The sequence below is a fragment of the Ammospiza nelsoni genome, chromosome 1 (genome assembly GCF_027579445.1).
Source record: "Ammospiza nelsoni isolate bAmmNel1 chromosome 1, bAmmNel1.pri, whole genome shotgun sequence".
In the NCBI taxonomy this organism is placed as follows: domain Eukaryota; kingdom Metazoa; phylum Chordata; class Aves; order Passeriformes; family Passerellidae; genus Ammospiza; species Ammospiza nelsoni.
Genome location: NC_080633.1, coordinates 125,773,890 through 125,845,978, shown reverse-complemented (window position 1 = coordinate 125,845,978; position 72,089 = coordinate 125,773,890). Strand labels below are relative to the sequence as shown.

General features: G+C 39.0%; 1 protein-coding gene across 3 annotated transcripts; it reads left to right on the top strand.

Moving 5' to 3' along the window:
* The first annotated feature begins 44,522 nt into the window (after positions 1–44,522).
* SNX16 (sorting nexin 16) lies at positions 44,523–71,000 on the top strand. Of its 3 annotated transcripts, none has more exons than XM_059486525.1 (8): positions 44,523–44,567; positions 49,008–49,472; positions 53,423–53,509; positions 56,834–56,982; positions 61,556–61,625; positions 66,115–66,251; positions 69,105–69,221; positions 69,483–71,000. In XM_059486525.1, the coding sequence occupies exons 2-8, from the start codon at positions 49,101–49,103 to the stop codon at positions 69,586–69,588; spliced, it is 1,038 nt and encodes a 345-aa protein (XP_059342508.1). In that variant the 5' UTR covers positions 44,523–44,567; positions 49,008–49,100; the 3' UTR covers positions 69,589–71,000. The 3 variants fall into 3 exon arrangements, with proteins under 3 accessions (XP_059342508.1, XP_059342525.1, XP_059342516.1); XM_059486533.1 differs by lacking the exon at positions 44,523–44,567 and adding an exon at positions 45,742–45,949; XM_059486542.1 differs by lacking the exon at positions 69,105–69,221.
* Positions 71,001–72,089: the final 1,089 nt, after the last annotated feature.

The window sequence follows — 72,089 nt, the reverse complement described above, 5'->3', positions numbered from 1 at the left end:
GAGCCGCGGGCACGGAGCTGCCTGCGGCCGTCAGCCCTGCGGAGAGGGACCGGGCGCCATGCTTGGGGAGAACCACCCGCAGCCAGACGGGCTCACAGCCCGGAAAGCCGACGGGGCCCTGGGCTGCACCCACAGCACCGTGGCCCGCAGGTCCAGAGAGGGGACTCTGTTCCTCTGCCCTGCCCTTCTGGATCCCAGCTGGAGTGCTGTGCACAGTGCTGGTGCAGCTCTTATGCCTCCAACATAAGAAGGACGTAAAACTGCAGAAGCAAGTCCCGAGGTGGGCCACGAAGTTGGTGAGAGGGCTGGAGCACCTCACCTATGAAAAAAGGCTGAGAAAGTTCAGCCTGTTCAGCCTGGAGAGGGGAAGGTTGTGTGGAGATCACGTAGGTTGTGGAGACCACGTAGCAAACTTCCAGTATCTGAAAAGGGCCTACAGAGAAGCTGGAGAGGGAATTTTTGTCAGGAACTGTAGTGGTAAAACAAGGAGTAATGGGTACAAACTGAAATAGAAAAAAATCTAGGCTAGATATTGGGAAGAATTTCTTTGCTGTGAGGGTGGTGAGATACTGGAAACAAGCTCCCCAGGGAAGTTGTGGATGCCCCAGCTCTGGAAGTGTTTAAAGCCAGGTTGGTTGGGGCCTTGAGCAACCTGATCTAGTGCCAAGTGTCCCTACCCTTGGTAGGGCAGGTTGGGACTAGAAAATCTTCAAAGTCCCTTCCAATCCTCATGATTCTGTGATGAAACTGTACCTGCACTGCTGAGCAGAGGCAGGACTGTTACCTCCCAGCAGAAGAAGCCACACAAGGTAAATGTTCACATTCAATCAATCTCCCTGTCTGTGATGTTGGCAGTGCTAGGCACATAAACCACTTTAGAAATTAACATTCTCCCTTTCGTTTAATGTCTGTGACAGGGGAGAGAGGAAGAAGAGATATTTTTAATTAAAGATGGATACAGGAAATGCAGGATTTAGACTAAATACTGTAGTAGTTGGCTTTCAAAGAGTCTAATTCCCCAGGGTGATTTAACTAACTCTGCCGACCAGCTGCATGCCAGATGAAGACACCAGATATCTTTTCAGTGCTACTTTAAGACAGGGGAAGGAGAATCAAGAAATGCAAAAATGCATACTATATGCTATGCCATGTGGATTCTTGGCCATCCTGATCACCAAGGTAAAGCTTTCACCAGTCCATATCACTATCCTGCTATATCCACAGTTTGGATATAATGACTGTGTGAGATTTTTCCTAGTTGAGGCTTTATAAGTGTCAAGGGCACAAATGAATGCCGCAGAAAGAAATTCCAACAGTTTGATGCCAGACATAGTTTGAAAGGTGCTTCTTTCATGCTGGAATAAAAACAGCAGCAGTGTCTGTGCTACTAAGAAAAACCATCTGCACACATTCTCCAGAGACCTGGTCCTTTCAGCTAACTGTTACTAACTACTGGAAACAGAAGGAATTTTTATGCAATCAATCTGTTCAAACAAACTTCAAGTAGTAGATAAGAGAGTGTCAGCTGAGCTACAACAAGCAGCGTTCAGCACAGAAATGCCCCACTTTCCTAGGAAGAACAGCACTGGAGTGTGCAAGAAGGCAAGAGGCTCTGGAGGCAGAGCTGTCTGATGTGCTCTGTTTACAGAACACCTCACAGGGCTGGGTCCTGTTCTTGACCCTTCTTGAGGTACCTCACATTCACCATCATCATCAATTTGAAAACACCCAAACCCTCTAGCAGAAGTGGACTGAGATGCTATAAACTGCACTGGAGCACTTGTACAGTGCTGACACAAAAAGGCAAACGCAAATCTGGGACATGTGGACGTGGTCCATCAGACATAGAGGTGACAATTCAGGAAATTAGGTTCAGCAGAAATCAACAAGACTGATGAAGAGTGTATATGAGGAGAGAGTATAGAGCAATAGGATTGACTTAGTTTCAAACAGAGGAGAGGGATAATGAGATTATGGAAAATACTGTCATAAACACATCAGTGATTAATTGTTTTCTGTGTATCACCTATACAAGAAAGCAGCAATGTTGGCAAAGAAGAAGATTTCTGTAAGGCATAGGAAAAATTTGTTTATAAGGAGAGTTAAGTGCTGAAGCAGCTGAGAAAGTTAAGAAATCCTTGTGTTCAGAGATTTTAAAGAAAAAATGCAGCAGTATTTGGACTCCTTCCACTTGGACTTCTTACAGTGTCAATTCAGGAGATGCAGTGATATTCCGGATTTCTCTTGATTCTCTCTCATCAATATCTCTTTAGTCATGGACAGATTAAAAAGCCATGACCATATTGCAACTATAATATGACACATACAAATGTATGAATATGAATACAGAAGGATAACACGTGCGCATTATTTCTTTTTCACATTTCATGAAGCCAAAGATATTTCCACAACTTCCAGTTTGACTCATAATTTTTAACACTGACAGAACAACCAACCTGGAATCAAAACAAATATTAAAGAAAAACAACACTAAATGCTCAATTGTCTTTTTTTTTTAATAGATAGGCATACATGAAACAATTACATATTTACTGTTCAGTAAGTGTAGTATTTTTACATCTGTATGTTTCAAACCTGAGTAACACAATAATGTGCTTTTATAAATTCTCAAAAACATCCAGAGAACGAGACATATACAATGTAATACAATCATATTGCTTGAAATAGACTACTTTATAGAACTTAAAAGATTTATCACATAATGAAACACTAGGAGCCAGTGAAGGCACCAAAAATAGGAACCTAACACATCAGTATTCATTCTGAATTGTGTACAGCAGCTCACAGATGTCTTCTGCATTACAGGCCTGAAGTTTCATATCACTACAGAAAACAGATGTGCCACATGTTTAAATAATGAAATCCAGAGCTTTGTGCTATTTGGAAATCTCAGACACTGGGCTTCAGCATATTGAAAAGATACTAGAAATTATCTGGATATGAAGAGAAGCACAGAACATTTGGGATTGGAAGGGACCTGGAGAAGTCCAACCAACCCTCCTGCTAAAGCAGGTTCATGTGGAGCAGGTTGCACAGGATCACACATCCAAGTGGGGTGTGAATGTCTCCAGTCAAGGAGATTCCACAGGCTCCTGGGCAATCTGTTCCAGTGCTCTGCCATCATCAAAGAAAAGTTTTCCCTCATACTCAGATGAAACATCCTGTGTTTCAGTTTGTGCCTGTTGTCCCTTGTCTCGTCACTGGGCACCACTGAGAAGGGTCTTGGCCCATCACCTTGACACCTGCCCTGAAGATATTTGTATGCATCAGTGAGAACTCCTCTGGGTTGTCTCTTCTTGAAGCTGAACAGGCTTTGGCCTTTCCACATAAGAGACACACTCCAGTCACCTAATTATTTTTGTTGTCTTCCACCAGCCCTACTCCACTAGTTCCTTTTTTCTCTTGAGCTGGGGAGCCTAGAACTAGACTCAGCACTCCAGGTGAGGCCTCACCAGGGCTGAGCAGAGGGGCAGGATCACCTCCCTCAGCTTGCTGGAAATACTCTTCCTAATACACCCCAGGATACCACTGGCCTTCTTGGCCACAAGGACACGCTGCTGGCTCATGGACAACTTGTTGTCCACCGGGACCCCCAGGTCTTCCCCACAGAGCTGCTTTCCTGCCTGTCAGCCCCCAGCCTGTACTGGCGCACGGGGTTATTCTTCCCCAGGTACAGGATCCCTCATTTGCCTTTGTTGAACTCCACTATGTTGCACTCCACCCAACTCTCCAGCCTGTCCATGTCTCACAGAATGGCAGCACAGCACTCTGGGTATCAGCCACTCTCCCAGTTTTGTAGCACCAGTGAACTTTCTGAGGTACACTCTGTCCCTTCCTCCAGGCTGAACATGACTGGATCCAGTCCTGATCCCTGGAGAACACCACTAGCTACAGGTCCCAATGGACTCTACAGCACTGACCACCATCCCCTGAGCTGTGCCATTCAGCAGTTCTCAATTCACATCACCTCCACTCATGCAGCCCACACTGCCTGAGCTTACCTACAAGGATGGATAAGATGTATAAGGTTATAGAAGCACCACAATGACAGATCCACTTCATTCCTGCACTCACACAAGCAGTTGGTTGAGATGCCTAAAATTTCCTGTGTGTTTGTTTCCTGGACCTGACCAATAGTATGGGGTATTCAGACATCTTGCCAGGCAATTGCTTTCCCTTCAGGAGCATCACAGCCTCTTCTTCTGAATATACAGAACTGGATATTCAGAGAACGGAAGATACATTTCCAATTTGCAAATTGATTATTTAGGGTCTGGTGTGGTGATGCATACTTGAATGCCTTGAGATACACCAGAATATCTGAAAATCCCTGAAAAGCTGGTATGTATTTCACAACACTTCTGTGAGACCCATTTCCTTCTAGAGGCTGCTGGATATTCTCGATAGCTCAGACACCACTGGAGGTTCAAGCATGAGCAAATCAATCAAGCCCAAGGACAATTAATTTGGATTTCAGCCCTTTCAGCATATCCACCAGCCTGAAATGTTCAAACCATAAGAGAAAATGCCAAAAGAAATAGTTCTGTACCTCCTTAAATCTTCTGATGGAGTGGGAAGAGGTATGAAAAGGGGTCAGGGGTGGTGGAAGCAAGTTGGCATTGCTTGGCTCCAAGAACAGACAGCACAGAATCTCTTAATTTGGGTAGAAATACTCAGTCTGAATGGCAAAACACAACATAACATGGCCCTCCTCCTGTGAAGCCTCTTGAGAATAATAATGTGATCACTTTTTTCTTATTATTATAAATAGATTGTTACAGAGCCCTGACTTCTCTAACCTCCATAGAAGTATTAGAAGTATTACTCCACCAGCACAATAATAACACACTGGTAAATTATATTAATTCTACAAATAGTGTGAGAAATTGTGGATAACCAAAAAGGTTAATCCCTGTTTAATCTTCAGTTGCTGTGCTAGTGTGGTATAAATCTGATGGTAAATGGGGTGGCAGGAGAGCAGAATAAAGTGCTGCATGTAAAATGCAGTCATCTGAAAGTTTGCCTCTTACTCTGCTTTAGCACTATATTCTCTCACAAAAGGCTAGTGAATTAACAATAATTGGAAAATAAGCACTAAAAAGAATAGCATTTTTCTGCCCTTTCTGGTATGCTGACTCCGCATGCAAGAGCATAGGGAAAGATTGAAATACTGCAGCTGAACTGCACAAATCATTTGTTTTCAGTACAAGAAAAAGGTTCCTCAAGGGGTGGCTAAAATACTCAAAGGACATATTTTGTATACATCCAAACAACCCTTAGATTACTCTGTCCCTAGCATTGCAACACCAGGGAAAGCAGGTACTGAAAACAAGTATTTATTCTCTGCATGGTATTTTTTGTCTCTCCCTGCTGCTGATTTTATTCTTATGACACCAGACACTGCATAATTTGACATTTCAAACGTATGGCACCATCACAATGATACATGAGGAAACATTTACAGAGCCTGGCACAAGAAGCAAAATTAATACTGAAAAGCAAATGACTTGCTTAGATTGGCTGCCATTTCTCAGTTTGCAGGGTAAATATTCAGTTTAATGGTTAAGCTTGAGAACAAAAATAATTGATAGCTTTCAAGCAATGACTGTAGATATTTACCACCTACCTGTTTAACTACCTGTTTTTTGCCAGCACCAATGTTATCTTGCTGCAGGCATGTCTGGCTATATGACCAAATTGTCTAAAAATACACTGTGAATTCATTCTGTTCTTTACGTAAAGAAATTATCTCCAAGATTTCGAGGAGAAAATGTTGCATAAACACAATTGAAGAAATAACCCATGGAGGTCATTCAAGGGAAAATTTAAAAAAAAAAAAAAAAAAAAAAAGAGGAAAATTAATGAAGTATGGCTCTCTGCCCAAAGTATTTGTTCTTCTTTAGCACAATTTTGAAAACAATTTGTGAAAAGTTAATCAAGAAATACACTGAATGTTTCCACTGGGCTGCCTTGTCCCTCCACCCTCCCCACTCCCTTGGGCAGCATTCATTCAGGACACATCCTCGCACTTGGTTTGCCTTAAGCTCAATCATCTTAAAAGAGTTTTTCTGAAGGTCAAAAAGAAACAAAAAGCATGTATCAACATTAAGGCAAAAGGAGTAATATGAGTGTGAGTGCCAAGAAAGAATCAAAGAGAAACCAATCATGTCCTGGGTAGCAGGAGGAGGACAGAAAATAAAAAAGCTTCAGTCTCCAAATTCCAACACTCCGAAAAATCATTTCTCATAATATAAATCAGCAGAATAGATTATGCAAAAGTTGTAAAAGCACCAGTAATATGTGCAATGATCTCATCACAGCTAATATTAGTGTATAGAATGCTTTGGTGTGCATTTTCAAGGAGGTAGCTAAAACGCACAGCTGCATTGCCAAGGATTAAGACCAAAACAGAGCTTTCCAGATCAGTGTTTTACAGGGATGAGAAAGAAGCTAGACTCCTATAGCCTTGAGCACTGCTGGATTAACTTTCTGCAGGTGATTATAGGTTTGTAATCTCCGCAGAGTGGGGCTGACTCAGCACCTCACAACACATACAATGCCTTATTACAATCTCAGCTAGGACTTTGAGATGTTTAGGAGTTTATCAGCCAAGATCTTCCTAATGTAAGATCGAATCTCCACATAACTCCAGCCTTCTGGATCTAAAATTCCATTTGGTCAAGGGTTTTAGTCTATATAGTTGGTTTTAATAAGCTTTTGGTTGAGAAGCTTTTGTTCATGAGTGATGCTGAATGCAAATTTGTGAAGGAGAACAAGACTGAATACTCTGTAGCTATTTGTTTCATACTCAGTCCCAAATTAACAAAATCCTGATGTCATTTCTGGGCTAGTTCTAATTTATATTACCCTCCATGATATTTAGTTTTTCCTTAGCTAAAAAGACAAACACTGGTATAAACAATTTTTGTCATTCCCTAAACACTCAGATCTGCCATGAAAAATCAAGCTGGGTTTTGAAATTTTAATGATAAAGAAAACAATCTTTCCTTTAATTCAGATCTTTTAATGTCCTTTATTAAGTTCTGCAAGGTTTTCATCTTTATATTTTTAGTAACTGCTAAAGAGCTTATTAACTGGCCAATTCATTGTGCAATCACAATAATATAATTTATTTTTGAAGTGGAACCTAGAAGCACAGTAAATCGCAGCCACAGATTCCTGTTAAGTCCTGACCCTGAAAATGAAACCACATGGAGAAAAACTGGTTTTAGATAAACAAGAAAAAAGATAAATTCAGCTGTTCAGAGAGGAACAAAGCTACTTCACCTGGTCCTATGTTAAAGGGCCTTTTGTGAAGACTCTACAGAGAGCATTTTTCTTCCTGTAAAAGGAATGATCAATAAATATCAATTTTCTTTAAGAAAAATTCTCTGTCTATAAGCAATTTCTCACCAAGCTGACAACCGCTTTTTCTTACAGTCCCAAAGCAGACCTATTAGACTGCATTTTAGTAAGAACTGTGTCCTTCAGGAACACTTTCAAAGTCAAGTGATGCCTCACCTATAGATTGCATCTAGGACTGGCATTGAAGGGATTTAAATTGGTAATAAAGGCTCATATGGCCAGTTAGATCCTGCAGCTTAGATGGCTCCCATGAGCTCCTACCCCAGGCCTTTACTGGGGTGATACATCAAGACCTTATCTGCTCTCTTCTTAACTCAGATGACTTCCACATCAGCTTGTCAGCAGGTAAGATTCCAGCTCCGAGCTCGAGACTGACATGTCTTTTGAGATAATCAAGATGAGCAGATGAATAAATGTAATATATATAGATGCTTATTTTTGGCAGGTTGACAGTATTTGGCACTGAAAAACAGAAGTGCCGTGGGAGGGAAAAATAAAGCCTGATTCCCTTTGCTTTTAAAACCCTATGCTGTCCTGTGGGACCTCATCGAGGGCTACAATTCATTAGACTAAAAAGACCATCCCAGATAAAGAAGATTAATAAGTAATAATGCCAGTTATGCAACTATGTGGGCCAAGCAGTGAGACTGAAACAATTACACTGAGTTCTACATTATTGTAGAAGAAAACACTTTATAAATGCTGTCACTGGATGTGTGACACAGTCCACACTGCAGTCCTGTCCAGCGACTAGCATCACAGTGCCAGTCACAGTGCCCAACAGCAAAGTCAATCACAGACACACACCACTAAGAGCTGTGTTGGAGAGTGCTGGAAGTACAGAGAAAGAGATTGAAAAAGGAATCTTCTCAACACAGTGAGAGGGGAAGATTGGGAGAGAGCATGGAGCAAGATAGAATGGATAGAATTGATGGAATGAACATGAACTGCATGACAAATCCTAAAAAAATTGTCAGAACTCAAAGGTATGGTTTTGATACAAAATTTCTTGGTGTAGGTGAACAGACTGTGTTCTGCTGTGGGATAGATCAACTCATCTGGACTCAGAAAGCAAAACCAGCAGTCAGCAACAGAAGGAATTAGCTTTGTGTACATTGAAGGAATTCTGAAGCTGTTAGAAGTTATGTACCTCCAATCTGAAATAAGATAGGAAAACACTCTAAGGTAGGATCAAGGGCCTAATGTGCTATGTGTTTTGTAATCAATCACATCCTTAAAGCAATGCAAAATAACTGCTTAAGGGAATATAGACAAAGCTGTGCTCTTAGAATTGCAACAGTTAATAGCTTGCATGATGAACTGAAAGAATAATAAACTCTAACAACAGCCATCAAGTAAGACTGATTTGTTCAGCATAACTTGCTTGATGCTGTTAAAGCCAAGCTCCATGAAAAAAAGAAGACAGATTTATGTATTCTCTTGTATGAAAGATGTCAGAAAGTATTGGGGGAAAAAGCTACATTCAGTCTTGCAGGAAGATGATTCACCATCCACCCCTTGTAGCCACTGAAGTCAGACATATTCATTACCCATTAGGCTGAGGAGTTTTATTTTCCCCCTTTCATTGAATAAGTGCTGAATTACCCATATCACTGAGCCATCTCACTAAATGTGGTGGCTGGCTGCTGCTTGCCAAATAATCATTAAAAGTTTATCTGTGAGGAACTCCAGGCATTTAAATACATGAAAGCTGCCTCTGCTAATAACAGAGATTTTTATTCCATTCTGAGAGGGGTGTACACAAATTCTAAAACTCACTATACATGCTAGTATAAATGCTCTGTGAATACTTGTGGATTAAGTCTCTTCCTTTCATAAGAAGAATTTAGCAATCTTCAGGGACAGGGTTGATGAAAATTTGACATGAAATCACTAGTGAAGATTTATAATCTTCTAAATTCTAAGAGTCCCCTGTTCTATATGGATTGTATTTTGAATTGATAGCCAGCAGCCATTCCAAACATCAAATTTCCTATTTTAATGAAATATTTAATTTCACTTTTTCTCTAGCTTCATGTTATTTTTAATTTTCTCTTTTTAATCAATTTACTTCACAATAGCAAAAAAATGCAACCATTAGGCAGTCTATATCTTCCAATCTAACTTGATGCTACCTATGTATTAATGTGTTTCTCTAATTAAATTGACTTAAAAAAATAGAAATCACTTAAAATGTACTGCTGCTGTCACCTAAATGTATGCTGTACTGTGCCACACAAAGATCTGCTTATTAATGTCTCTGTGGAGCTTGAGAATAAATAAATTTATATCAAAAATATTTTTATTGAGAATAAAAAAAAAACAGAGAGGTGTTCTAGAACTGTATGGAAGAATCCTCCTAGCTACTATATATAAGCTTTTTCATGTATTTTATTCACTGTTTATACGTGGAGTTAACTGCTTCATGGTTTGCAGAAACAGGAACAATGAGGCAGGTTTAGTCACTCCATTGAAAATAATGGAATAAGACCTAGTTACTGGACCAAATTTGACCCATTTAGGATTTTCACTTATTGGATGTGCTGTGGATTACCATTTTATTTTTCAGCAAAAATTTTTATTAATCATGTGCAATAAGCTCTGATAAACCTAGTCAAGAAAGACACACATCAATTCAAAGCTTTTTCAATTGTCCTTCACATTTTTTGACAATTATTTTAGATGTTTAAGTGGCTTTTTTTCTGCTCCCTTAAAACTAGAGCTTTACACACCAGTCCAAAGATGGTGGGGTCCCTGCCCAGGAAGAGGTTGAGGCAGAGCTCAGTGGTAGCTCTCCAACCAAGCTTCAAGCAGTGATGAAATCAGTTTGACTACTGTACAAGAAAGAAGTACTTCTTATTTTCCTAAAATTTTAATATAGCTGATTAATGCCAATAAGCTAAGTCACATGCTCAGTGTTTTCAAAAGCATCAGAAAAAGTAAGCCCAAATAATTAATCCATTTGCTTGGTAACTGGAATAAAGATAGGCCGGAGAGGTAGGTCAGATCATCATAAAGCAAATCTCAGTCCAAGCTCAGTCCTAAGCATGCTGTAAATTAAATTGTTTGCTTTGGCCTTCAGGCATTTTTAGGCCATGTACCAGAAATGCAAATTTCAGTCATTTATCAGTCTTCTGTATTGAACTTCATCAATTGAACTTCAACAATTCAAAAATAACTCAATCTTATTTCCATTCAGTCAGATTTTGTCATCTTTTATGTCAGAGAAACTGCTTGCCCAGTGAAGTACCCCACCACATGCAGCATCCTTCTCCTCACAACTCATGTACGGTCTGAAGACAAAAAAAAATAATTAACATTTAAGCCATTATTATTACATCTCAGTTTTCAACTCACCTCTCCAATAAATACATACCAACAATGGCAATAGATAAATGTACTATTATTGATTTAAAGACTTTTCATCTGGTACTATTCTGCTGAATTAAGATCTTGCATACTTTCAGAACACAGACTCGGATTAAGATTCCCAAAATTGTTCTGCAGACATGAAAGAAAACTGACTTCTATGCAACTGCCTTTGGTTACTGGAAGTGAAGTGCTTGTACACAGCATGCTGCCTCTGCCAAATCCAGCTGAACCCAATTTTACAGAGAAAAAATTCTATGCAGGAATTTCAGACAATTACAAGTGAGTAGTGCTTTTAATTCTGAACATATTGAAAACTTAGAGTAGATAAAATTACCTATACAAATGGCAAGACTGAAGAAATTATTCAAATCAAAGTGTGTTAAGTACAATTAGAAGTTTAGGTGGAATAAATGCACAGTGTGACACAAGAATGATAATGACTCACTTTCCTGTTTCACAAGCTATTTTTCCTACCTTCTTGGGATCTGATTACAGATCTAGTCTAGAAACGTTATTTTTCTTATCATTTCCCAAAAATCAGCATTTGTCTCATAATTTCCACAAAATTAGCTCTAGATCTACTCCAAAAAAAAGTTCCAAAAGGGTCTGTTTGGTGGCCAAAACCAAACAGAACCAGCTCCTGTGACAGCACACCTTTGTGCTCCCACCTGGTCCGTACAATCACTTCATGAGATACCTCCAGCTGCACGATGACATGGACACTCCAACTTAGTATCCTAAAAATATCCCTCTGCCACAGCCAGGGTGCATCAAATTCAGAAACTCTGAAGAATTTCGTTCAACAAGTCAGACAAGTCAGACATGATTTGTCAGGACATTTCAAATATTTCACGATTTTTGCTCCTAAAACAAATTTTGAGTTTAATCAAGTTTCTGAGGAAAATACACTCACTTTCAACTAACAAACTTAATGGAATGCTAACTTAAAAGAATTGACTAAGAAAAACTGCTTTCCTCTTCTTTTTTTTAATTCCATAATTTTGTGAATAAAAGTGTTTCTAACTGACTCAGTCTCAAGATAAATTTAATACTTCAACAATACTCCTCAGAAATTAGCTGTGGTGACAAAATCAGCACATATTGCATGTATTAAAATGCTACTGAATTTTCTGATTGCAAAGGAAACATTTTAAGATCGTCCTTGAATCACATGCACCTTCATTGGAAAAGAAGGGAAAAAAGAAAAAAAAAAAGAAAAAATACTCTCTGTGAACTGCTGCTATCTACTGGAAATTAAATAGAAAGGCATTTGGTTTATATATGACTAGAATAAGTCAAACCAAGGAAAATAAAGCAGCATACTCTCTACAATACTACCCATAATATGTGCCTTGCTGACTTGATCTAATAAGAAAATAGTTTTAGCTACTTGTGCTATTGCTTCAGCTAGATTCATACACAGATTTGTCTGAACTCGTGGGCTTTGTGGGCTTTATTTTCGAGTTTGTTTTTTTCTTAAATGGTCTCAGATGATTTATTCCAATATATCACCTTCTCATCGCTCAATAAACAAGCTGTTATTTATACTAGGTAGTACATTTATACTAGATAGTACAGTTCTTCAGACTAGGAATATGCCACTTTTTTTACAATACCCTGAATATCAAAAGTTCCAGCACATGGCTGAGGTAACACTTCAAATACCAAGAGATGCCCCTCACCGAACTCCAGCTGTCACAAAGACCAGCATCAAGTTCAGTGTTACCATTGAGGCTTCTCTGCAGTCGATGGAGAAAGACAGACACCTCCAGAGCGTGATTCACCTCCTCTGTTCCAGGAGAGAGAAAGCACTCACTGGAAGTACCTGCCTCTCTCCTGAGGTGACCAACCAGTCCAGAATGGATAGCTAACCCTCCGACACCTTCAGTTAAATGAGATGACTCCCACCCTGGCTGCCTGAGGCTGTACCTAATTACCCAGAAAAAAACAGGGCTTACTCCAGGATTTTCATTGTTGATCTGGGATCTTCCAGGACTTTGCTTGGTTTTCCTTTCTGCAGAAATCAGAGCAGCGAGATGAAAGGAGGAAGCAGCCTCATGCACTCCAGGGTCACAGCCTGAGCAGGAGGCAGGATGCAGGCTCTGACAGCCCCTCAACAAGATTAGCAATGGCAGCTTACAGCTGTACAACCTTTCCCTGCTGCAGGTGTGCCTGCTCAGCGTGGTGCAGTGCTGCAGAGAGAGCCCCGAGGCTCCCTGGAACGAGCCAGTCCAGAAGCAAGGCAGCTGCCTTGACCCAGCCCTGTGTATCAGCTTTTCATCACAGCTAATTAGCTACTTTAATTCAGCACACTATCCTTGTTATACAGGCTCTACGCAGTTCAAAGACAGCTTGGTTATATCTTCATTTTGGATTTAGCCAGAATGCCTGGGAGCTCACACAGATTTAACTTACTTGTACTTTTAAAGGTGCCTCTGCAACTAAAGGATTGGAAACACATTTTCCCCACATGAAAATTTATTTTCTGGAGCATACTTCAGGCTCAGAGAAGATAAGAGAGGAGACCAGTACAAGGACAAGCCCTGAACTACAGGGCTAGAGACAGTCTACAAAAACACAAGAAAAAGGTATTTCCACATTCAGGAACCTCCACAACTCCAAGGTCAACCTATTCCCAGTTCTTATAGGCTCAGATAAGCTTATAAAGTAGAGGTGAAAAACAAGTGTCTCTATCTATTCCTTCAAAAATTTTGAATGCTAAAAATTTCAGTCATGTGTTACAACCTGGTATTATGTAAATTTTTTCCTTTTTGATCTATGTTTCAATTAAGAGGTTTTGAGAGGGACCTTTGCAATCTCCAGCAATGACAGAGCCGCCACTCCACACTTAGGTCTGGATGGCTGAGGCATGGGCTCAGAATCACCAGAACCAGTGAGTTCTGTGCAGTGTCCATCCTGCACAGCTTGATTTCTTCCAAAAACTGGCATAAATAGTACAATTACCTAGGACAGTCGGTGAATTCAGTGCACAGTGATGGTATATATGCTGTAAGTCTTTCCCACACATCATCTCTTTCTTTTGTTGGATTTAGCCTGTATGGTTTTTGGGAAAGAAGGCTTCTGGCTCACAATACACCGAGTCAACAGTGAAATGACTTTTTTTGCTGGTTTTGTCTGGGGTAGTTAAATTTCTCCACAGTATGGGGCTATGTTAACAGTGTTGATAATTCAGGGAGGTTTTTGTTATTGCTGATTGATGCCAAAGCTTTCTATACCTCTCCCACTGCCCCAGCAGTGAGCAGGCTGGGCATGCATGAGGAGTTGGGAGGGGAAATAGCCAGGACAGCTGACTCCAACTGACCAAGTGATATCTGATACCATATGACATCATTCTTAGCATAAAAAGCTGGGGGGAAGGAGGAGGAATTGGGCAGATATTCAGAGCTGAGCTATTTGTCTTCCCAAGTCACCTCTATGTGCCATGGAGCCCTGCTTTCCTGGACATGACTGAACACCTGCCTGCCTATGGGAAGTGGTGAATTAATTCCTTGGTTCGCTTTTCATGTGTGCACAGCTTTTGCTTTGCCTGTCACGCTGTCTTTATCTCAACCCACAGGTTTTCTCACTTGTACCCTTTTGATTGCCTCCCCCCCCCCACCAGGGGTGAGTAAGCAAGAGCCTGTGTGGGGATTTATTGCTGGCTGGGGTTAAACCATGACATTTTCAGAGTATTCATGAGCAGACATCAAAATGACATAGAACTTAACTTTGATATATATTTTTTTCTCAGTTTCTGAGGGCAAGGAGCAGTTTAATACATCTACAATATGTAAGGCCAAATGCTCCACTTCCACAGTCATGTTCATAGTGTGAAGAAATGAGTTGTACATTCCTCCTTCTCATAACCCCCCAGGTAAAGGGAGCTCTCAGAAGAAACAGGCCCTCAGCATCACCTTTACAAAAGGCTCTAAAAACAGTGATGGGGACTGAGAGGAACACAATATCTCCTGGCAGTCTCCAGCTAGTATAGAAGATATTGCAAACTCATAAAACACTCAGCTTCAAGCTTCATATTGCCCCACCACCAATAATGGCAGCTGAACAATCCTCCTTTTTTCTTTTTCCACACAGCAGAAGAGAATCCATTCCAGAAAGATTTGATCCTTTGTCCATTAGGAACAATAACAAAATTTGCTAGAGATAGATGTGGGCTTTTGATGGTTCACTGAAGTTATATCTGTGCAATAAAACTACCTAGCTTTGAATTCTGTGTTCTAAAGATGATTTGGTAGGATATGAAAAGGAACCGGTATTCTTCCATGGGTTTCTGAGCATAGTAATTCCACATTCTGAAAGTTTCCATTTTCACCATCACAATAAATATACCAGACCACTCGCTGACATCCACTACTGAATATGTATAAGTCTTAAACAAAGTTTACTTTGCTGAAGCCTGATACACTGTGTCAATGAAATCCAAGTGCAGTTTATTCAGGACCTGTAAGAAAGGGTTCTGAGGTATATCAGCATGCTCTGACTCTCAGCACAAACAAACACAGTCACTGAATAGAGTAGCCCAGTCTGCTAATACAGTCTTGGAAATAAATGTCAGGCATGCTTTCATCCACACTCAAAACTGAACCAAGTTGTCTAAAGGAACAACGTACCCTTTCCCATACTCACCAATCTAGAATGAAACGCTTTCACCATGGTACATGAGACTGGGGAAAAAAAATAAGAAACTAATTCCAACTCTGAGAGGAACTCTTTTTCTTGTTTTGTTTTTAATTTACAGATTTTCACACATTACTCTCTCTGTCTAGTTTAAAATGTCTGATGGAAATTGGCTTCAGAGTTGATGACAAATCTTGATCTCATGGGACATAAGGAGACAACAGCTTGAGCTACAAATGAAAGTGCAATTAGAGTTACTTACATCATGCTTTAATTTTTAGTCACCCCACAGTATCAATCACACATAGTTTGTACTGGAAAATAAACACCAAGGAACTTGGGTTAAAAATGATGTAACTAAAAAGAAGTAAAAGGAATCATCAGTACCTTTCTACCCCCCCAACCTTGTGGGGAGGGGCCTGATTCCCCCTGAGAAAGATAAATGAAGGTGTGTTTACTGTCTTCAAGAAGGATGCCTTGCCCCACAAAGAATCACAGAATCACAGAAATTCAAGGCTGGAAGAGACCTATAAGATCATCAAGTCCAACCCATGTTCTAACTATTCAACTAGATCATGGCAGCAAGTGCCACATCCAGTCTTTTTTTGAACTCTTCGAGAGCTGGTGCAAATCAGATTCAACACATATATTCCTTGAAGGAAACAGTCACCTGCACCAAATATAACTCAAATTTTCTAAAATACAGATAAGGTTTTTTGAGAAGGGATATACAGTTCGTACAGTCTCTTCCCTGTACAACTAAAATATTAGCAGATTTTTATTTTTAATTAATTTGCTGTTTGGATAGTTCTAATTCTAACTGCCCTCACATGGCTCCTACTAATCATTTATTGAGGAAAAACATGTGTTTATCAATTCATATTTCCTACACAATAACATGAATCCTAGCTCCTCAATGTTCAGGAGAAATGCCTAAGAGCAAGCATTTTGTTTAAACACAACTTGGTTAAAACTAAACATAATGCAATTGCCCATAGGTGATGAAACAGCTAAAACAATCTCCAGCTCCCTTCTGAGTGGTGGGGGGAGAAAGGAGATTCAAAATGAAAAATTAGTTTCAGATTTTAAAATGAAATTATGTGAGCCATCCAGACATAGTGTAAACACCACTGAACGTTAAGCCAAACAGATAATCCTCTGCTCAGGGACGAAAAAAGAAGTTCTATCTAAATTAATGTTCAAGCATGGGATTAAGTAAGTAAAATTACAGTCTAACCTCTGTTCCACCAACTCCAATCATAAGCAGCCCAATTCTGCAAAGAAACAAGTACAGTGCTTTCACACTGAATGCCAGTAAAGCCAATGTTTGCCAGGGCTGTATCTTGGGTTGTTGTTTATGCCATGTTCACAGTCAGCATCGACTGGCGAAGACACCAGACCAGAGCTGACTCCCAGCTGGGCTGTTTGCCTTACCATTGGTTTAGCAAGACAGAAACAGGGAAGAACTAGCTGTCTCAATTTCTCAGTTTCTGACAGTAGCTGCTGACTCCTCCTTTACAGACAAGGAGACAAATTCCCAATTTAACAGGATTGCAGAGTAGTTTCACATGCAACCCTAGCAGAATCATGATGAAATCAAAGAAAGAGACCATAAATGAATCCTTCAGTGTGATAATAGGAATCTCAGCCCAAGCTCCAGGCACACTGTGGTAGCAGAACTGATGTAGGTCCATCATCCACTGTTCACTGAGGTGTGAAAGCGTTTGTGCAGACATGAAGAGAAATCCTTTCTCCAAAGAGAACCCAGGATAAAACTAAATTTTCTCACTGTGTGGTGATTATCCCAAGTGGCCTTGTACCAAACACCCTTCACAACCATTTGTACCACTCAAACCTTCTGAACTCTCTCTCCTTGCAGGTGCCCCTATGTAGCGTACAAGCACAGGCACACTCTCAGGGTGCTTCTTACCTTAAATAACCTTCAGTCCATGATCCTGGTCCAGGAAAGGATTTAATGGCATATATCTATGCTCTTTTAAGCAAAGCAAGAAACATGCATTTAAACATCTGATATATTGGCATTTAAGTTATGTGTAAACACTCTGCAAAATAAGCTTTTTCTAGAAGGAGAATGGGAGAAAGGATGAACTATCAACACTCCTCCTTTCTTTTACCAGACACAGAAGGAGGCTCAGGACCAGTCAAAATATCTTCAGAAGAGCTCTTGGTACTAGTCTTACTGTTGGTAAGTTTAATAATTTTAACATCAAAACATTTTATGTATTAGAAGAGTAATTTTTGCATGCAACTGGATAGAAGAGTAGGCAATAAGGTGGAATGCAATACTACAACAATAAGAAACCATGCCTCCGTCATTAAAAAAATGTGAAAGCCAATATAAATGTTTTACCATAATATACCCATTTTTTAAATGTGTGGCCTACTAATCAGATAGAAAAAAATCTTTCAACAGACCAAGACTGTAAGAATTCAAAATTATCATTATGATCTGCAAAATATTACTATTTTTAAAATTCTGAATTATGATGTCAAACATCTGTACTGTTGTGTGTGTGTCAAGAAAGTGAAACATTCTTATCTGTGTCTCAGGTAAACAGAGGACCACATCCAAGGAAATGGCAAAACCTTCCAAGCACACCAATTAGTCCAGACATACTTTTATTATTTTTTATTCCTTGTAACCTGTTAGTCAGGTTTTTGATTTTAAAATAAATTTCTTCTCCCTCCTTTCACTTCAAGAAAAATGGACAAAAAAGGTTCAACAAAAATTCCTTTGCATTTGTAAAATATATCTTCCCCTTCAGCTAGAACTCATAAAAGGACATTTTCCTTATGTCAAATTTTGCCACAAAAATGTAATTCTGGCTCAGTTACTTTAATTTCTCTTCTCACCTGCTTGATCAATTCAAATTATACAACTGGCAAGAGTTGTTAACTGAGCTGCAGCTTAGTTAGTTCAAAGGCAGCTGGGAACAATAGGTATCTTCCAGAACATGCCCAAAGAAGAGGAGAAACCTTCACATTTTGCAGGGGAAAGTCAGACTACAAAAGTTTTAGAAAGAATTAAACTAGGCAGGAATAATGTTCCATTTTGCCAGATGCATTCAACATTTTTAAACTGAATGGCAGAGTTGCAAGCTCAGGATTTCTCCCCTGCTGCCTGCCAAGCAAGTCAGACCTTCAGCCCTTTCTTTTTACTTCAGTCTACTTAATGGATGGCAACACAAGACAAAATCCTTGATTCAGTTCTGAGCCCATTTACAATCCATCAGTCCAAGAAAGAGAGTAGATCCCGAGTGTTTTGCTAATAAGCTAAACTCAAAATAAGCCCATCTTTGTCTTTAATATACAGACTTTAGCAGAGAAGTGTCATTTTCCCAGGAAAAATACAATAGAGTTTTTTTAAATAACTGGTGAAGCTGCAATGAGCTTCTACATAATATGTCATCAAGTCTAAACATCAATGTTGACATCCATATTAAAACTTCCAACTTTTAAAATCACAAATTATCACTTGTTTTTACCTCCAAAGAGTCAGCAAATGCAAAATTCAGTTATTTTGAAGACACAGGGCAGAGGCCTTACTCAGGTAAGGGATGTACTAGCAAGCTAGGTGAAAAAAAAAATGTTAAGCTAAACCTAATTTCTAATGAAACTTCATTACATGCAAAGATTTCCAGAATGAAGCATTTGTACTTTTGTGTTGGAAGCATGTCTTAGATTCGTTTGCCATGTTAGAGAACTGATGAAGAATGACCTAGCAGAAGTGCCAAATGGCAAATTGTATTGTGTTGATCTCAGAAAAGAGACAACTATGTTTAAGTCTTTATTTCAGGCCAAGGAAAGCAGAGACTTTTATTTACCATTATGTACTTTTAGTGTCCTAAACCCCTGAATAGTTCCTGTTCTATTATAGCAGGCTTTCACCTTTGTATTTATTATTGTCTAGCAAATTTCAATCTCAAGTGTTCCTTATGTTCAACCAAGGCTAACAAGCAAGGTTTATTTCAGATGGTGTTCTGTGCACTCAGAAGCTTTGCAAACCCAGCTCATAGCTCATTATACCACACTCAGCTCTGCATAAGCAATTCCATTGACTTGAACAGATTTGTGCCCAATTCCTCCAGGTCTGACTAAACAGTGATCTCTAAAACACTCTAGAGCAGACCTCAGAGCTGCTTCCATTTATTACTTTGTCCCACAAGCAGCTATTCTACTATCCAGCATTAACTTCAAATTAATTGCACAGCACCGCAGCCAGCTAGTTATCTAAATATACCTGAGGTAGGTAAGGAGTGAAGAGCACACAGAAGAAATTCATCACCAATTCAGATGGATATCAAAAAAATCTATAATCAGCAAGATACTGCATGAATATATAAGAACTTAGACCCATTTTGTGAGTTAATTCTCTTGTATTTCATTATGAACAACTTTCAATCATTTCTTTTTCTCATATTGATTAATTGGTTGGAGTGAACAAGACAATTTTTAAATAGTATAAGTCTGTGCACAGAGCCCATGATGTAGTCCATAAAAATCAGTGATTTATTTTTTTACTGTTCTTGACAGAATTATTTCAATGGCAGGCTCCAGCCAGCACCCAGACCATCTGGCAAATTTTGTCTTGGCTAGGGTCTAGGTGTGGATTTCACTGGTGAAACTCCCCACATGGATTTTCTCACCATCCTCCAGCCCATGACAGCAGCTCCAGCATCACAGCAGATCCCAGGCACAGGAGAGCAGATTGCACAGCAGATCCAGACCTGGCACACAGCTTCAGGCAGAGCAGACCCTGGCAAGAGCAGCCAGCAAGTCACCAATAATGGACTGAGGAGCAGCAAATAAAAAGGGAGGGCTCAGAGGGACCAAAAAATGGGACAGCTCCAATGAAAAACCAGCACAGGTGGAAACTCTGATGCTGTTCTCAAGCCAGGCACTCTGAGAATGTGCTTAGAGATGTTGTGGAATAGACCAGGAACCCTGAGTGAATCTTGACAATTCATTTGGTATATGACATATCTATTAGATAATAAGAGCAGCTCAAGAGCAGTAGGAAAAACATGCTGAAGGAATACTCCTCATGATCAAGAGCAAGCCAATGAAAACAATAGGGAGTGGCTCCTTTTCTCTTATTTCAGCTTCCTCCCATGAGAATTTTCTTGGGTCTTAGAAGCATTTGGATATTTATTCTTCTTATTTTATAGATGCAAAGACAGCTGGAATTACAAATTCCTCTTATATACTGGGATTTCAACTTTGTGCCACACATGACTGTAGAAAAGCAAGTAATAATGAAAGACTGTGGAACATCTACTGTCAGTCAAAGCCTCAAATCCACTCCATTTGTACAGTAGATTGGTTTTGTTGCTTCTTTTAATTTAAGGGCAATAAAAAGTTTTATTTTAGAATGAATAACATGCAAGGCTTTGGAGCTCTGCATCCAAACAAGGCTTTAGCAGTGAAAGCATACACTCATGTCTTATTGTTGCTATTATTACTATCAATATTACTGTTATGTGATTTTCTTTCCCAAAGCTTTGTTACCTGGGTGAGTTCTACCCTTATCGATCATTGGAATAATTTATCAGTCCCATACCCATTGGAAAAGGACAGGTCTTCTTTTCTTCTTCCTTGAATGTTGTCTGCTCCAAGATAAAATATAAAACCTGCTGTTTTCTATCAAATATGTATGAATAGGGGAAAAAAATAACATTATATTTGATATTGTACATCTTTGTGAATGTCACATACTTTTCCATGTAATATACAATTAAGCATACACACAAGAAAAACAAAACTAAAAATAAGGATCAAGCTAAGTCTGCTTTTCTAAGCAAAAGGAGAAGCAAATGTAAAAATTGGTCATTTTACAGAAGCTCCTGGCCCTACAGGTCTTCAGAGAGGCTTCTGATGGGTGCTGGGAGCTCTGCTGGGAGTTATAGGGAGGGCAGGGATTGGTGTGCTGCAATGCCCAGCCCACCCCACAATGGAGATCCCAGCCCTGTGGCACCTGCAATGAGCCAGCCTTTGGGCTAACACAGCCTCAGGAGTGCTCACTGACAGGGGTGCTCACCTCACTGTATGTGTTAATGGTGGATTTGATGCTCCTGGAGGTCTTTCCCAACCTTAACAATTCTATGATAAACAGTATCCATACCCTTTTGTAGCATGAAGGAAGAAAAACACTTTAACAGACACTTAAACAAACTAGAAAGGCCAGAGTGATTCTGGGGCTGAAGAAGAACTTTGACATATTTTGCATCCCATTTTGTCAGATGCTGGATCGTGGTGAGGATGCAAGTCTGTGCCTGTGCATGCACCCCACTTTCTTTAACACACACAGACACACTCTGGTCCCCTGCAAACATCTGCTGGCACTGAGAGTCCTTGTGCCTGATGTACCAATGCCCTGGTGTCCTTGCCCAGATGTGTTTATTCCAGAAAAAACTGCAATCTTGAAGAGGATACTGAAAACATCCCATAATTTTCCCGTTACAAACCATACCCTCAGCAAGAGCACTTTGATAGCAGAGATCAGCACAACCCCACCAGCACATCCATACCAGCAGTGTCTGGCCTGAGGTCCTGCATCTTGACCTCTCTTTCGTCTTCAGCTTTCACCTGTCTGAATTACCACCTTTCACTTTGTCTTACAGCTTTTTCCTTCAGCCTTGATCATCAATTTCCCTGCTGCACAAAGGATGCTGAGGCAGGATTATGTGCACTAAGATTTATTAACAGGATGGACTGCTGATGACACACATCAACTCTAATAGACAAAGTAATCTTGAGGGGAAAAAAAACAAAAACAAAAGTAGAGAAGGGCAGAGAAAAGAACAGGAGAGAGGAAAATGCAGAGAGGGAGAGAAAAAAACTCCCTGACAGCCAGTTAGTAAGGGCAGCCATGAGGTCCCAGGTGAGCCTCACCCTGTGGACAGTGTCTCCAGTGATGATGAAGGAGGAGGACATTTCTCCTCATCCTAAATGTTTCACTGAAACACACTTAAATTCCCTATGGACTGCTGCTGCTTATGATGGTGTTAGCACAGACCAGAGTACACTAATATGATTCAAGCCCTATACATCAACTGATTTTTAAGGTTTTTTCCACTTATATTATTAGATAATGTTTACTGAGCATTTGTATTACTATTATCTACTTGTTGTACAAAGCACTCATTTTCTCTAATATAAATTAAAGCCTATTCATATTTTATTGATTGTAATTATCTCACAGTCTTTCCTAATATTTCTCTCAACTTCTACTGAGGTAGCAATGCCAGAACTAGGCATCTGTCTGCAGATTAAAACAGAACAGAGCTTTCTGAGTTCCAAAGACTGAAACCAGAATTTGTACCATCCTATCCTTGAATTAAACTAGTAGGCTCATTACATTTCTAGTTATCACAGGCAGGGCAGGTTTGTATACAAAAGCAGACTCCAAACCAGCAGGGGTATCTCAGCAAGGAGGCCAAGGACTAAATGCACATGGTGAGTAAATTACCCTCTCATCTTCCAAACTGCTCCCTCTGGATGGCATAAATGGCATGCATTAGTTGTGTGCACCAGCACAGAAAAAATTGAGGCATGTTTCTGAACGATTAATGATCACTTTATCAAGATGGAACAGGTGGACTACATAGGATGGCAGCAGCTAGACAAATAAACCAAATTGTGAAATAAACAATTTGTGAACTTAATTTTATTTCCAAGGATTAGCTCTAATCACTCCATTTGGATTCTGTCCTCAGCTTCCATTACAGCAAGGTAAACTCACAAGTGTTTGAGATATGTGTAGCCTTGCTGAGCCACTGACCATGTTTCTCTGAATAAAGACAGGATTCAATTACTAGCATTCAAAGGTTAATAGGAGAAAAAAAGAAGACCGAAAATTACTCAGAAAGTTCCAGAAAATGCACTGAATGTCAAAGACTGCAATCCAAGCAGTTACTTTCTATCATAACATATGATTAGATGACTAAATCTACCTGTCAACATTACAGGTTGCTAAATATGGGAGGCGACCACTGAACCTGAAAGATCCAGAGCAAGACAAGACAAGGCAGACAAGCTTAATTACTCCAGTCCCTGAAAAAGTTACAAGTGATTTGCTGACATTGGCATGGAGGGAAGAATACAGGCCCACTACCCTGCATCAGGATTGTGGCTCAGCCCACAGGGCATCACCTGGGAACAGTGACAGGCAGAGGGGCTTCCAAGAAGCCCACTCATTCCACAGAAGAAGGGAAATGGGTCAGTGCAGCCCATTCCCTGGAAGCACACCTGTGCTTATCTGGTGATCCAGCCAAGCAAAGCACGTGCCACTCCCCAGAAACAGGGCCTGAAATCTCAGTTTCCCTTGATTCTTGTGTAGAAGATGTTGACTTTCAGTGTTCCCTGACTCTTATGGAAGATGGGTGACAATTCCAACGCCAGACTGGAAATTAGGACCACCCTGTGTGTCCTGTGGGTTTCCTTTCTCAGATGAAACGTCCCAGTGCGAGTGAATTCCAGTCCACGCTGGGGATGCTCCATTCCCTAGGCTGCCAGTAGAGAGAGGAAGGAAGACTTCACATTAGGAAGACTATATCCTCGTTCAATGCTGGTGACTTTTCTTATGCCAATTTCAAGACATTTCCACCCTTACTTAGAATATTCAAAATTCATTTCCAAAGTGGCGATATTTGTAAATATTGATCTCCTGGGTTTCTTCTAAACAACCCAAACTAAACCTGATACAGCAGCACTCCAGCAAACAAAAATGCTTAGGTGATAGTATCTTTTTTATTTCATGAAGAATATATGAAGTTTATTTGGAAAAAGAACAAAAGACAGGACAAAAAATAGGCCAGAAGGGTAATTTCAGAAAATTGGTAACAAGAAGCGAGTCTTTCAGCTCCCACAAACCCCATAGACACAAAACCATTAAAGCACATACTGTGGCAATGGAATAATTTGCCCTTCAGGTACCTATAAAAACTCAATTGTAAAAATAATGAATATATAGTATGCTGTTAACTCAGAGATTACTTGTGTGCCATCTTTTACAAGAAGCTGTTATTCATTAAACAATAATATAGAAAATGGGACAACTGATTTATGTTCCAAGAGGCTGTAGTTGCAGTTACAGATAGGATGGATGATCATCCTGTACTCTAAACTTCACCATTACAAAAGTTTGGTATAAACCAGAAAGTATCACCCAGTTGGAAAGTTTTATAAAGAAGTCTTGAAAAAGAATAAACATAAAACCATTTCCAAGAAGCCTCCAGGTTCTACTGAGATGTGCACTAACCTTTGAAGAATCAATCTACACATAGTCCTCAGCCACATTGTGCTAGTGCTTAAAACTAACAAACTCTTGCTAAAACTGTGTGATTTAAATTGTCCTGGGTTATCTTAAACTTCTCAGACAACCTCCTACTGCACAGCACCACAGGAGTGAATTGGTTTAAAGCACATGACATCCTCCAAGTACAAAGTTACCACCAGAGCCTTGTTTCTGACCCAGAAACTGAGACTGCCTTTTTGTTACAGAACAGATGGTAGCAGGAAATCAGCACTAATGCATGCATCTTACAATTGGCATTTAGCACTGTTTGTAGTTTCTAAATGTGGTTTTCCTCTAAATAAATGCAACCAAAGCATTGTGAGAATTGCATTTTTGTCTTCTTATAGATTTGCAGGTTAAATAGCTCAATATACCAGCACAGTTACTTTTTCTTCTGAATCTCAGGCCCACAAATTCACTCTGGGGAACAGGAAGTCAAGCTGGGTTTTTTCCATCTTAAACATTACTACCAGAAATAAAGGCTTCACAAGACAAATTTAACTCTCAGCTGTGCTTCTGTAAATTCCCTACCTTTAAAGCAAGCTTCTAGTTTTGAACACCAGATCAGGTTAACTTAAATCTTAGATGGTTCTCAGGGCAAATATTTAGGTTTTGGAGCTGAGTTTGGAGGGATAGAAGTTATAGGAACACATCTAATGCAGGGACTTGGGACCCAGATGCATATTGTCCAATGAAGGGTCTCTGCTAGTGGTCAGCCCCACTCAGCACACTTGAGTCTCTGAGCATGATTTGTTGCAATGTCTGGTGGTTAGTCCTCAAAATCCTTTGGCCTTCAGACTCCTGACACACACAGAATACAGGATCAACTAGGCTGGAAAAACATCTAGTCCAACCTAAGTGATGTAACACCACCATGTCAACTAAACAATGGCACCAAGAGCCACATCCAGTCTGTTCTTAAACACCTCCAGAGATGATGACTCCACCAGCTCCCTGAGCAGCCCATTCCAATGCCCAATCACTCCTTCTGTGAAAAACTTTTTCCTAATATCCAACCTAAACTTCCCCTGGTGCAGCTTAAGCCTACGTCCTCTTGTCCTATTGGTGGTTGCCAGGGAGGAGAAACTGACCCCCCTTTTGTTACATCCTCCCTCCAGACAGTTGTAAAGAGTGACAAGGTCTCCCCTGAGCCTCCTTTCCTCCAGGCTGAAGACCTCCAGCTCCCTCAGCCATTTCTCACAGGACTTGTGTTCCAGATCCTTCACCAGCTCCATCATCCTCTGGACACAATACAAAACATCAACATTCTCCCTAAATTTAGGAGCCCAGATCTGGACGCATGGCTCAAGGTGTGGCCTCACCAGTGCCGAGTATAGTGTAAGAATCACTCCTCTGGTCCTGCTGGCCACTATTCCTGATACAGGCCAGGATGCCGTTGGCCTTCTTATTGGAATAAGAATCCCAATATTACCAGGTAGATTGTGCCTGGGCCAGTCTGACCCTTGCTGCTGGGCCAAAGGCAGCAAGTGTGGTCTATCACCCCAGAGATACCTTTAGCTTGCTGGAGATTGCAGCTGGGCATTGAAACAAGTCCAGGCTTGTTAGGAACTCCGTTTACCTCAGGAGAGAAGGCTTCAAGCTAATGGTGAGGAAGAAGGAGACGGATTCTGCCGGAGGGTAAATATCCAGAGCTTTATTCCATGGTCACAGAGGTCTGAATCTTGGTTACAGCTCCAACAGAATCCCAAGCACATGGTCTGATTACCTTTTTTAAGCTCCCAGGGCAGGGGAAAGGGAGGGGACAGGTGAGCCACCAACCAGGTGGGAGGGGCAGGGTCTCAGGGGAGGATGACACCCAGACAGGCCAATGACCTCTGGGCGTAGGGGCATCTTTTGAACTTGACCAACCACACGACGACCTTCCTGGAATGTTAAGCCTGATTGACAGGACTCACTCAGCAAGGGGGCGAGGGGGAAGGGAGAGAGGTATAGAGGCACACCTGGGAAGGGACCCGGAAGTTTAAAACAGGCTATTACAACACACCGCAACACCTTCTGGCAGGGGACAGATGCTAAGCACAAGCAGGCACACCCATGCTTAGCTGTCCTTCCTAAGTGAACACTCAACTCAGGCTAAAAATTTACACAGCTCAGTTAGTATTCTCCTGCACTCCTCAGAGCTTGTGGGAAACTGCTTCAGCATTGGCTTGGGCTCAGTGAATTTGGCAAAGTCAGTTTGGGATCGAGTGCAAGGTCTGGCCCACACTGGCAGCACATTGTAACCATTGCACTGAGTTGCATAAAGAACAAAGTCATTTCATGGGCAAGCAAGGAAAACTATTGCCAGACCTGCCAGTGTGGGACACTTCATTAAAACTAATTTCTAAGCTCCAAGTCTTTAGTAAACCCCTTAGGTTTAGACCAGCTCTAAAACACTGCAGCACAAATTCCAGAAAGCCCAGAAATTCTTTGAAATAACATTTTTACCTGTGAAATGCTTCCTAATAAAGCAGACAGTGTCTTGACTGAAGGGAGCCCCTTCTGAAGAGAAATCTGCTAGACCTCCTTACTTATTTGGATGCACAAAGCTCCACAGCAATATTGGTACATTTCTGAAAAAGCTTATGGCAAGCCATGTTTATTTATTTGTTCAGGTCTACAGGTTCAAATTGCCTCAGCTAACTTATTTGGAACTAATGCCATTATAAATATTTGTAAATGTCAGAGATTATCCTCCTGGTTGATTTTGTATTACTTCCTCTTCAGTGCTTTAAAATGATACAGTGCTGTCCTATTTAAATGTACTTTCTCCAAGTACATGCAAATGCATCAAATTCAAGAGTTTCCTATTGTTTTCAAGTTTTTCAAACGGTGGCAAAAATCAACAACCTGATTCCATAAAAGAAGCTTCCTTGTACTATCATTGCATTCATTTGTGAAAAAAAAATGCAATAAATAACTTTAGACTGCAGAACTGGTAATGTCAAGGTTCTTATTGTCTATCAGAGAACAGACATAATTAAATATGCAAAACAGTATACACTAAAGATTTGCTGCAGTTTGACCCATCTACCCCAGAGTTATCAAAAGAGAAATGTAAACAGACCAGTAGCACTTACTAGGGGAGAAGCCAAGTGTTTGCTTTGAAAAGAAAAAATTCTCCCCACTACTTCATCTCTAAAGCCCCTTTTAGACAAATATTCAGAAAGGGAACGATTATGAAAATTAAGACAGAAATTACACCAAAAGTAGGCCAGGTAATAATACAATCAATCTTGTCATAACCAACACCTACCATCACATAATGGATACAGCTTCAGTGCATATTATGCTCCATTTTTATTTTTGAGTTTTAGGTGTACTATATTTTGCTTGAAATATAAATAAATAGGGACTAGAGCTGTCTAAAGACACAAAATCAAAACTTTAAGTACTAAAAATTGCACACTTCTTGTGTACTTAAAATCAGCTTGACCCTTACTACTTACAGAATAGAGCTATATACAAGACATAACAATAGGAATTCATGTATTCAAAGTTTGTTCATTTTTCTGGTTTTGCTTCCTTTTACATTCTTAAAAAAGGCTAATAGTCATGGATGCATATCCCTGTAAATACTTGATAGCACAGTAAAACACAACATTCTCATTTTAATCCTAAAATAATGTGAGCAATAATCTAAGGAGCAGCCCATGTATTTTTTCTGTCAGACCACTTAAAGAAAATCAAGTTTCACAAAAGCAAAAAGTGGCACTGGAACAAAGCAGCAAAGAAATTACTTTGAAAGAGCACATCCAGCAAAGCATTTCTATAACTTTCATTGCTCAAAAAATTGCATTAATGTTTGGATTTATCAGCTAATGACTAATTTTGGTAATAACACTACATCCATTCTTGTAAGAGGAGTCTCACTGTTTGGAAAGGTGAATGAGGTAAAAGACTGAGAAAAATCAGGGGAAGTAACTTTGAAATTATGTATTTGCCAAGACCATTGAGTGTTCTGTATTGAGCAAAACAACCTACTAAAGCAGCCTCACTGCAACACATACTTCTTCCAAACTAGACACAGCTTATGCAAACCTTAGCACTGATATACTTTATTGTGTTCAGGAAGCCACTACATAGTCCATGGTAATTCCATATCTATAAAATTTTCCCATTTGAAAATTATGTTTACAATGGCAATACTCCTAATCAAGATAACCAGATGTTAAAAAGAGTTTTTTGTGAATACAGTTAATTCCATTCTAAGATACAGATTATATTATGATACCAAAAGAATTCTTTTCCTGGTATAATACATATCTTCCTTGGAAGACATGGGGGGGTTACCAGAAAATCTTTTAAAATTATAACAGAAAGCAATACTTCTGACACCCAAAAATGATAAATATGCAAGACACAAAATAAATTCTTTATTATCAACTTGCGAATGAACGAGAACATGAGGGCTTTTATATGCTGGATGAGTACAAGATATCTCCCTTACGGTTTATTTGAACTTTTCCAGAGAAGAAAAATTATTTGCCTGGCCACATTTTATCACTTATAGCACAGATTAGAGAGAATCTTCCCTCCTCCCCGAGATATATTGCAGGTCTCTGCCGATGTCTCCTGAACACTCTTTTGTGGGAGTCTTTCTTCAAAAATGGCAAAGGTGACCCCATGTAGATGAGGGATGAGCTGCAACAAAAAAACCTTAAGCATCATTAGCTATGGAGATCACACTGTTTTAGGCAAACTACCAAAGATGAGCAAGCAGTTTGCTGGAATGTTCAAAGTATTCTCACCAAATGTAAGGAGAGTTAGTGATACATCCATGAGAAATGCATAATGCAGGATCAGCACAAATGCACACCATGCATACCAATTCAAATTGCCTTCCTAAATTCACAGAAGAGCACCTTCCTCATTTGTTCCTCTGTACAAGAATTGTTCTATACAGACAATAACTGATATTAAGAACTTTCCTAGGGCCGCTAGATTCAACATATTATGTAAATGATGGAATCCATAACTTTTCTCCATCTAAAATGCAATTATAACTCTTATCTGTGATGTAGCAACAGAAAATCCTTTCCTGCAAGGAGATGATCCCAATCAGGTTAACCTGAATTTTGACATTGATTTGCATAGAAAAAATATTGGGACTCTGACTACTTATGCATGAAACAGCAGTTATCTGCCTCCAAGACATTTCCTACATTGGTACAGATCTGTCACCTTGCATGACTCTCCAAGCTTCCAAATTGAGCTTCTGAAGTGGTCTAATTTTCATATCACTGTTCCAAAGTCAGCAGCTATTACCCATAACTAATATAATATGACAACACTCCTCAATGTCTCACTCTTCAAATGCCCTTAGTCATTTCCATCACTAAAAATTTAGAATTATGCATGCTGGGAAAATGTAGCTCAGAAGCGTAGAGTCTCTTATGCACAGAGATTCCTCTCAAACTTTTAGTCTCAAGTTTTCAGAGGTAATATAAGCCCTGTGGATGCAACTTCTTCTCAACAAATACATTTCAAAGCAATGTTTTCTTCTATGGGAAACATCCTTGAAAATACAATAGAAGGCATTTTGATCAAATTGCCTTCTGTTTTCCTGCTACCAATCACACTCAGTTCACACTAGTTAAGCCATCCAGTTTACCTGGATGCCAGCAACCCACTAGAGCTAATCCCAAGCTCTGCAACCAATTTTGCCAGCACAGCTCTATATTACAGAAGGGAAATATTGACAAATAATGAAGTATAATTACTGCTTGTGTTCCTCAAGGTGTGTTATCCTACTGACTTCTTCTTTCTCTTCCTGAATCAAACATTTCTTTTATGACAGCTCTTCTTTCATAGCAGACTGAGTTAATATCCTAACACTGGGCTCAAGCACAAGCAACCCAATTTTGTCACCCCCTCTCACATAAACAGCACTTTGTTATGTAAAAAAATACACTGACCCTACAAGCACTTTTACCTGAAATGAGTCAGGTGACAGACCAAACCCTTCCTATTTAGAGGGGGCTTAACGTGTAGAATACACACCACCACTGCCTGTTCCACTGCTCTGGCAGTACAAAATGGCCTTGAAACGAGTGCAAATGCAAATGTCAGATCAAAACCAGCACTGTCCGTGCATACTGCAGAGTCATTAGCAAGGCACAGAGTGTGAAAGATGGGCACAGGTGTTGTTCCTGTGCACAGCAGACAGACCACAAGCGACTGATGGGTGTGCATGGCTGAATAACAAGAATAAAAGGAACCCAACAGTCAGTCCTCCACCCCTTTATCAGAGGTTCAAATGCCCAGATGTAGATCCTTGCCGAGAAAGAGGGGAACAAAAATGCCCTACAACAGCAGCAACTGCAACTCTTAGACCACCAGTGGGAGTCACTGAGACCACAGAAGCATTCCTAATGCTTTCTATTACAAACTTTATAAAAATCTATCATAAGCATTGAGACATGACTGGGGCCCAAAGAAGCATGGCTCAAAACTCAGCATGAGAAAGCCGTCATCAAAAACAAGTAAGCACCACCTGAGAAACTCCCTCCGAAGGAAATTAGCTCATGTTCTAAGATTAGGTTAAAAGAGTTAAACATGAACTAAGTAAAAGGCAGAAATGTAAAAGTGGCTTTGGGCAAAAACCTATCTCCTAAAAAATTTGTTTCACATCACCTGACTTCTTGGCACCTAAAGGTGAGAGAAAGCATTAACAAAAGCAACATTTTCCCCCTACCCTGAAATCTTAAGACTGTGATTTTGTCAGTCAGCTGAGTGATCAACTTACCTTCCCTCCATCATCAAGTATTTGACAGGGTGTTATTTTATCAGTACTAAAAAGCCCTGATGTCTCAGTCCATTACAGAGAGTTTCTGAGAATAGAAGTCTTTTCAGCTTGCAGAAACATGTACAGAAGTGTCTAGAGAAATCTTTAAAGACTTTTTAAAAGTAAACCAGTCAATTTCATGTACTTGACTTGTGCCAAGTTTTTACTGTCATGATCGTTGGAAGCATCCTCTGCATGCAGGATAAAAAGTAAAGAGTATTTAATTGTGTCAAATGCAAACTTATATGTGTCAGTGCAATGACACACAATTTATTAATCTGCAATAAAAAAAGTTTTTGGGTTTTTTCCCAATGGAAATAATTTAATGGACTCAAACATATTGAAGCAAATTAAGTAGAAATAGAAGACAGTTCTCTCAGAACCAATATGAACCCATTTATTTAACAATGTCTTTTTCCTTTTTGGGATGCTAACCTAACTAAAGATCAGGTAAATTTTGCTTTGCTTTAGTTTTAAGGGTTAGAAAAGAAAGCAGGCAAAAATAGAAACAACAAATTTGTCAGACTATACTTAACTGAAAACATAGCCAAAGATCATAGCAAATGCAATCAAGAACACAAGAGTTTTAAACTAAGCAAGCAGACAGCATTTAAATGGGGATAAATTTAGAATGAGACTAGCAACAAAATAAACCACCCCAAACTCTCTAAAATCTCAAAACTTTTTCTGCTGAACAAGAAAATGCTAAGACAGGCCAACACGGAGAAAGAGATTAAAGAGAGCAAAATACATTCCTAACAGTTAATGTGATGCCGTATTTTTTGTAGCAAAAAGGAGAAATTTGATCTGTAAGTGGAACTAGTTAGTCAAGATTCAAAATTTTGCCTATAAACACCTATAGTTCATAATGGAAGTAATTTTAAAAAAAGGTGGAGACACTACAGGTGATATAGAAATCTAAAGTGTTAAATAACTATGAACAAGATCTAAAAGTTTTGGAAAATTGTGAACTTTTTCCCCAGTGTGATTAAATTCAGTGATGATTAGTGCTAATTTTCCATTAGAAACCCTTTTTGAAAATGAATGATGGACAATTCATTACACATTGTTCCTCTTTTATGACTTCATAAAATAGATAATAAATGTATTGCCTTTTATTTTAAAAATCCTGTTGAAAACATACAAGGTAGCTTGTTACACCTTTCAGCACTGACTCAGCTACAGGAAGACAGCAGTTTTGTCACCCAGGAGAAGTGCCTGAATTATTGATCTGCTCTCAGTGGGGTCTAAGTAAATATCCCAGCATTCATCAGCAAATCACACAGCATGCTCTATTCAGCACCTACCACTACATTATCTTTTAGGGACACACACTGAGATTCCATTAGTCCTATTTCCAGCTTTTAAAATTTGCATTCAGGGACTTCTTGAATCTTCTTTTTCTTTATGGGGATTCTCAAATTCAGATATGAGGCTTAAAGGAAAGCTCAAGTATGTTTGTAGAAAAACCTGAGGGGAGATAACAGATTTTTTCAGACCACCCAGAAAGCTGGGATGCCTCATCCTTTTCTTTAACCACACTGACTTAAAATCACACATGACAATAGGAAGTTAGCACAGAAAAAGATAGTCTTCTAATTTCACACAGCTTTGTGAGAGCATTATTCTTTCACTGTTGGAAAGCAGAAGGAAATGGCACCCATACCCATTGCTCCTGAAGAGGTTGCTGAGATATGTGTAGAGATTCACACAATTGAGACTGATGCTGCAAATTGCAAAACAGTATCTCACTGAAAAACATAATGAGCTATTTCAGGAAGCCAAAGTGGGAACAGAGAGTGTTTCAGTGCATTTATCTAAGCAATCACAATTCAGACTTCAAGGCAATAGAAGCAGTAAAATAAGTATAATCAAAGAAACTCACTTGTCTGGGTACATTTAATAAAAAAGGATGAATGTGGTCCTAAAGAAAGAGTGCTAATCTGTTGGTTGGTCTTCACCAGCATATTTTCTTCCCTAAGTCCTGGTAGTGGACAGGCTATATAATATTCTTTTCAATGTGAATAAATGTGAATTCTCTGCAATACAGAAAATACATACAGCTGCTAGGGGTAGAGGCAAAGATGGACCTTCACCCAGAAATCAATCATGTTATGGCTAGTTACCTCTTTCCTCATTAGCAGCACTGGCTCCAGAACAAACATCTGGTCCAGACACATGGATCTTTAACAAAACATGGCAATAATTTGTTTTTCAATTTCCCACAATATCCAAATATATAACCAAGAGCACAGCTCAGATTAACCCTTTTCCTCTGTATTTTCCCTCTGAAAATGAAAAAATAAAAAAAAAAATAAAAAGAGAAAAGAAAAATTAAGGCAAAAAAGAAAGCAGAAAGCACAAGGGAAGGGTCAAAAGCAGCAACTGAAAAACTTAAAAACTTCTATCTTGGCTGATTGAAATGTGATAGTTAGGTATCTAGGTCTATAACACCCACTTCAAGAGATCTTGGTGCTAGTCTGGGCCTTTGAACACTTACAGCACATACCTACCACTGTTGACCTGTAATTCAACACTGAATTCTTAAGTAACATTTTCTGAGAGAAAATGTTACTTCTGAGAGAGATAGAAAGTACTGTTTTCCCCATTTTCTTGACTCCAGAACTGAAACAGACACCTCAACGACTAATTTGAGGCCCCTGAAAGAAAAGTTATTACAGACAAGCTTTCACTGCAGAAAGTCATGGAAAGTCCATGCTCTTAAGTGACAGGAAACACTGCTTGCTGCCTTCAGAGTGAGTTTCATCACTAACATTTTCAGCATGAATATTTAACACTCACTAAAATGTCACATTCTCCTCTTTTGCTTTTCTTTTTTTAACAGGAAAAATACATAATACATCTTCTGTTCATCACTGCTCTTAATCTTGTAGCTCTCATGGAAAAGTTTAACCCAAATGCCATTTTCCTTGAGAGTTCTTGCATGTATTTCCTCCCTGGCCATAAAATCAAAACTAAGACCCAGCCAACTGGAGAGCAAGATTTATGTACATGGAAACCTATGCAAAATGATCCAAAAAGAATCTCAAAGAAAGGTTATCTCAGAAAAACTGAAGTTCTCTGAAAATGCTTTTGTTTAGTGCAAGCTACTAGGGATATCCACTTTGAACAAAACTTTGTTTAGATGACTAAACAAAGGTAAGAAGCCTTGTTCCTGAGAGGGTAGGAAAGATGTGACAGTAGACCAGATGGCACAAGAAACCAGTCAGCAAAAAGGACACATTTTCCAACCACTCTACATCACTCAACTTTTTCCTACATCACTCACTTTAATTTTTCCTAAAAGGACTGTCTGCCATGTTAACTACAATTTTCTGTGCAATGAATCCTCAACCACTGCTTATTCCTTGGTATCAGTTGGGTGCTATCACTCCAAGCAATCTTTTTTTTTAATGTAAATATCTAACAGGAATAAGAACAAAACAATCAATTCATACCAAATAGACCACTGAATCATCTCCTGAAGAAGCCAACTTCAAACCACTATTGATATGGCTGGAAAAGGACCCATGATTTAGATAAGAAGGATGCTTTATGATATTGGCAATCCTTTTGCCCTCTACTTGCCCCCACAACCATCTTTCTAAAACTTTCATCAGGGAAGGAGATTAAGGAAAGATGGCTTGTAATGCAGTATCAGATACAGTGCACCAAAAATTTTAGCTTCTAATCACATTCCATTTTTAATAGTCATATCCCAGATTATTTATTTTTCAGACAGCAGCTTAAGTTATTTGAACAAATTTGTGAGCAATTTCCTTTACTCCATTTCTTCAGACATTTGCAGTAATTTCATAGGTTTTACATTATTTTCTAGCTCATCACTTTTACTATCATTTTTGACTCAGAGCTCTTTTCTTTGATGTACAATAATTTGTTGTGAGAGCACAGGATATCAAAGGACAGAAAGATCTTCATCATCTAATGTGCAGCATGATCTACATGTCAGAAAGAAATAGCAAGGTTATTATTTATGCTTCCTCTCAACCATCTCTCTTGCACAATAGTCAGATTGCTGCATTCAAATTACAGCACAAAATTCATTTCACACCAAAGAAGATCCATTTAATACCAGGCAAGGAACCTTGTGGTGTAAAATCTTGTATTCTACATTGTACAGAGTAAGAAAAGGCCAGCTGCCTTTGTCCCAAATTGTTCACTGCTCTTTAGATTAACCTGCAACACCATCCAGAATACAGCATTTGGGTCCTATATGTAACATTTCTTCCTTTTTTTTTTTTTCTTGCTGTGGTTTGTTTTTGTTCTTCCCTATTTCACTTTTTCTTTTTGGTGGAAATCTGTTTTAGCCAACCAAGACAGAATCTCTTTTATTTCATTGTCAACCCATGCCCTGAAAGGTGGTTGATGCAGGTTAGTCTGGGTTTTGAGCTGCATGCAGTAATGGCATAATGTACCTGTCATTCTAATTCATGAAGCTGAAAGATAAAAATCAGCATCAACAATAAAAAGAGCAACATCAGCTTTTGTTGTTTTCCTCCCTTTTATGTCTATTTGTCTTGTTTGGTTTCCAGCAAAATTATATCAGAGCATAAACTTAGGGAAAACAATAGCTTTAATCCATTCAAGGTACATTTTCTTTTTCCAAAAAAGACATTTGATAAACTCTAGAATTCTACCTTTAATATAGTTTAACTAGAAGAACTCCCTTCTAAAACGTTTTTATATACAAAGGAAAACAATTAGGGGATGCCAAATAAATGAAAACTTCTTACTTTTTATTGTATTACCTATTTTTACAGATTTTATTTTAAAATGTATCTTTTAAAATCCCACTTAAATTATACTTCAGATTTTCCAACTACTTTTTTTTCATAACTTGATTAAAAGATTAAAACAATTTGCAGTGTCAATTGTGGAGCTAATAAATCAAGGTCTTCACACTGAAACTTCACTATTGTACAGTGAGTGAGAATAACATGAGACCATTTAGGAACACTTACAAAAGTAACACCATCAAAAATAAGGTTTTTTTTTTCAATTATGCCAATAGTATGCATTTATAGGGATGTGGGTATTAGTGCCTGTAGTGGTGAAAGGCAATATTGGTTTCTGATTAAAACCTGACTGTTCTAATATTGGCTTTGTTCCATCACATGTCTCCTTTGAAATACCCATTTACAGTTCTGACAGCAAATCTCCACCTAACATTGCTTACCTTTCTTACAGCCACCCTTGTTTTCTGCCACCTCAGCCTACACTTACAACACCAGCCCTTCCAGCCACAGCAATGTTTTCATCCAAAAGGCATCCTAATGACTGCCTTCCTCATGGGCACATAAAGGATATTATTCACTCATACAATTGTCCAATTTTCCCCTTCATTTAAAATTATTGAGATTTGGGGAATGCTGCAATATGCCAGCAATCAGCTGTGTCTATGTTCCAAGGTGAAACTCTGCCCAGTCTTGGTGAGAGGCATGGCTGTATCCTACCAGCAAGGTGGGAGCATCCCAACTTCTGCCTCCCTCCCTTACTCTTACACCTAATTGGAAATTAGGCATGTGGGCAGTTCAGAAGGAAGGTATTGGCATTCCAGACCCTGGAACCATGTCCAGATAACATCAAGACAAGTGATACAGAAAAAATTGTGAGGCAGCCTTGCCTCACAGTTTCTGTGATTGGAGGCTTCCTACCATAACTCCTCGGTGAGACTTGACACAGCTGAGATCTGCTAAGGCATTCCCTCTAGAGCTCGTCTCTCCTAAGAAAAGTCTGCTCCATGTAATCATCCATCATAAATAAATACTGTCTGATAATAAATTCTATGTCAAGGCCTCAGGTAAATAAGTGAATGATCTTCCTGTGATAACCCTTGCTCTCTCTTACCAGCTTGTCTGAAATGGTTTTTATCATCACTTGTTTCTTCCTGTTCAATATAAAGTTACAAATCCATCCAGAAACTAATCATGTTTTTCAATGTCTCTGCAAATGTTTAGCACACCTGTGTGCTCTGCAAGATAACAAGAACAATAACCACTAAACAGTAGCCTCCAGTCCTAGAATAACCTGCAAATGTTAATGCTTAATTAACATGTCAGTGTGCAACATATCCTTTAATTGCAATTCACAAAGAAAGGTAGAAATAGAAAAAGACCAAAAGGCTAAATAAACAGAAAACAATAGAAAGCAAAGTTCTTCTGAATAAGAGATTTTGTTCTTCTTCAAAGCCAGAAGTCCAAATTATCTGCAGGGCTTTTTACAATAAATTAAGTACACTATTGTATAATACTCATCTAAAACTAACTCCATATTGCTACTTCACAAGAAAAAGATAAGAGTATGATTCTATCCAACTTTCCATGTGTGCATGTCAGGTATCGCAGTATTATTTCAAACTCGACTTCTAGCACAGAAGATAAAACTGCTAGAATTTTGGCTGGCTGAACAGAATTTGAGCACAATGCAGAAGCTTACTTAAGTGTGGCAGTACTGAACACTGCCACCCTGGCACTTACTGAAGCACAGGGTGTGCTCATTTCCATATCAATGCGACACATGTTTCTCCTAGACAAAGCTGTTTCACACCACTGCAGCTATTTGAACTTTGGAAATAAATGGAAAGGTTTCTGCGTTATTGTTAAAAAACAATGAAACTTATATCCTTTGTGCACAGGATACAGTTAAAGAACTCTGTCCTTTGTAGCGCTGTATTAGTGATTTTGGGCAAAAGGAACGCATTGTAACAGAGCTGTGTTGTGCAGGAAAGACAAGCATCACTTTAAATCAGAACACAGTGTTGCATAAGTAATAGCAGTGCCTTTCAGATTTAGAAGATTATATTCACTGCAACTTTGTTCATCTGCTGAATGAGCCTATAGCAAAACCTGGGAATCGACAATAAAGTGAAATTTAAGTGATTTGTCCAAGGTCACAGAGAAACACTGGAAACAACTAACAGTCTGTCCCACTTGTGTGTCCACTCATGTTTTAATAAGACCAAGTTTCTTCTCCTTACCCCACAGAGAAAGAAATACTTTTCAGGCTGTCACAAATCAATAGTAAAATACACTGTACTGTACAAAACAGTAAGCTGTAGAGCATTTGGAAGGAAAACCAAAACCTTCAAGAAAAGCTGTCTCAAAGGACCAGAAGCTTTGTCACATCACATTAAAACCCAGGGCCCCATTGCATCCAAAAGGGTATTACTGGGAAAGAACCACATCCTCCCTGCAGTGAAAGCAAGCAAATGGTTCAATGCTGTAAAACCAAGACCATTTAAAATCACTACTTTTAGCTAAGAGCAAACTAACCATTTTTAAACTTGAAGCTTCACAGACATATAAAGAACTCATTATTGTATATGAATATGACTCCTCAGTCTAAATGCCTGTAATCCATGGCACAATACTTTTATTTAGATTGAAAAGAAATCTAGTCTACTAATGTAATCTACTAAATTAACAACAATTCCATATTCTATGCTCCCTGGGTTTTCCTTACAATAGTCTTTTCACAATGATTACAGGGAAGAAAAAAAAAGAAGGCGAGAAAAAAGTACTTTATTCAGAAAAAAAAGTATCAGAAAGTACATTTAAAGATTACTTGTCAAGTTGCCACAAGTTGAATTTTATTTTGTGACACAACAGCAAATGAGAACAATTTTTTCTCCCATGCTCTTTGAAGAATAGATGCTTTTAAGAAAACAGAAATAGAAATGGTGCTGGTACCTTTTTGTTCTTCAGCAACAGCAGGATGGAGGGTCTCTAAGCTCACAAAATCACAGAAGGGTTTCTGATGAAAGGAATCCCTCAAAATCTTCTAGTCCAGCCCCTGCTTAAAAGAAGGGTCAGCTAGAGCAAGTAGCTCAAGGCTGTGTCCAGTCAGGTTTTAAATATCATCAAGCAACAGCTTCTCTGGACAATTTATTCCAGTGTTTGATCACCCTTACAATAAAAATGTGCTTTCTTATGTTCAGATGGAATTTTCTCTATTTCCACTTGTGCCCTCTGACTCATTTCCTGTCACTGGGAGCCACTGAGAAAAAGCCTGGCTCCAACTTCTTTGCACACTTCTATCAGGTATTTCTGCACATGGGCAAGGCATCCTCAAACCTGCTCTTCTCCAGGCTGAACAATTCCAGCTTTCCATTTGCAGATGAGTGCTTGCATGTCCTTGGCATTGGTGAGGCCGCACCTCAAGTGCTGTGGCCAGTTCTGGGCCCCTCACTTCCAAAAAGACATTGAGGTGCTGGAATGTGTCCAGGAAAGGGTAGCAAGGCTCCTGAAGGGTCTAGGAAATGAGTATTATGAGAAGCAGCTGAGGGAGCTGTGTTTGTTCAGCCTCAAGAAGGCTCGAGGGCACCTCATCCCTCTCTACAACTCCCTGAAAGGAAGTTGTGCTGAGGTGGGGGCCAGTCTCTTCTACCATGCCTGAAGTGAGAAGAACAGAGGCAACTGCCTTAAGCTGAGATGGGAGATTCAGATTAGATACTAGAAAAATTTCTTCCACTGTTAAGGTAGCCAGGCACCAGAGTAGGCTGCTCAGGGGAGGAGGAGGAGTCGCTATCCCTGGAGGTGTTCAAGAAGTGTCTGGATCTGGTGATGGATGATCCAGTTTAGTGTTAGGTGGATGGTAGGACTAGATAATTTTGAAGGTCTCTTCTAAAACTGATGGTTCTATGATTCTATTTATTAATGACACATCATTATTAGCTGTTGGTGATCAGAACTACTCGTGTATTTTAAAGCTGAAGCAAGATATACCCAGCCAGGACAGGGGCCAAAAATGCTAATGGTAAGGATGAGAAGGAAGAGAGAAGGACACAATTTTCTAGTAATTTCAGTAACTGCTACTGGCCAGAACCAAATGTTATAACTCAAATTATTTTAAAGTTCACATTTATAGTTCATTTGTCTGAAAACTCTGGCCATAACATCCATGAGTTTCTCTATCCAGATGCAATCCCTGAGAGAAATACTCCTTATAATTCAAAGTAGACTTAGCCTCTGGCAGACAGAATTTTTTAATTCCCTAGAGGCTTTTGCTTTCTTACTTGAGGACTCCCATCTAAGAGAGAAGCACAGCAGGCACACCTGAACAGAAAACTGTTTAGTTCCATTCATAACTCAGTGAATTGCCCAGACTAATACACAGCAGCTGAACCCATTATTCCACAAAAAGACTACCAAGTCTGCCTTTATTCCATAAATGGACCATTATCATTATACCACATTGGAACCAATTTAGGTGTAGCAGGACATAAAGAGTAAGGTAAATGACAAGCATCAGAAGACACTATACAGATGTTACCACGCTGGGAGTATTCAGTGGGGTACCATAGAGGTAATGTCTCCCACACCTGAAGTCATGGTCAGGGGTCAAGTCTGAAATTCAATACCTGAGCCAGAAACCATAAAGATCTACAGCTAATAAAAATGGACTTTGGGAAAGCCCAGTCCTCAGCATGCTACTTTAAACTCTGAACAAGACTGCAGGCTTCCAGGAGCCCACAACTGCACAGGCAAGGTACCCCACAAGGATTTCAAAGGAAACTTGAAAACAGTCAGCCACAGAGCAGTGAATCACAGAGGCAAACCAAACCTGCAAAGAACCAGCCCACAGTGGAATCCAAATCCTATCTCTTACCTCTCCCCAAGGCTGGATATCTGAAATGGGGTACTACAACCTCCCAAGGACAGGAGCTCTCAAAGGATGTGTGAAAAAGGTCATGGCTTTTTAGCTTTTCAAAAACCAAGGTCCTTCTGAACATGTGCTGATATCGCACAGACACAAGAAGTATTAAAATACTGATACACCCCCTCTGAAGTGGAGACATTAAAATTACAGGGCAACTGCTGAAAGTAATTACAAGGATCACAACTTAGGATCTGGATGCCCACATGAAATTGCTGCTAGTACAAAATTCCCAGTTTCAATGCTTAAGTCTTTCAAAACATCCGGCTGTACATTTCTAAAATTGTGCAGTTTTTTGAATTTGGAAGGAATTAAAGAATTGCCTTTAGAAGAAGCTCAGCTCCATCACTTTTAACACTGAAGGCTCTACAGCTGAGAAAGAAAATTGGCTGTTTTGTCATAAAACAAATATCCTCCAAGTCACAGATTTCACAGTATCCTTACAGAGAAAGGTCCAAATCTCACTGGAATATAATGGGATTGAATGCATGCATTCTAAACTACAATGGAATTTAAGTGCCTACATCCAATTGAAGCGCAATTAAATTTGAGTACCTAAATCCCATAACCTGATTGAAAGTCTACCCTCAGTGTTTCACAGGATCATGGAGGCAGGTGGGACTTTGAAAACATACCACATTATGACTCAACTAGAACAAGAGAAGCTGCATTTAATTCAATAAGATTATTTCACCCTTCTCACATATAGGATTATTTTCTTGGGTTTTATTCTTTTACAACAGAAGGTGGCATTGCTGAACTACCAGTGTTACACAATTAGCAGATCCTGCATTCTCCTTCCCAGCAGAGAAAGTGCTGGGAAGTTCACAGAGGTTGCATAAAGTTGACTTACATTAATAAGCTTTCCTGATTCTGCAAGCCCAAGGTTAAAGTAAGCTAGTGGGCCAGCCAGCATGAGCAAAAATCATGGGTTTGGCATACAGGATTACAACGGCTGCACAGATTTTGATCAGGCCTATAATATATATATACACCAATCCTTTGGAAAAATAAAAAACTAGCAAACGGAGGCAGAACACACGACAGCTGGAACCAATATATGCCAAAAAAAAATAGCTAGGAAATACTTTCCACTGTTTTACACATTCAGGAACTAGTTTTGTCGTCCTCTCGCCTCAATTGCAGGGTATTGCCACAGGGTGGCTCATCACGCCTGCGATGGAGTCTCAGCCCTTTCTGCTGACAAAAGCAAGCCGGAGCAAAGCCGCTCTTTCTCCAAGCCGGATTGCCACAGACCGAGCACACAGGAAAAACAACTACAAAGAGAAAACCTGGAAAAGCACAGACCCAATTTTAATTCACCTTAGCCCCGCATAGCTTCTCTCCCGCCAGTGAGCCAACAATCATCCCTGATGATTTTACAGGGGGACAGAACCGTGTGACGCGAAGGCAATGAGCCCACATTCCTCAGCAACCAAAAATCCCACTGACTTCCTTGGAATGTCCAAATGGCCAAAACGAGTCAGCCTCACGCCTTGTTCCTATACCTGCTCACTGTGACTAAACAGATCTCGTTCTCTTCAAAGGGCGTGGGATAGGAATCCTGTTCGCTCGACAGTGCCATTATGGAAACTGACCTCACGATCACCTCGGGGCTGGTAAAAATTTGGTGTTAACCTCTACAATAAAACAATTGGTGTTAACCTCTACAATAAAACAATGTCACAAACTGTTAAGAAAGCAGACTAGCCAGCTGAAAAACGTGCACTTTTAACTATCAAATGGTTCTAGATGTGAAAAAAACTTCATTTTTTTTTAATAAAAGGAGCTTCATACAGGTATCAAACTTAATAAGTAACTCTTTACAGTTAAATAAATTCAAACATGCATATGCGACTAAATTATTGTAATGATCAAACACTATTGACTGCTATAACACAAAAGTGTTCTGAACAACTGGAAATTAGAATTCTCTTGTTTCTAACTTTTTTTTTCTTTTTTTGCTGCTCTATGTTAAGGAATATTTTCATCCTGAGTGAAACAAAGTTTAAAGTTATTATGTACTTAGCATATTTGGTTTGGTAGTGCAATTTTCAAAATGCAATTTAATCAAATTCCTCAGATTTAATACAGCATTTTACAACCTAGTGCATTGTCTCTTATCAGTACTACATATTTAAAATAGAATAGGACCCAAAAAAGTTCCCCATTGCATGGCTTCTGAACTAGTCATTCACAAATGCTTTTTGAATGTATTAATTCTATTCATGATGAATACGAGCTACCCTGCCAAATCTGAGACTATTTCCGAAAAGACTAACATCCAGAAAAACCACTAAGTTCGAAATTAATTCCAGACAGCCCAATGTGGGGCTGAAATAACATGACAGAGCAGGGGAAAAAACCAAAAAAAAACCCACTAAGCACAGAAAAAAATTTCATTAACATCCTAAAAATATAATCCCAAGGAAAGACTCACACCGCGGTGGTAACATTGGCCCCCAGGGCAGTAACAACCCTGGGCAATGGGCAATGCCCCAGGCCAGTCGTGTTTGCAGGCACAGCCCGGATCCCCTTTCAGCCGCTCTACTCTCATTTACGTGCCCGTGCCATGGAAAAGGTGTTGAGTTTATGATAAACAAGCAGAGGAGTTGTGCAGCACAAACGAGAGGTGCAGTGTTTTCCAGAGCCATGAACACAGGAGAGATCTCAGGGAGCGGGTATTGCATGCTTAAGTTATGTATCAAGAATGTAAAACTCATGAAGAAAGAGTACTTTTTAACAAAAATTGTGCTGTATTCGTCTATTTCACAGCACCGCACTGCTGCTAAGGTACCCTAAGTCACTGTGAGGTACTGATTTATTCCCACCCTAAGTCACTGTGAGATACTGATTTATTCCCACCGCTATTTACGAACAGTGCTTTCTACCCCATCACCCAGGAAAGTCCCAGATCCCTTCGATCCGTGAAATTTCACACAGCGCTCCACAACCACTCCTGCCGCGCTGCCCTGCGCACACAGCTCGCGGTTCAGCGGGGACAGGTGAACCACATTCAGAGCCCGCAGAGGCTTTGGCTTTCTTGTGCTCTTTGGCAGATGCCGGGGACTTTCCTTTGCCCAGGAATTGGGAATAGGGAGACCCCCAGGCCTAGCCCGCCTTCCCTCCCTGCGCGGCAGCGCTGCGACCCTCAGGGGGCGGCCGCACCCCGCAGGACCACACCGCCACACACAAAACTACAAGCCCCATAATGCACCGCGCCCAGACACGGAAAAATGACGCTCACGTTAGCTGGTGGGGCACGCCGGTCTTTGTAGTCCCTGTGCGGCCCCGCCCCTCCCGCCGATCTGGGCAGGCCCCGCCCCCTGCTCCGCCCCCCGCGCGGGGCGGGCCCGGCGGTGGCGCGGCGGAGCGGGGCGCGCGCGGCGGGAGCAGGTGAGCGGGGCCGCCGTGCGTGCGGGCGGGAGCGCCGGCACCGGGAATCAGGGGAGCGGGCAGGGAGGGACTGAGGCAGCGGGCAGCCCGTGCGGGAAGGCCGGGGAATGGAACCTCCCCGCTGCCCGTCCCGCGCCGGACGAGAACGGCCCCCGCCGCCTCCGCGCAGCTGTCGCAGCTCCCGCGCACCTGTGGGAGGCGGCGGCGGGCGGTGGCACCGCGGGGTCCGGTCCCGCTCGGGCGGGACGGCGGCTACGGAACCCCCCCGTTCCCCGAGGCGGGGCCTCGCCACGCCTCCAGGTGTTTCCTCGGCCGGTTCCCGCAGCCGTGCGGAGGCACCGGGAGGGTTCCTCGGGCCTGCCGGTGTCACGGGCTCGGGGCCGCCCCTGGAGTTACGTAAAGCGGCAGCGGCGGCGCTCCCCGAGCGCGGCCCCTCGGCGGCGGGGCCGGGCCGGGCGCTGCCCCGGCGGTGCCGGCCGGTCTGCCTTGGGTCTGCTCGGGTTCAGAACCGCCAGAAGCGGCGCTCCCCGACGTGCGGGTTTGCTGCGAGGCACCCGCGGCTGCTTCCAGTTCCGTAACAGACTCTGCGGGGCAGGAGTTAGTGCTCTGTGTGTGAGGTGTGATAAATAGCCCCCCCAGTTTAGCTTCATAAGCAGGTAAAAAATGCTGTTAGGTAATTTGGCTGAAATCGGCACGAAATTATTATTTTACAAAATCATGAAACCTAAGTGTGGAAGTTTGTTTATATATTCCACTCGTTCTCTAGCTGACTTTCCTCAGTAGCACTTAAACCCTAAACATCAGAGATCAGCTTGTGTGCGTTGCCCTAACAGAGGCAGAATATATGTAACCAGATCACACATAGTATTGCATAGCTAAAAGTCTTATAAATCCAATTACAACTGTTAAGTACGGATTGTTTTGTTTCAGATCTTTTATCCTGGAATCGTGTGGCTTACATCTTTCTCACTGAATATACAAGCCATTAGTTTAAAATGGTCTGGATCTGCGATAGCTGCAAGCTGCAGGCAAACCCTTTTTAAGTGGTTTTATTACAGCCTATTTGCCTCTCCCGCAGAAAGGGAGGCGGCTGCTGTAAACACCGGGATAAGTCGGTGTCGTGCTGCTCTTGTAGCATGTGACGGCCGCGTTCCCGGGACTGTCCTATCCTGTTTCAGATCCTGCAGTTCAGCCCTTCCAGCAAATGTTCTCTTCCTTCTCTTTTCCTTCTTAACTCGCACTTGGGAATCAAACTAAACAAAATACATGTCCCAAACAGGAAGCAAATTTCTTGCAGAAAGTCAAGTAAATAGCTAGACAAGAAAGTGCAGTGTCTGGGGTAAGAGCAAACTGAGCACACAAACCCTCCTTGCTGCACCGAGGTAAGTAGGGAGTGACTTGGTTTGTCTAAAAGGATTCTTTTTTTAAATGAAATTGTTCTCAGTTCCTTCTATTGCATGAATTGGCATTAAACTATATTAGTAGGTAAGGCTGGATTCCTAGGGCTGTGACCCTTGTTTGAGCATTGTATTTTCTTCTGATATTTAGTAGCCTTCATAAAGTGCAGATTGATTTGATTTTGCACCTTGTTGTAAGTATTTTACATACTAGGAAATTGTGATACTTCTACAGTTGGATTTATGTATGTATTTGGAAATGTGTTAGTGAGTCTGGTAATATTTTTGTATATTTCTTTCAACTTTTTTACAAAACAATATTCAAGTTAAGTGAAGCTGTGTGCTATTTGCTCACTTGACCTGACATTTCTGTTACTCAGAGAATACTTTCCTGTTACTTTTTAAAGTTAGAGGAATCTCTGTGTGACACAGGTAGCATCAGCCCCTTTTATTTTTCTGTGGGTATGTTTCCTGTGTCAGATTGAGTCAAGAATGGCCTTCAGAAGAAAACAGTGTCATCATCACCTTAAATACTCATCGACTCACAATTTGGGGTGGCCTTGCAGAGAACAAAAGAGACTAAACCAGAAAATGTACCCTGGGAGCAGGCTTAGTGTAGAACAGCTGCTAATAAGTATCCAGGCCGTCGTACCGAATTAGAGCTGGTCTGGAGTGGAAGCTGCTGAAGCACACGCAGTGCAGGTGTTGGCCTTCTCAGCACCAAGGGCTTTTTCCTCAGGGTGGGCTGTGGTGAGCTCTCTTGCTTGCCAAATTGGTGCAGCTGCTCAGAAATTCGTGTGCAGTTAAGAGTAATGTGTAGTAAGTAAACAAGCTCAAGATAGTGAGTTCTTGACTGGCATCTCACTTGAAGTGAAGAAGTTCTTCTAGGAAAGACTGTTCACAACTATTGTAACTGGTGAAAATGTCATTGTGGGGTTTTAGGTTTGGTTCTTTGTGAAGTGATGAACAGCACAAGGTTTTTTTAGCATCTTAAAATTGCATGAACTCCTAGGTTAGCTTCAACAAATAGCCCCTGAGATGTGAGTTTATTTTCCACTCCAGGTTCACAGTCATGCTATAGAGGATAATCACTTTTTACATATAGATAGATTTTTTTGTAGTCTAGACTCGTTTAGGTTCTTCCTTTTACAGGAGTTTAATCCTATACCTCCCAATAACATATGTCCCACCCAGTAGCTGGGTGGGACATTGTTTAAAGCCATGCTCTCAATTCTTGTGCTGGTAGTATGGAAGAGTCACTGAAGTGGCAAGTGAAAAAGTAGTTACCTTTTTTAGTGTTTCATTTAGATATTGTTCAGAGAATATTAGTAGAGAAAATTTATCAGACAATGCTTCACACCTTGCATAAAGAAAAATTACTGCAGAGCTTATTGTTTGAGGCAGAAAATAGATTTTCTTACTGAGATGTGGGTGAAAAAAGGGATTTAGATGTGGTGTAGCTCCAGGAGAACATCTTGTCCCAGGACAGGTGTGACTGGCTTCTCTCACATGGAGTGAGGCTGAGGCAGGTCAGGTGTCTGACACGTGGCTCCCCTCCCACAGCCAGGCACGGGGCTGTGCTGCAGCAGAAGCTCTGGGCTTCAAATCCCATCCCTGACCAGCTGAGTGAGTCAGCAGGGGTGTATGACACTGACAGTTCAGCTCCCTCAGATGCTGCTGAGTGTCCAGCCACATTCCACAGTGAAGCAGAGATATTCATAAGAAATGACTGCCAGTTTGAAATTGTTCTCCTGGTCAAGTTAACTGAGTTTTCTGACAGGCAGTGTGTGACAACTTCCTGTTGTAGCTGACTAAGTTTGTTTTTCCTTTACTCAAGGAATTTGTTCAAGAGAATTTTTCAGTCTTCCTCATGCTGGTTCATTTAAAATTTATGTCTTTATTCCTGTGCTCCAGTATTAATTTAGAGCAAGACAGGGGAAGCATCACTTCATACTCACAGTGAGGATTCTCATTTGGTTTTACTGCAGTAGGTGATTGATTGTCTGGTGTGAATCAGGTTGGCGGTTTCCCATTTCACAGCTTCCTGCAGCCTCCTGGTTGATTAGTTTATTCCTGGGTTAATGGATCATGGCTCAAATCCTGTTAATCCAAAGAGGTGGCATTTAATTTGCATCTTGTAAGAGCTCATCTTTGGGTACTTTGTTAAAGTGAGGAGATGGTGCCTTTTTGGCAGTTTCATACTGCTGTCTTAATTTTACTTTGCTTTTTTTCCAGAAATGTATACACATGCACACAAAAGACTCATTTGAAATGCTTTTGTTGAAGAAAAAAATACTAATTTTTTTTTTTTTTTCTGTACACCTTTTTTTTTTCCATTTTAGTCTTCTGGAATGGAAAACTACCTGCTGTAACAACCCTGCTTCTATTGTGCATGCTTGTAAAACTTAATTGCTGCAATTCAGACTCCAGAAGGTGTGCACATTTTACATTGTGACAAATGTCTGCAGCATTATATACAATAGAGTTGTTTTGAAAAAATATTTTGCATTGGAAACAGATCCACTGTACTTCAGTGAATGTGTAATATGCAAATATGTTTTCACCTAAGTTGTTTACTGTCATGTCTTTTGATTCATGCCGTGTATATTGGTGCCTGTGTGTTTGGCTTGCATGGTCTGCAGTGGATGTCTTACAGAACCAATGCTGAGAAAACCTTCTGTACTGCTTAGATAAAACAGTCACTGAAACTACTTCTTGTATGCCAGAAAAATTGCTGATTCTTTGGATAAAACCAAATAACACTTAATTCTTAAAGGACAAAAGGATTTTTCTGTTTTATAATCTTGCTTTACCTCTTTGCCATTTCAATAGCTGTGGAAGACAGAACTCCTGTAAAGCTGTCTGTCAAATGGGTGAGATATAACCTAAAAGCACCATTTTGTACAAGCCAGATTCTTTGTGAAAGTGTTTTACCATCAATACTGCTATGTACCATCTCAGAGCTAATACAGATTCTTTCCCAAAGCTCTTAGTAGTGCTTTGATTTCAAAATGACAGCAGTATTTTCTGTCCTTAATTGCAGGTGCTGTTCCTGAAAACAAGAGCAAACATGGTTTACACAGTGAATGAAGCTTAAATTCCTGGACCAAAAACTGAGGGCTTGTTTTCATGAAGGATGGCAACACCATATGTTCCTGTTCCTATTCCTATTGGAAGTTCATCATCCAGCTTTACAAGCAGAAACCAAAGAAGTTCTTCCTTTGGGAGCATTTCAACGAGTTCGAGCTCCTCGAAAGGACAGCTGGAGGACTCTACAGTTGATGGTCTTAAAAAGATGAGTGTGCCTGACCAGATTGGTTCCACATCATCTGCATGTAGCAGTCCCCTTGTTAGGACTAAATTTACAGGTCTGGATACATCCATAGAATACAGTACTCAGCCTGTAGAAGAAATAGAGCAGAATGAAGATTCCAGGACCTGGGAAGATCGACCATCCACACCTACTATTCTGGGCTATGAGGTGATGGAGGAAAGGGCAAAATTCACTGTAAGTTTTGGGCATAGTAGAGTTGATCCTGTAATGACAAGATAGCAATTCAATGTGCTTTGCATTGTCTTTCAGGAATTAATCCTGCAGTTCAGGGATGTTACCAGTTTAGCTTTAAAGTACTTCCTGACAGGAAAATACCATTCTTGTTATACAGGTGGGAAAATAGGGATTAGAAAGCAGTCTTTCCTGTAATTGTGTATGTAGAATAGAAGGAATTAATTCTGTTTCATGTATCAATTTCTGCTGGAAAAGTCAGGAATTCCTTGCAGCTACAATTCCTTATGAAATTGAACTTGTGTAAGTTCTGTGTAATTAAACTTCTTAAGTAAAATGCAGTCTTCTATTTGACATGAATGATAAGAAACCTTGATGTTGGCCCTCTGTAGTTATAAGTAACTTAGAACATTCCTGTTAAAGTGCAAACATGTTGGTTTCACCTTCTTGCCCAGCTCAGTTTCTAGTAAGGGGAGATCTGTTCTGCAAACAGACTGGGAAGTTGCTTATGCCATATCTTGTGCCAGAACAGCAGCCTAACTGCTTTGTATTGATTTTTCTCAAAGTGCACTGTAGTTGGCAGTTCATTTTTTTTGTCTGCCATAAATATATCAGTGTACTTCCACATTTGTTTCTCTGTGTGTTGTTGAAATATTTCTTTGAGTTTATACAATGATGCTTGTGGGATTGATGGCTGTTTGTTACTGATTATTAATTATATTTCCTGAGATGAAAAATATTAATTAGATAAGGAGAAGGAAATAGCTTTTTTTTCTCCTGTTTTCTTATAGATTAGAGAAGAGCAGAATCTTTATGACAGTTAGAATAGTAATGAAATCAAGATCTTTTAGCCAAAAGTTAAGTAATGATGCTTTTTAATTATTTTAGAATGATACCCGTCTTTTCCTGAGATTTTCAACTTCTAACATTTTCATGCATGTTAGCATAAGAGAAGAGCAAAATTTTTTTCACAGGTAAATTTAAAAAATGTTTTAAATAATAACCTTCAAAACCAAAACAACAGTTGATATTGCTATATGTACAAGGATTAGTCTGCAAATACCACAGAATCATTTAGGTTGGGAAAGACCTCCAAGATCGAGTCCAGCCTTTGGTCACCCCCCTGACAACCAGATGATGGCAGAAAGTGCCACATCCACTCATTTCTTGAGCATCTCCAGGAACAGTGCCTCCACCACCCCCCTGGGCAGCTCATTGCAATGTTTAACCACCTTTTCCATGGAGGAATTCTTCCTGATGTTCAACCTGAGCCTCCCCTGGCACAGCTTGAGGCCTCTTGTCCTGTCACTGGTTGTCTGGGAAGAGAGACTGACTCCCACCTGGCTACAGCCTCCTTTCAGGTGGTTGTAGGAAGCCTCCTTTTCTCCAGGATAAATGTCCCCAGCTCCCTGAGCCACTCCTCACATGACTTAGCCTCTGGACCTTTCACCAGCTTGTTGCCCTTCTTGTCTTTCCTGAAGACATTGCCGAGACATAATGCAGAGTGCCTGCAAGGTGTTCTGTATTAACAGTGAGGACTTTGTCCCATTATTGTGTGTGGAAGGCCAGGTCACGGTACAGGTGAAACATTCTTCCATTGTAAAATGCTTGGATGCATTTTTGCTCTTCCTGATCTCACTTCTATTGCTGAGTTGGTTTCTGAAACCACACAATTAACTGTTTGTTTTCAGTTGCATGTTCTGCATGCAGGTTGCTCTTGTGCATTAAAGCCAGCAAGTAATTAGTCCTTAGAATTTGAGTTGCTTTTGCAGTGCTAAATCAGTGAGATTTAGAAGACAGCAGAGGACTGTGGAAAGCAAATTAAATCCCTTGTAAAAGAGAGGAGACCCAATTGCTGAATTTTTTGTTTACTGTTGGTTGCATCTCATAGTTTCCAAAAATAAGAATCTGATTTGGCTTAATGATGTCCAAGCTTCAGGAGTTAAAATGACAATGCATGTTAGAGTACGTGGTTGCTGAAGCTTATGGGAGAGAAAACCTAGGCTGAAAAATATCTCCTTGTAAACATTTAGTCTTAAATGAATTTGAGGTCTTGGAATGTTCAATGAGCACTTGTTTCTTTTTCTAAAGCCAAGTAAAAATGATAATGAGATGCTGAATCAGCCAGAGAATGTTGCCATATATGGGTGTGTTTTCATTGATGATTTTTTTATTTATAGAGCAAAGCAATTCATGATTGAGTGGAGTAAAATGAATTTGTTGAATTAATTTGCGATTTTTACCCAAGATCTTGTATGAAGGAACTAAGAGGTGTTTTTTAGTATTCTAGTTCTTACTAATTGCAAACCTTAAAGAAAAGCCAAAAAACACCCAACCACCTTTTTTTAAACTTTGGCAGGAAAACCAAACATGTTTGTTTCAGGTTGCCCATAATTTTGAGGCCATTAATCATAAGTTGATTGCACTCCCTGTTACAGTTAAGTTCATTGTAATCGGTGAACTTTTTTAAGTTATCCAATCTTCACTTGGAAGTTATTCCTTTTTTTCTTGTATACATGTTTAAACAATGCTTTGCAGAACTTAGAGTAGAATACAAGAATAGAATACTGATTAGCAAGTAAATTTGCACGCATATTCCAAAGTTTCTTGTTCTGTGTTTTAATGTGTACTAGCAAAGAATCTTCACAATTTTACATTCATTAATTTTATTTATGAAAATAAAACTGCTTATACTTTTAGTATGACAGTAAAGTAATAAAATATTTGGATAAGCATTTAGACATAAAATGCAAGGCAGAAAAAATATATTTTAATGCTGGTTTTGTAATCAAGTCCTGCAGCTTGAATTTTAAAAGGTAATAGCTTTTTCCTCTGTCACAATCCATGACTTCCACAGATGATGTGTCTTTAAAGTGAAATTGTGTTTAAAACATAGATAAGAGAAGTACTTACTGAAAAATTGCTTTTGATTTGCACCATAGTTATCTGCAGTTTCTGTAATTATCTGGAAGTTAATATATTATGGAATACAAAATTGCTAGAAACAGTCTCAGACCTGTACAGAAGTTGGCTAGCACTGGGGTTATCACATGTTGGGACTGCAATAAGAAAAATACACTTATCACCTGAGACAACCTGCTGTAACAGCATGAAATACTGCAGAAGATTTTAGTATGTAACAGATTAGAAAATGTTTTAAATAGGATTTGGTTAAATGAGGGATCATTTATCATTATGGTTCTAAAAATACCTTTTTCTTTCTTGTATTATATTGTTTACACACAGACTGGGAAAAATAACCCAGTACAATTGAGAGTACCTGTCTTTCCCAACGTTGGAGAAAGTAAGGTTTTGACATTAGACACTGTTTGATGTTTTCTAGTTGAAGTTGTATTGTTGGATTCATTGTGTTCAGGCATTGGAATATTAATCCTCCTAGAAAGTAATTTAGTGTTATCATTATCATCATTGTTTTGTTGCTTATCCATTTGTTTTTAAATAGGAGTATGGTACTGCTGTGCTGTTGTCTTGCTAAATCTCATTCAAAGTATCCATTACTTCAGTTACACAGTCATGGTATCATTCTGGTGCAGTTTAATAGTGAAATCTTATTTACCTGGAAAGACTAAACCTAATGTTCAAGACAAATGCAAGGGAGGATGTAATTTTATTCTGCATCATTTCTCCTTGTGAAACAAGTCAGATGAGACATTTTGAAGCAATATCAGACACAGTACCTGATGATTAACAATCACCTTAAAAATAGAGAGGCCTCCAGGATCAATGAGTAAAACTGTAATTTTGCAAAGGTTAAAGTAGATCACAGAAACACACTTCCCTTACTTTTTTGATAGCCCAGCCTTTTGTTCTGTTGGCAGTAAATTCTTTCTTACAGACAGAAATAGTTATATGTATTTAGGAATTACAGGAACTCCTTCCAATGCAGTGTGAAGTTTTGCACATTTTTCTTATATTTCTGTCTTTCCACACAGGTATACAAAATACTGGTGAAAAGAAGTCCAGAGGAAAGCTGGGTGGTGTTCAGACGGTACACAGATTTCTCCAGGCTTAATGACAAGGTGGGGATTATAAACTGGTAAATTCTCAGCTCTCTTACCTCACTTCTTTCATGTCTTATATTTTTGTCACGTCTTCTATTTTTTTTTTTCTGATTTTAATGCACATAAAACACATACTGTATTAATAACTGGAAAAATATGATTCCTCACTTTTTCACAGATCATTAAACAGCTGATGTAAAGAAGATGTAACAGCTTCATCTGAAGCTGTTAGTATGCTTCAAACTTTATATTTATTCCCAGTTTATATGATAAAGAAATTAACTCTTGAATATTTATCACCCTGCATGGAAATAGAACTAGGGGCTTGTATTCTCTTGCAGGAATGATCCAGTAGTTATTTAGGTCTTTTCTATGTAACCAATTCTGATTTTGTTCATCATAAAACTGAAGTTTCGTGAACATAAATATGTTCTTTGTATGTTGGTCAGTCTTCAGTTGTTTTTAGTGTCTTCAAAGTTAATAGTGAAATACTGTATCAGATCTTTAAAGATGGAGGAAACACCAGATGAATAGGAATTCTAGGTCAACAATTTAATACTCTTAGATTACTTAAAAGGAAAAAATGCTTGTCTGAAAAGCACAGGTTTTTATGATTGGTAAATAGTATTTAGCTATCAAAAGTAGAGAAATAATTGCACTTCCTTTGTCCGCTGTTAACTCCTAACAATAATCTTTCGTTGCCAGTTCAGCACACTTTCTGCTAGAATGTTCTTTCATGTTTCAACATGAACCTTATTTCTTTACCCATTGTGAGGGATTTTTTGTACAGGTTATCACTTTGGATTTGTGTGCCTAATCAACTAAGAGCTAAATTCGGCTGAGATTTTGAAAATGGTTTTGAACTTACAAATTTCTCTGTGTTCTTGGTTTGACCTATTTGAGTATCTTCTAGGCTACCTTTGAAACACCAGTGATGTCTAAGACTAAATTGCTAAGTGTGAATTAGTTTAGAGATTTCTTTCTGAAGAAATTCCTGTCTTAAATACAGTCTGTCTTAAATTAAAGAATGTCTTGATATTGGCAAAGGCCTAACTTCTTTTGAGAGAATGATATTGGTATTTCAACTCAGATTTTGGAAGTCAAGTCATACACCAATTTGCATTTTGATCACCTCCGTTGACTTAATGTGGTTGTTGGTGGTTTGAAAAATCAAAATGCCGAAATATCTATCAGAATAAATACTTAAATTTTTACTCATAAAGCCCTTAGTCTTTGCCATCAAATGTTTGGCTTTTACCATTATTTCTAGGTATTAGTATTTCTGTTAAAGGAAAAAATCTTTATTTTTTAAAATTTGTGTCACTGTCTGAAGCTTTTTCACCTTTCAGTATGCATCTAAACCATTTACTCTTTGGTCTGTAAGACATTTTACTTTTTATAGTATAGAAATATCAGCTCTAGGAGCTTAAACATACCACCATTCAGGAAATATTAAAGAATTACAAAATAGTAACATAATAATAGTTTGGAAACACGTGATGAAATGGCCATTCTTAAGAACCAAGAAGTTCACCATTTCTCCCCAAGACTGTGACTCATGTGATGTGAAATGTGTCACATGGTGATGTAGGAAGGAGTAGGAAAGGTGCTGGATCCAAGCAAGCAATCGTGGCCAGAATAAGTTGTCTGACCCATGGGTTTTCCTGCTGTGTCTGAGGAGCACTCAAGAAAGAATGCCCCAGGACTGTGCTGTTGAAAATTATCCACTGACAGCAGCTGGGTCTTACCTTCTTCATCCACAAAAGGAGTAACCTGTAGGTGTATTCTCTCCTTAGAATTAAATTCTGTGATCCATGTGACCAGACAAGTAAAAGTTACCATTCAGCAAAATCTCTGTGTTTGAACCATTTCCCAGCAATGGTTGTCTGCACTCTTCTGTACAACGAACAGGAACTCATTTTGTTACATTCTGTGGGTTCTGTCCTATTCCAATACATTCTTATATATATGAAATTAACGATAACTTGGTAAGAGATGAAGGAACTTTGGAGCACCAAATATAAACTTAAAAATATAAAGAAGGGTCTAATATCAAGATGAAATTCAGTATCAGGAAAACATACTTAAATAATTAAATTCAGAAATAAAGAGCAAGGCTTTGACAAAAAAACATTCTGTAAATAAGGAACCAGAATCTATCATGGGCTGTTTGAATAAACGATATTTGTGTTGTTTAAAGTGTACCTCATGCTGTGAAACAATAGTTACATAAGCAAAGGTGATCCATTAATGTGCTTCTTCCTTCAAAGTGTGTAGAGAGATTCTATTTGAAGTGCAGTATCTGTTCTAAATTTTCTAAAAGTTAATCTGGTGAAAGAGCTGTCAGTTATAATTTTCTATCACTGCAACATTCATATTAATATAATCAGTGTACACAGAACATCTCTGACAGAAGCTGGCTAGATCCTGTATTCAGAAAAAATGATGAAACAATTCTTGTGGCAGCTGAGATACCAAATTTTATAAAACCTATTTGCTTTTTCCTGTTGGTTGTAAATCCTCTCCCAGATTTTTCTTTATCAAGCATAACTTTGAAAAATTGTTTTTTATCAAAAAGTTAAAGTTTTTTTGATTATCATGCATACTAGAAGAATAATTGTCACTTTTGGAAAGGTTCATTGTTGTATAATTTTATGCTTTCATTCACTTTATGTTTTATTTCTGAATTCAGAGAAAAAATCTGGGTATTTCTGATGTCAGCTATACCCCGTTGCTATTTAAGGACCTGAGAAATGCAGTTTTGCATGTTACTAGGGATTGAGCCATACTTGCATATTGAAATTTTATTATTCTGGGTGTACAAAGAACTACTTTTTACAAGAAATATCTCATGCATGTGTTGTAATTTATTCTTCCAGCCCCCTGAGAAAGACAAGTTTCAGAGTTGTACATCTGTCATGGGGTTTTATTCTATATATGTGTATATGTAGCAGTTTTTATCCCCGAATACTTTAAAAGAAATACCACTGAAATTATTTTTCATTGATTTTTTTTTTTACAGTTTTCTTATGTGTAGAGACTCAAAGGTTTTAAATAGCAGACTCAGACATTAAATAACAAAGCAAAGGTTTTCATTCCTATTTTTATGTGTTAAATTTGAGGAGAAATACAAAGCACTCTACTGCATAAGTCAGCAAGTGACAGAACTGTGTCTGCAATTTAAGTTGTAATTTGGATTTTCCTTATGGTTGCGACTTGTCTTGTGCTTGAACTTTACCAGAAGTCAGAAATGTCTTATAAATCTGAGTAAAGTCAGTGCCTCTGGCAAAATTAGTATTTTTCTCAAATTTTTTCTTTTTTTGTCTTTAATTTCAATTCCAGCTAAAAGATATGTTTCCAGGCTTTCGGTTGGCCCTTCCGCCAAAGCGCTGGTTCAAGGATAATTACAATCCTGACTTCTTGGAAGATCGACAGCTGGGGTTGCAGGCATTCCTCCAGAACCTAGTAGCTCACAAAGATATTGCTAACTGGTAGGTGATTAGCCTTTGCTTGTTCATTTGTGGCTTTGTTCCTGTCCATACTCCTCTTGTACAACTCCTAGACTCCAGCAGTGTGCCTTCGGGCGGTGTGGTGAGGGATTTCAGTAACATTCATGCTGTGCATTTGGTCATTATGTCAATTATTCAGTGTCCTTTTAAATTAGTCCCATCTTAGCAAAAAAAGTGGAACTGCAGTATTTTGTACAGGGATAACTAAAAGCTGTAATACTTAAAATGTTAGAATAATTCCATGTTTATTCCTAAAACATTACTTCTCTGTGTATAATGCAGAATTGATAATATTGTTAATTTATACTAGGTGTGTTAGGCTTTCATAATGTAGAGTACCTACACTATTATGCAATTAGTTCTTAAAATGTGTATTAAACTAGAGGTTTTTATTGACATGGCATTAAAGCAATTTACAGATTCCTGTACATAAGTAAATGTAAACCACAAATCAAAAAAGTCTTAATAGTTTAAAAAACATAATGTGTTTAGGCCAGCAAAGTGCAAAGATTTCTTTCAACAGTATCTTTTTTTGTACAAAGTGGGAGATTCTTCCAAAGCAGGAAAATGAATAGAATGTAATTCTGACAAATGAACTGTAAAATAATTTTCTTACGGACCAGAAGAGAATTTAAGTAAGCGACTTGCTAGAGGCAAACCAGTTCATTTTAAAACCTTTGCCAGCATTAGAATTAAAAAAGGTTTTAAGGTTGCTATACTAGAGATTCTTTTAGGAATGAGTCTGAGAACCTGTCATCATCTGAAGCTTCATTCAAAACAAAGAGTAAAAAATGTTCTAAAGCAAACCTAATTCCCTCAAGACTTTTAAAGGAATAAAATGTTAAAATTTTCAAGTGCTGGTGTGGGACTGTAAGACCATGTAGTGCTCATGGCTACTTTAGTTTTTAGTAAAAGGGCTATTATTACTGCATTTGACATGTTTTTATAAGGCATTCAACTGCTGAGTCTGGAAAACAGGGATTTGTACATTAGTCTGACTTTGGTACTTCTTGTAGTAAAAAAACCCCCAAAGCAGGTAAATAAAAATGATATAATGTCCTCTGTAGAGACAAACGAGTAGTTATGACAGGGCTCATATGAAATAGTTACAAGACAAGGGGGAAAGGATTGATGGAAATTTAGGGGTAGTACCAGTGGAATGTTAGATCACAGTTGTGGACACTGATGTTCAGGATTATCTGGAGAATGGAATGAACAATGAAAGCACAAACTATTGTAGAAGGATCCTGAGGTACTGAGTGACTTACATCAATTTTTGTGTCTTGAACTGGAAAGTGACAGTAAGTACACCCATACAGATTCATGAACTCAGCTAATTTTTCAACTTGGAAAATAACTATTGGTAATGATACCACTAGTTTGCTGAATCAGTTCAGTACTCAGCAATAGTCAAAAAAATTCATTGAAATTATTAGAGAAACTTAGCAGGGGGAAAAGAAGTTACTGCTCTGGGAATCTGAACTGTACTTTCAGATAGTTCAGTGCCAAAACACAGCATTCCATCTCAAAGGCGTGTCTGTCAGAGGTACAGAGAAAGCAAGGAAGAGCAGAGGAAGCTGCAGAAAAACTTCCTGCAAGAAGTGTTCTCTTTAGTCTGTTGTGTTAGGTGAGCAAACAGGGTGTGTGAAATCATCAAAGGGGAGAGGGAAGGTGAGTAAGGAATGTTAATATTTTGATGATTCATAGTCATCCTGCAGTATGTCATGCTGAGTGGCAAAGCTTTGTTGTGAGATGTCATTGGCAAAGCTTAATAGGTTTAAAAAAGAAATGGGGCTCAACTTATGAGTTTCTGTGTAAGTAGCTATTAAATATGATTATATGGGTGAGGTATGCAGCTGAGAAGTTTAAAAACGTCCTAATAATTAAATTACATAATAATAGGTGTGCTAAAAAGAATCAATCTCATCCCTAAATGTAACTTTTGTTATGCAGCTGCAGACACACTAGTGAATGGAATGGACTTGCTTAAATAGATCTAAAGTCTTTCTGCTTCATATTGTTGCAGCTAGTCCAGCATTTCAGCTGGCTTGTTTGTATCTTAGTGATGATGGACCATGTTGGACAAAATAGTGTTTGTCATAGTTTAAGGCAAAAAATTCCAAACTCTAACTTGCTGACTGTGTTGGTTATCAGATACAAAAAGGAATTAAAATGTTTGTGGAATCAGTTTGTCTTTTGGCTCATGAAGAGATGGTTAACTGAAATGTGGTTTCTAGAACTTTTGTCTGTGTAGGGCTCTGCATGAAGACAAAATTTTTTAATAAATTTTATAATCTATTGATATGGTTCTAAGGTTTGGATCTGTGGAAGGTGTGAATTCTTCAAGTGATTAGAATGAAGGAGACTTGACCATCTAATATATTTACTCATTTATCAGAGAATAAATTGACAATTAATGGGAATTAATACTTGTACCTCACATGAGCAGTGGTGAGCATTTCACCCTGTTTTTTCCTTTAAAACTCACCATTTACTTCTCCAGTTTTGCAAGTAAGTCAAACTGCTTGAGTCAGACCTAAACCAAAAAAGCCTTTTTTCTTTGTAGAGAAGTCTGGTTTACTTCTCTTCATACTTTATGTACTGTATTCACAGTGGGAAATTTGCCCTTCAGGGATAGGAAACCTCATTTGGTATACCTGTTTTTAATAAATCTAGATTCACAAAGTATTTTAAAAATAAAATGGAGGATAATATATGCAGGTGGCTATATTTTTGTTTGTGTTTTATAGACTTCTTCTCTTGTTTTATGTTGTATTGCAGATTCAGTGAAAGATCAAATTGAAGTCCACCCAAAGAGTTAAATAGTGGTCAGGAAAATTTCATACAACTGGTGAAGTGGGTGAAAGAAGTTTAACCTGCTAAACAGAATCTGGCTTTATATAGATGACAGAGCTGTCCTGTCTCCACCCTGTGTAAGAAGCTTGGAAGGGAGGAACTTGGCCAGCTTGGAGTCAGGGATGCCATGTGCTGCACTGCCCCTTGCTGCCCTCCTGAGTGCTGGCTCTGCTCCTTCCTGGAGAGGGATGGCAGCCTGCACAAGTGTACAGCAAGCTCTGTCACAGGACAGAAGAGATCCCTGTGGTACTTTAAAGGCAGAATCTTCCATTCATGAAGTGAAAGGAAGAGGTGTAACACATGGAGAGGAGAGCAGGGTCAGAGCAGACTCTCAGAGCAAAGCTAGGCTGTGAATAAATGTTCATGCCATCAGGGGCCTATTTTAGGTAAAGAAAACAACAAAGTAAATGTTCAGTGTATTTTAGATAAATGTTCTTTAGAGTCTTCCTAAAACTAAAAGTGATGGTATAATGAATGATGGCTGTTTGAAGAAGTTTCTGCTCATTTTGCTTGCCAACCTGAAGCTGGTTGATTAGGATGGTAGCTGGATGAAAGTTTCCTTTCTTGTGTTTGTGCTTTGTGAAAACCTCAAGTGCATGTGAAAGGGTGGAAAGCAGAAAATTACTGCCTTTTGCCCTCACATTTTCCATGGGGCCCAGGTGGGAAGAAGAGACAGAAAATTAAGTTTGGATTCCCGTTTTTCATTTTTGTGCACCCATTGCAGTAGGAGATGATTTAAAGATTTATAGTAGTGAGTGCAAGCACAGCATTGGTCCTAAGTTACTGCTTGCTAATTAATTGTGAATACAGTGTTCTAATTTGAGATTCCTTAAAGAAGAATGAATTCAACCGAGCAGGAAAGTCTTAAAAAGGTGGCTGAAGGGACATGTTTGGAGATGTTTCGGAGTTCTGTGAAAAGTAATCTAAATTTGGAAGACAGAATGAGACAGATGCTTAAAATACTCTGTAGTAAACCACAGGATTACACCTACTTCTTTCTTCTGGTCTTTGCAAAACAACACACAGAGGGGGATGGTAACTGTTACACAAATCCAAATGGAATGCATTAGTTTGAAATGTCTATTCAGAGATGGCTATGTAGTAGATCCATGGTACATTGTCTTCTATCATTTTATAACTTATTATTTATATAAAAATGCACACTGTATATATAAAAATTATGTGTATGTGTCAGTAGATTATGATCTTAGCAAAAGGGAGACAGGTGAACATGCTTCAGTGCTCATAGTTAAATCCCCTGATACCACCTGAAGGGGTCTGCATATGAATTTTAACAGTATACTTTTCATCTATTGCATAATACTAATTTTATAATAATAATAATTTACTTTTCTCCAGGAGAATTTTTCAAACCTCTTCAATACCAAAGTGATAAACTTGCCAATTGTCATGTAGCTACAAATTCACTGAAAACTTTAAAAAATCATAAAAAACATGTTCTAAAATTGCTTAAACATCTTCATAAGTTGCATTCTAAATACTATCCCTGGTCAACACATACAACTGAGACTTAATAGTTTGTTAACCATTCATTTGTTAATTGTTGTGAATACTTGGGAGTAAATTTGAGGATGTAACTTTTTGTGTCACTTAAAGAAATACCTCAATTTTTTGATCATTTTAAGTGTTGTTGCTGGTTTTGTACTTCCAGTAATTCGTTCTCTTTTACTTGGTAAAGCCTTGCAGTGAGAGAATTTCTTTGTCTGGATGATCCTCCGGGTCCTTTTGACAGTTTAGAAGAGAGCAGGGTAAGTAGGATAGAAACAGAATGCAAAAAGCAGGTGTTTTTGGAATATTGTAAGATCTGTATAATGACACAGAATGAAACACTTTTGTTTCTGTTCTTTCACAAAAATCACAAAATGTTGTGTTTCTAGAATGGGCAAAGTCTGATAAATGGTGCACACTGATTGTCTGACTGCTGTACTTCATCCCTGTCCCAAAATATATCTTCTTTTTTGCCTTTTTTGGGCCATGGATGAAGTTTACTTTGTAAAGCAACTACTTACATAAGGCACCTACTAAATATAAGGAGAGATTTTATAAGTTTATATTCAGCAAATTGTTACAGTGCTTATACCTTAGACTTCAGGTCTTTCTGGGAAATGTTTCTTGCTATAAAATCACAGAATCATAGAATGGTTTGGGTTGGAAGGAACCTTAAAGATTACCTACTTCCAACACCCCTGTCATGGGAAGGGATGCCTTCTCATGTAATGAATGCAGTTAAATTATTAATTTTCACGACCAAAATTAGTGTTCTTGCAGAAAAACTAAGCAGTGTCAAGTAGTGTTGTAAACCAGCAGCCTTTCAACATTTATATGAGCACACTGAAGTAATAATACTGTGTGTTTCAGTCTATTCTCTTAGAAATAAATTTTAGTGACATGAAGGGCTGTATCAAGGTTGTCTAGAGCAGATGATCTTAGTTTCCTTACTTTATAGAATAACTTTGTTTTCAAATTGTATATACATTGTTAGTCTTGCAGAAATCATGAATGTTAAATGATGCTCATTCAACTAAATTTATATTTGCCAGTTTGTTTTGTTTTGCATGTTTGTAGGATTGCCTTGGTTCTTGTTACATTGCTATTGCATGTGAAAGATTTGGTTTTTTGTCACAAGCTCATATTTGATTTCCATACATTCCCTTTTCATCACTGATATTTAAGCTGATGATTTTTTTTTAATTACCATAATTATTTGTTCAAATAATTTAAAAAAATTAAGTGCCTTCTTCATTGAAATTTCAGTCATGCATGCTGTGGTGAAATCTGTGTTATTCTTCCACTGGAATTTAATCAAACCATTAAAACAGCTGTGCTGTTGTAGTTTTAGCTATTACCCATTTCTGTGAAGTTGTTGAGACAGCTGTTATAAAATTCTCCAAGAGATACCACACCTTTATGGAGTGACTGGGGTTGGAAGGGACTTCTTGAGATCATCTATTCCAGCCCCCCTGGCTCAAGTAAGCTCAGCTACTGCAGGTTGCTCAGGTCCATGTCCAGTCAGGTTTTTAATGTTCTACAGAGGAGACTTCACAGCCTTTCTGTTCAGCCTGCTCCAGTGGCTGACCACCAGCACAGCACAAAGGGGCAGCCTCTCAGGTCTCATGGACATTAGTGTATCCATTTTGTTTAAGTGCTCCCTGATCTGCTCTTCTCCCACTGCAGGTGAGTTTATCTTGACCTTCCTTTCTGGCTGCAGGGAAAGAATTACTCAAGGCTGTTTTTTCCAATCAACACAACAAGTCCATGGTTTCCCATCTTTCTTTTGTTGATGATGCACTTGTAGAATTCTCTTTTTGTTTCTTTTCACATGCCCTGCCAGATTCAGCTCCAGGTTGTCCTTCACTTTCATAATCCTGTACCTGTAAGATTAGACAGCAGCCTTACATTACTCCTGTGTCATCTCTCCATGCTTTCACCCCTAGCAGAGTTGCTTTTTATGTCTGAGCTCAGGAGACCCTTGCTCATCCACACAGGCCACCTGAGGCCTTTGCTTGTTGAGCTGTACTTACTGACCCTGCAGGTGGTGATCCTTAAATACCAGCTAGCTCTCCTGGACTGCTCTTTGCTCCAGGATGTTTTCCCATGGATTCTTTCTTCCAAGCAGCTCTCTGAAGAGATTTTTGAAGTTGGCTCAGCCTGAAATCCATGGTTTTGGCCATGCTTTTTGTCTTGCTTCTGATTGTTAGGAGAAATCCTAAATTCCTGCATACTAAAAGCATCTATATCCATCCTTAATGTTTGTTGTTTTTTTTTTTTTTTTTCTTTCCCTGAACTGCCTTATACAGGAAAAGCACTGAGGTTCATGTACTTATTCCTGGAGTTCATTTTTAAAGATATTTCAAAACTTACTTCTGTTTTGCCTTTCTATTGCCATCCAAAGCATCACAGAAAAAAACCTTCTAGTTTTCCTGATAATGGAAAATATGGATATCTTCTATTTGGTTTATATCTGTTATCCCAAGGACTTGCCAAAACACATTTATCTTTTCCAGGGGAGAGAGACAGGTACCTGCTCCATTAGAAGCTGATTAGCCCAAGAAATTCAATCACAGAAAAGTAGGCAAAATATTCACTAAATCTTTTTTTTTTGTCATATCCTTGGTAGTTGTTTCCACAGATCTTTTCTCAGCCATCTCTGTTTCATGATCTGAAGAAGGAAGCAAAGCTGGTTGTCCTTTCAGAAATTCAGGAATAATTAGTCCAGCCTGGGTATTAAAACTGTTCCAGACTCCAGGTGTCCAGCTGTCTAAAGAACAAGACAGCTCATTACACACTGTTCCCTTTCTCAGCTTTGGTTCACTTTTCTGCTATTACAGCATCCGTCAGAATATATTGATGTTTTCTTACCCAGTTTCAAACAGTGCCTGTGTTTGCTTGGACAGCTCATACCCAGATTGCAGATAGAGATGAGTTTTTTCCAAAGGCTTTACTCAGTTCTCAGAACAATGAAACAGTTTTCAACACTTGTGCAATATTTTTATCTATTTTGTGTATAGGAAAATTTCCATGTACATACATCTAAAGGTTGAAATAATAAATTAAATTATATTCTTAAGGAAATAATGTCTAATTTTCAGTTAGGGTATCAGCAACCTTGAATATTTTTACCAAGAGCAGAAAAATTTACTTAATTGGCTTGGCTGAAATGGGATGACTGCTTAACCAGAGTGATAGCTAAAGCAATCACTATAAATGCTGTGTCAAGAGTGAGTTGCATGACACATGCTCTTGGCTCTAGTATATATGAATAAAGCTATTGCTTAACTCATGACTGGTCTTCAAGTGCCTGTCAGCAAAGATAAATTTGCTATTTGAGTCAATAAAATAAACTAAAATTCCATGGAAAATTCCTGGGTTATTGAATTGAAAACTCCTCATTTCTTTGTATTGTATAATTACAGGAAAACTTAATATTTTAAAGATCATGAGTCTGCTTTAGTTAAAGCAAAGGATAGTGTATTCTTGATGTTTGTAGCCTGTTTTAAAACTCTAGGACAAACAGTATCCTAACAGGATTAATCTTAACCGAGCTCATATTAAATGTTTATATTCAGCAGACTCTGAGTTAGTGGTTAGTTGCTGGTAATATCAAGCCAAGAAAGCCTCCCATGTGGGGCTCTTATTTATAGAGCACATGTAAATTATTAAATGAGAATTGCACATTGCTGTTGGAAGACTTGTGCTTTCCAGTAATAGATGAGGAGGCTCTGTGCCAGTTCTTCTGTCACTTCCTGCATTCAGAGGATGTTGCATTAGACACGGGCTCTTCACGTTGGGTTTTGTGATTGCTCAGTGACAGATCCATCAGGGTGTGTGATACAGACAGGCCATGCTCAGCAGGGGAGCCCAGCATATTTGTCATGGCTGAGTAGTTAGTGTTCACAGCATCCTATTAAACATTTTCAAAATATTTTTTTTACCGGTCTTCTGATTGTCATGATTTCATATTTGTCACAGGTGTTTGGTACAGAACTGTACAGCTTTGTCTTTGTCCTGGGTAAGGAAAGAATATGTACTTAATCCAAATATTCTTCGCATCCTGGAAATATATAGATACATTGAAACTGACTTCCAAGTCATGTGGAAACAAAACTTTATGATGAGAAGAGGAAGCAGGGAGTTCAGTTTATGTTCCATATAGGCAAAAAGGTTCCAAATCAGGAACTGCTCTTCTGGTGTCTCTGTCATTGTGAGACAAACAAACGATATTGATGGTAGTCACACGACTGACACCAAAATGGGAGGCAAGCATCAGCACTTCATTACCCTACAGTAAAATTCATACCTTTCCTCTGCGAATTCCCACAGACAGCAACACCAACTCCTTCCTCTCTCCATGACCTGCCAACCAGTCTTTTAGAACACACATCCCTATTGGACACAGCTGTGACCTATTAAGGGCAAGGTTGCTTCTACTCTTTGGTAATTAGTACAGCTGCAATTCATCAGGGAGAGGCTGCCCACAGCACCATCTCCATTCTCTTATAATCCATTCTCCCACATGATATGATTAAAGTATTTGCATTGCAGTTTAGCATAATAAATTCATCATTAAAAGCAGCATTATTAATATAGGATTTTTTTTTTATTTATGTAGCTTTTTAAGGTAATCAGTCTTAAGACAAGCAGCTGTAATACTGTTACAGGTTGATATTTCTAAGAGAAAAGTCAATAAAGGCAGTCCACTGAAGTTAAAATGAAGATGCACTTAAATTTGTCTTTTAGGCTTTCTGTGAAACTCTGGAGGAAACAAATTATCGCCTACAAAAAGAACTGCTTGAAAAACAAAGGGAGGTTGAATCACTGAAGAAATTATTAACGGAAAAGCAACTTCATATTGATGCTGTTGAAAGAAGAATTAGGTATGTAGAAATTTTAAGGGTTTTAGGAAGTTAGCTCCATGAAAGCATTTTCTCTGTCTAGTCACAAGTACCAGCATTAGCTGTATCTTCGAAACCATTTTCCCTACGTAACCACATACAAAGCAATATTTTCAGTAAGCTCTTTCTCATATGCTGGCTAAAAGCTATTTAGTACAAATGACTGAGAAGCTTGTCCTATCTTTTTCCATCTAAAGTAACTGTGATTGTTTCCTAATCCTTTAAGTCCTGTAAAGATAGAGCAAGATTTTTGTTCTGCTTTTGAGGTGTTGAAAATGTGAAATGCCCTGCTAGAGATGAGTGGGAAAATTGCTTTGAGTTATAAAATTCTCTCTGTACTCAAAGCTTTCACAGAGCATAGTGATCAAGCAGTTGTATATCTGTAATAGTTTAATTTTGTTCTGAATTGCTTGGAATGAGGTGCTGCAGGTACCATTTAAATAGCATGGGATATTGTCCACTTAAACCCAAGGGAAAACAGTACCTGTCTGCTAAATTCTGAAACAGGAGCTGAGGAATTGATGTTGTGCTATCCACTGTCCCATTAGAGCTGCTGAGTCAGTATTGCAGCATTTCCTTAGCAAAAGAGTGAATTCCTGTGGTCCCATTTGAACTTCATAGAATTATAGATCATCCAGTTTCTGCTAGACCAGGTAGTTCAAGGCCCCATCCAACCTGGCCTTGAACACTTTCAGGGATAGAGCAGTCACTTGTCTGGGCAACTTGTTCCAGTGCCTTTCACTCTTACAGTAAAGAATCTCTTCCTAACATGAGATCAGATGAAAAAAACATTCCCTCTGCATGTGTGTCAGACCAGAGGCAGTGAGGAAATTTATTTTTAAAAAAATTAAAATAACTTTTGTTTTAATACTGAATGGGTTGCTGAGTCCAGCATATCCAGGTTTACTAACAAATCACACCTTTAAATGTTCTAGTGAACTACCTCTGGAAAAGGCTTTAAATGCAATTATGGTGGCTGACTGAAAATTCTGATCAGAATACCATATTCAGGTTGTTGCTCACTCCTGAAGGCAAGTAATTACATCTCAAAGATCCTTCCTCTGTTTGATAAGAACAGCTGCTGCCTTAAATAGTGAAATAGTCAGGAAAAGTTAAGTAACTTGCATTTGGTTAAAACATCATGATAGGGAATTCTGTGTGACATAAAATAAAAAGGTGTGAATAGCAAAAAGGGACTTGATATTTTAGTGTTTTCCCTGAAGATAGATTATGTTTTTTAAATACTCAAACACACTGCTAGTTTCCCAGACATATAAAATTAGTGAAAGTCAGCCACACAGTGTCTGAAGTCCTGATGAAAAATAACTTCTGTGACTTCTGGCTGTAAAAAAACTAAGATCACAAGTATTTTCAGTCAAGAACTTCAGCTTGTCTGATAGTCAATGAACCCAAAAGAAATGTGTCTGTCATTGGCCTTGTTGAAGTAGAATTTTTATTTGATGGCCTAACAAGAATTAAGCATCTCATGCCTGCATGCTTTAAAGGCCAGGTAACTACAATGGATGTGAGACAGAAGGGGACAGCTGGACAAGTCCTGAGACTTGCAAGACTATTAGTATTGTTATTATTATTGTTTTGCTGGATTTGGCTCAGACATAGACTGGTAGTCATGTTACAGAATGCTTTTAAGACTTTATGTAAAATGTATGCATTAAAATAAAATAACAACAGTAGTTAGAGCAATTTTAAAAGGGAAAGAAATATAGTGGTATAATTTTAAACACAAAATGGATCACAAGCTTTTGTTTCCAATTCAATGCTAAATTGATGTATGTTTTCCACATAGAGAAATGGTTTAGAAAAAAGGATTTCTTTGGTCAGTCTACGTGGCCATGTTCCCATTTTAGCTAAGCTAGCTAGACCATTTTCTTGTTTTGCCATTAAGAAAAAAACTGTCTTTATCACTAATGGAAAAATGTATTGCTTTGTGTGTGGTTTTGTAAAGTTACAGTGAGAAACTGGAGGAACTGTTGAAGAAATCTTCTTGTCATTCTTCTGTCTTCCTTTTGACTATATTTTGGTTATAATCCTTCTGCCATTTAGGCAAAATGTGTGTGGCTTAGTCTGAATGTAATTTTTCACTTTAAGTCATACACACTTCTCTGGGATTTGAATTTTGTGAAGTTACTAAATTGTCATGCAACCAGAGAATGATGAATTGGGCTGGGTTGGAAGGGACCTGAAAGATCATCTAATACCCACCCCCTGCCATGAACAAGGACACCTTCCACTAGACCAGGTTGCTCAGAGCTCCATCCAGCCTGGCCTTGAGCACTTCAAGGGATGGGGCATCCTCCACTTCTCTGGGCAACCCATTCCAGTGCCTCAGCACCATCACAATAAAGATTCTTTTCCCTAATATCCAGTCTTAACCTACCCTCTTTCAGTTTGGAGCCATTCTCCCTTGGGGAACAGTCCTGTCACTACAGGCTCTTGTAAAAAGTCTCTCTGCACCTTTCTTTTAGGTTCCCTTCAGGTACTGGAAGGCTGCAATTAGGTCACCCCAAAGCCTTTTTTCCAGGCTGAACAATCCCAATTCTCTGAGCCTCTCCTCATAGGAAAGGTGCTCCATCCCTCTAATCATCTTGGAGGCTCAGGGATTTAGAGGACTGAATTTAGTTCAGGAATAAGCAGCTGGGGCAAATAAACTGTTTAAATATTACTAGTTAAAGAAATGGGACATGCAGGAGTGAGATTGAAAGGTTACTTTCAATCTTTTTGGAGAAACTGCCAGGGCTAAAATGAAACAAACAGTTCTTCAGTGACAAATGTTTGCTGTATGGATTGGTGGTACTCTGTTCTTATCTGTTGTAGGGATTTATCTTTAGGAAAAATGACTCGTCAAATGTCAGGAGAAGAAAGTGAGTGCAGTGGTGAGGTGGAGTCTTCTGCAGTAGAAGCAGACCAGGGTACCCTGGGTGAGGACAGCTGGTAAATACTATTATTTTACTTGTATTTTAGTTATTCTTGAAGTTTGTGTTTTCAAATGTTTAGTCTTGCATTAAATCTGCACAGCTGAGAATTTCAGCATTTTACTGCACCTCTCTGCTGCATAAAGGCCCTCAGGATAGATAATTTTAGATCTGGAATAAGAGAGAAGTTAAAAAAGCTTTGTCAATGTTTTGTGGATTGTCTGCCTAAAATGGCTCTAGAAAATCATACCAGTTTCCATTTATTGATGTGTCTTTGCAGCTCAGACAAGGAGAACCATGAGCCATGCTGGAGTGGCTCCTTGGCTGGAAATTCTGTGCCAGAAATTGAAGTTGCTGAAGTAGCCTATACCACGGATGAAGAATAGCTGAGCAGCAGCAGCTGTTACCTGGGAAAGGTTCATGTTAAGGGTGTCTCTGTGGGTAGGATCATAGAGGAGCTGTGAAGAATTCACAGAAAAGAGCAAGAATGCACATATTGAATGTTTACATAAATCCTTACAAATTATTAATGTAAGAAATATATCCAGTGCTGCTTTGATTTCAGTTTTTACCTAGCCTTTATATATTTAATATATTGAAGTCTAATAAGGGCTAAAATCAGCTAAAGTTTAGATAGTATATATACACAATTTGCCTGACTTTCCTAGCAGAATGACAAAAGTTTCACAGTAAATCATGGAACACATCTAACTCATATGTCATATATTGCCACTGTTGTGACACATTTGATGTGTTCATCTGTTTGGTATTTGTGTTTTCTTATAGCCATAAAATAATGCTTGCTGAAGTAAAGATGGACTCATTTGTGTATAGGAATGGAGAATGTGTTGGTTTTACATTCTAAAGTTGAAGAAAGTTTCTCTGGAAGTTTTATGCAATGCAATAGGAAAACTTCCAGTACCAAGAGCAAAGTAGTTACACCTTGGAATCATAGTTGGACATTGTAAAATGGTCATTTTTGCTGAAAGAACTGATCTGAGACCCCCAAAACACTGTGTATTTTCATCCCAAGATAGCATGCTGTAATATTTTTTGTTCAGTAATGCTGCTTTGAAAATCTGGGATACCTTTGTTATATACATGTAACACGTAACAACAAAATCTGTAAATTTGCCTTTTACTCAGAACACTACCTCTTACCACCTTGCTAATGCATTCATGTTTGTTTAAAAATATTCCAGATTATATGGAGGCTATTGAAAGACTTGTAAAGAAGCCATATTTTTTCCTACACAGTTCATAACTAGATTGAATCTAGTCGCAGTGTATTTTTGTTTCAATATATTGTACACATGGGGATGTTGGTACCTATGTTGTATAGCCTATTTTTCAAAATGTATTAAGACGGGATATGCACTTTATAATTAAGACTCCATTGTGCCAAGTTCAGTTGGCTAATTGGTTGAGAAATGAGAGTTGCAGGGAGAGGATTATGTAGTGCCTTTTTGTATTTTACTTGTTCATTATTGCAGAATTTTGTTACAGTGCTCTGGGTCAGTTCTGTGGAATCTTTGATACAGCATTTTTCTGTTCTTCCCTTATTTACTGAAAGTGCCTTGTTTTATTATGCTTTTCCAATAGAAAGAATGCTGTTTTGTTTTAAATTTTTTTTTTTTTTTTTTGCCCTATACCACCCACATTGTTGTTTAATGTTGTCAATATGCAGTGTCTTTGTGCTGGAGTTTTCAAAGGGAGCTTTGTACTTCAGGCTATGCATACAATGACCTTTATGCAGAACTGTATAAACCTTCCTGGTAAAATAAAACTATGGACAAAACACCTGTCTTCTTTTTTGCATTGTAGAAGAAAACAAACATTTAATCCCTTGTCAAGTAGAAGGATCAAATACTGAATGAGACATTTCTTACCTCAGAGATTTCCTGCACTTACTCAGCCTTGGTCTGAATCCTATTTTTACCAAAAGTTGTCTGCATGAAAATGAATGAGAACGCTGTGACACCAGAAACCTTACTGTACTTCTGTTGAAGGTAAAAGTAAAAAAGGAACAGATTTTTTTTTTTAATATCCTACATAAATCCTCACAGATGTTGAGTGAACTCAATAAACTTTTGGCACATTATTGAAAATATATGAAATCTTGTGTCCGATGTCACTTATATATTTGAAAAGATTGAACTTTGTCTATTAAACTATTGTTAGGTTTGCAACTATAAAGAGTTTTAAAAATATTGAAAAAGTACTTGGATCATACATGCCTGGGATTTCTTAAATACAGGAGGTAAATCTGAAAATCTAGACATTAAAGAAAGCATTAATATAATTTACAGTATAGTCATGAGAGGGCAAAGGAATGAAAACCTCAAGATTTAAAAGATACTTTGCTAACCCAAAGTATTTAGTATCCTATGAACAGACATTTTGGTTTAGGGGGAGCTTGTAACTAAACTGAGCTGGAGAAAGTGAATTTGTTCAGCAGCAGTGTGGTATCACTTCAACTCTGTTACTGGTTACTGAATGGTTATCATCCCTAAAGGACATGCAGAATTTGAGGTGGACAGCCCATTGTGGCCTTGAACATCTTGATCAAGGTTTATTCCAAGTCAATCCCATAGTGAATTTATTTCTGCTGCACTACTTACATCCATTCTGGCACTATTTTCCATGTGTTTCTTTCTTTTTTCACTCACTGCTGCAATTTCAGTACAGAAGAAGCCAAATTTCCAATATTTCATTTGTAAGAATTGACAGTGGACTTCTGTGCCCTGCTGAAAGTGCAGAGAAATATTCAAACTGGAATTGTAGCAGAGTGAGCTAGTTACAAGAATAACAACCCGTAAGAGGTTGTTCTTTTCTGCTGTAGGTGATTGCCTTAATAGCTCAGCCACTGATGTACAACAGGGTTTTC

Coding starts and splice junctions, on each gene's coding strand:
- SNX16 (XM_059486525.1), top strand. CDS start 49,101: ATGGCAACACCATATGTTCCTGTTCCTATTCCTATTGGAAGTTCATCA. Junction 49,473..53,422: donor AGGAAAGGGCAAAATTCACT/GTAAGTTTTGGG, acceptor CTTTCCACACAG/GTATACAAAATACTGGTGAA. Junction 56,983..61,555: donor CACAAAGATATTGCTAACTG/GTAGGTGATTAG, acceptor TACTTGGTAAAG/CCTTGCAGTGAGAGAATTTC.